Consider the following 72,089-nt stretch of genomic DNA (forward strand, 5'->3'; position numbering starts at 1 on the left):
AGTTACCATGCATAATAATAAATGAATATGCATATATTGCTATACCTTAAGATTAGAATCCTCCCCAGTGCTATTGCATATCTTTGTGTGCTCCATTTCAATCTCATCTATTTTCCCTCTCTCTCAAAAGTAACCACTAGTCCTAAGTTGTGATAATCATTCCATTGTGTGTTCTTAGAGTCTAAATCTCTGTGTGTATTAACTTCTTCATGTGTAAAGCTGAGATATTAAATTACTCATAATAAGGTTGTGACAGAGGACTGAACAATGTAATGCATGCAGTCCAAATTACATTTTAATTTCTTTGTGTTTTTAAGATTTTTGAAAAGTATTTCTATATTATTTTCCATTTTTTGAAACTTGCTTTTTTTTTACTCTGTTTTGTCTATCTACTCTTAATCTACTTTTTAAGTAGGGTTGTAGTTTATTCTTTTCTACTTATATATGCCATCAATTGTATGAATATATCACAACATATCTAGATAGATATCCACCTGTTAATAAGCATTTGAGTTATTTGGATTTTGGGCTACTTATTTATTATTTAGTCATTCAAAAATACATGTTGAACAGCTGATCATACAGAGCTCTCTTCTAGTTAAATGAGATAAAGCAATGAAAATAATTAGCTTACATCCTAATGAAGAGACTATTGTGAACAACACTGTTTATGAGTATTCTCACATATGTCCTCTGTGTGCACACACATCATTTGAAGGTTCTTTACATGGGCCACAGATCCCTAAAATTCATGGATAAAACTTCAGAGAGTGTATGGTATTATATATTTTTAAATTTACTTTGATTTCTTTTTCTACTGGATATAACTTCTATTTACAGTGCTGGTCGAATCTGTACTAATGAACAGCTTTCTTCGAAAGTCATCCTATGTTTACTCTATTGTTCATAACAATGAAAAAATTATGAGATTAGCAAAAGCAATCACTCTGTCTTAATCATTTTAAAATATTTTATGTATATAGTAAAATTCCAAGTAACTGATAAAATAAATAAAATATGTATACTTTCAAATTTACTCAATACTGAATCATAGGTTATAAGAGAGGGATGATATCTAAATAATTAACTATTTCAAGTTTCTCATTTAATAGATGTAGGAATAGATTCTCAATATATATTCAAGATAAAGATTAAGATTGGACTTTGGAATCCAGAGGTATGTGTTAGAACATTGACTTTGCCACTTACTAGATTTATTCTTGGACTGTTAATCACTATTCATATTAGTTCATCATATATAAACCTTAGCTGTTACTACATTCTTCACAAATTTTTGGTAAGGGAATAAATAAATTCATTCATGCAAAGAACTCATCACAATCCCTCAATGATATGAACATATATATATCAATACTTTAATTATTAATTACTTACACAACTACTTATTTTAAAGTGCATATAGTTATTTTGATTTACCATAGAATTATTTATAACAGAATCAAAAATAATAATTTCTGGTTAATGAGAAACATTATTTTTCTCTGTGATGGTTTCTTGTTCTATTTTATACTATTTAACCTCTTATTTTGAAACTAGAACATTTACAAGCTGTGAATAATTTGGCTTTGGCAAGCACAAAGTGGTAAAAAATAATTAAGAAAGTAAAGTTATATTTTCATAGAAAAATGTTTTAAATATCATTATTTTTAGATAAATTAAATGATTTAAAACTGAAAATGGGGAAAATCTCATATCCAGTTAAGAAAGGATAAACTTAAATTCAAGCATGAATAATTTTGATAATATTTTAACTAGCAATATCCCAAAATTACTTTTCGTTGTTTTTTCTGATAAAATGTACTACTTCATCTTTTTTCAGTGAAATTCAATAGAAGAGGGTAATGGGCGAGATACTGATGGGGTCACTGACAAGTGTCTGTAGGCAGAGATTTTATAGGTAAATTCTAGAAATATTTGATTCCATATTCATTTTAATATGTGTGAAGTTACTGAGCAAAGCTGCTACTGATAATAACTGAGTAACGAAAGCTAGGAGTCAATTTTTAGCTTATATTCCATTTTCTTTTCTTTTCCTGTGAGATCATGAACAAGTTACAGATCTTCAGCAAATCTCAAATTTCTTTGTCCAGATTTCTAATAATGTATGTCTCACAGTGCAAATGTTATGAGTAAGAGGAGAGAGTAAATTCTATAAAGCTCTTGTAGCATAGTAAACTCTAATAAATTTGCTTTTTTTTTTCATGGTAGCATCTTATATACAAATAATTATCAGTCACTTTTCTTAGTTGGTCTAGAAAATATTGAACCCCACCCTGACTTAAAAGAGTGAGCAAAGCAGAAGCAGTCATTGAGGTATCATTATGATCAGTAAGCGCCAAGACTATATACTTTTCCTTCAGCTGTTAGTTACTCTATTTCTCAAAGTCAAAATCTCAATCAACAAATGTAGCAACTTCTATGAGCAGACAGACATTGAAGGAATTAGTTGAATGTCTCACTAGTTGTCTCAAATGTTTATAAACATAGTGCCCATATCATCTATTTAAAATAATTAAATGTATTCTATGTAAAAATATTAGCTATGCTCACCATATGTTATGCCTATCTTTTTTTTTAATATCAGTTATGATAAAATTTTTAAAAAACAGCCTTGGATGAAAGGAATTTTCATCATAAGTTATCTAAAAATACTGACCTAGTTACTTGATGTGTGGTTATGGTGTAGAGGGATGTATGATATATCAGCATACATATACATATAAATATTCATATATATTTGTATCATTTTATCATTTTTAATGATAGGAAGGACATAATTAATTTTACAAATGATGATACAATAAACCTGAAGAGAAAATGGGTGGCAAACAAAATGTAAAATTTTAGGATGAATAGATGAAAACCATTCTGTCTGATTCTTAAAAAAAATTTAGGATAAAAAGAAAAGAAATAAAGTGATTACAAAAAAACTTTGCTGAGGTTTAAACTAAGATTTTAATAATGAATCCTTTTCTGCACCAAAAAAAAAAGTTCTGTCTTCATAGGTACTAGTATTTATGCCCAGAATATCGTTCTTGTGACAAAAATAGATATAAATAATTATTAAATTATGATTACTTTAATACATATTATATTATATATTATTTTAAATACCATAATATATAATTATTAAATTTTAAACAAATCAAATGATCTAAACTTATGGCCTCTGTATATAACCCCCTCCCCAAGTCTCCTAAATCAGTATAGCCTAGGAAAACACAATATCCTGTGGATTCTGTGTAATAAAGAGCAGTATTTCAACACGGAAACAAGAAGTTTCATGAAATATACAGATATAAGAATCTCTTTAAATATGAAGTTCACATTTTAAAATACTAAGAAATGCTATTTGTTTTCCTCTTATCATGTTCTTTTAAATACATTTAAATACCTTAATACAATTCATGCTGTTGATCATTGAGTTAAATGTACTTCTTAGTATTTCCTTCTGAATGCAGCAGTATATGATTAATTCTACTAAAATCATTTTTCCAATTATCTGTAGAACTATTGCATCAGCACCAAGGAGGAATGCTCAGCAAGCTGTCACTAATTTTTAAAAGATGTGTAAGTGATATTAAACTTAAATCAGTTAAATTGTGGCATAAATCTCATGTATCACTGATGTCCAATAACCAAGAGAAGGATCTTGTTTGTTGTCACAGCGCAGGGGTTGAAATTCTCTGTCTTATCTAATCTATCTGTTCAACCCTCCTTATTCAATGACAGGATTTCATGTATGTGATTTACAGGCAAGGAATTCATAACTACTGAAAATCATTTTTATATGACTATTTTCATACATAAATGAAAGTAAATACTTATCCTTGTTTTACATCTAGATATACACATAATTTGGGAAAAATGAGTTATCTACTTTCTTTCTTTCCTGGTTCAACTGAAATTTTTAAAAACAAAATACTTTGTTACTGCATGTGTGTGTGTGTTCTGTATAAAGGCAGATGCACAGAGAGAATATTGGTGCTTCCAGATAAATCTGCTTATTAGACATACTATTCAAGGCACTGGAGTGGGTGTGCCAAACATTGGACCACTACAACAGTATTTATCCTTAAAATTGGAAGGTATTTATTCTTAAAATTGTTTACAGTTACCATATCTCATTATAAATGCAAAATATTACCATACTCTTTTGCCAATTAGATTAACAGTGAAATGATTTTCTAAAGTGTACCTAAGGAAATATTTTCCAAGTCAGCAAGACCATTATGCTACGTTTTAGACATCAACTAAAGCTAGCATGCTTGCCAAAATCCTTTTAGAAATATGTTGAAATAAAAGAAATCATTTTAAGAACTTAGCACTTAAAACTTCAATAATATGTTCAAATTCTGGGAAAAAATAAATGAGTAAGGAGATTAACTGTCATAGAAGAGACTCACTTGTCAAATATTGAGTTGCCCATACCAGTAAGGGATTGGAAATTTATGGGCACAGGTCATGCATGAGAACAGGGATCACAAACATGGTCTGTGCAATGATTTGTGTGCGTTTAGACCATTTTGGTTCTCTGTGATCTCTGAGACCTGCATTTTTTTCTCATTCAAAAATATGAGAGACTCGAATGTCTTATTCTTTAACACTGTTTCATTTGTGATGCCATCAATAAACTTAGAGAAATACCAAAGATACACTGATGCTATGAAAACACTTTTGTCTTTTATTTCATTCATATTTTGTATGAAGAGGTGACTTTGGCAATAATATTTAATGGGTCAGCTTTTGCAGTTTATAGGGGCCGAGAAAAGAGATTTGCCCATAGTGTTTTAGAAATTTTTACACTGCATTTCTGTGAGTTATGTAGGCTGAAAAGAACATTAATATTAAGATCAAAGTAATTATTATTACTGTACTTCATTGGAAAGGGTCAAGGAGACAACTCATCCTAGATTTGTCTTTATATACGTCACTGGACTGCAGCCTGCTACCCCTTCCCTGAGGTGGGGGTGGTGAGAGACCAGTAAAATTGCTAAATGCTATTACAATTATTGCAGGGTATCATGAATATATTTGAACAACCTTTATTGAAAAGGCATTTCAGGCATCAAAAATGTGAGTCAAAACCATCAACATATCTTTATAAAATGTGTTCTATAAAAACAATATGTTTGATGGACCGTTTTTTGTTCAGGTTATGTGTACTAAATTGATACTTTCATATTGTGGATATTTAATAAACAAATTGAATCTATATTCATTTCTATTCACAAGAGGAAATTGTCTTATTTTCCTCGGCTCTTGTGAGAAAGCATTGTGCTCAATTTAGGGGCACCCCATTTAAAAATTGAACAATTATTCCTCACTGACCATGAGCTTCTAATGACTTCTGTTAGGTGTACAGGATATATTCTGGGTAGATTCTGAGCAGCTTTCTAGAGGATCTGAGAAAAGGGCATATTATACAATTTGCCTGAATACTAGATGCGAAAGACACTGGACATGTACCACCCAGACACAGAAAAGAAAAAGGGCCACATTTATTACAGATTAAATAAACCACAAATGAAAGTATGTACGTATGCTGGTATTTACTTTAAAATATGTACTTCTTATTTTATAAAGACGGTTTAATTCTGCTTTCCTGATACATAAGAAACAGTTTATGTAGGCAGTCTATAAAATTTATACTCTCAAAGGCTCGATACTAAGTGACATATTGTTACTGCTCAGTGATGCCTGAATGTCCCAGCTGATTGGTCTTATTAAAATGTTAAGCACTCTTGGCTTTTAAATTCACCATCATACTGTTTACTTTCAACACACCAATCAGAAGGATCTCTTTCAAATGTAAACCACGTAACACTTTTCCGCTCAAAATTCCCCAAATCTTTCCATTTCACTCAAAATAAAACAAGGTTCATTCTCTGGTCTCTGGGCCCACATCAGTTGTACCCTCTCCTCCCCACTCTGGTCTCTTCATCACCTGTCCATCCCTGTTTTACCCTTCGCTGTTCAGGGAATTCTCCTTTCCCCAAAGTGTCTGTATGTTCAGTGTGAAATTTTTCTTCCTCTTCTATCCTCATGGTACACTCATTTACCTCTAAGACTTTGCTTAATCATTTCCTTCTTAATACATCCTGCCATGACCACTATAAAAGCAAACAAACAAACAACAAAAAACTACTATTTCTGCAACCCCTTTTCCTAGCCAATTACTCCAGCTTTCTTTTGTCCTTCTCATGCTCTTTTTTTTCCCTAGTAGTTATCATCTTTTACTATTCTATATAACTTCATTAATTTTATGACTATTGCTCATTGACTGTATGGTTTTCTTCACCCCACAAACTGTAAGTCCCACAAGAATCTTTGTTTTCTTCACAGATGCAGCTCAAGAACCTACAACAGTGCCTGACATACAGTAGGCGCTCCATCAGTCCACGCATTCAGCAAATGGTACTGAGCCACAGCCAAGTGCCAGGCACTCATCTATATGTTTAAGCCACATCTGTAATCAAAACAGGACAAAACTCTCTGCTCCAATGGACCTTTTGTTCCATTCAGGGAGAGAAAACAATAAACAATATAAGCAGTAGGGTAGAGTGTGTATATGATTACTGGTTGAGAGGTAGATATGGTGACAATATGTTGACTTGATAAAGTTATTGCTTAATAAGTAAATAAGCAATAAAGAAATAATCAGATGTGATTTTTTGGTTTGAATCTTTGGGAATATGTTCACATATATAAATTTCTAAGTACGTTTAATAAAAATAAGAAATAGATACAAAATATAGAGGAGTGTGTTACAAAAAAAAAACCTCACAAAAATCCTTTCTTTCTTGGAATAGTTTTATTATAGTTTAAGTCAGATTTTGTTTTTTGACAATAGTCTGATAAAAATAAAATTTATGTTCTCTGGACACAGCTGAAATTTTAAATGAAAATTGATAATTTTAATTATTTTCATTATATAGAAAAGACTTTAAAGGAATAATTTACCACTTTTAAAGAAATAGAAAATATTGCAAAAGACATCTGTCAAATATAGGAAGGCCAAATCAATAATAAAATTGAAACACATGAAATATTTTCATCAGGAATCCGAGGTGCAGACGAGCCTAGGCAATGTAGCTCTTGAGCCTTCAAGCCTTTGAGGAAAAAAGAAGAGAAGCGGGATGGGGCTAGGACAGGTATTCAACTACCTTACTTAGCATAATTATATTAACCACAATACACATGGACTTTGCTTTAGAAATGTTACTTTTAGAGATCATGCCATCAGTACCTACCGGCATGTATACAGCAATATTTATTGCTATTTGTGGTATTTTTGATAATATCTAGAACAAATTCAATTTCTATCAGAGATGTTTTACGATATGATTGATTCATATCAATATAATATCCCAGTGATTGTTTCATCATATATAGACAAATTGGGGGAGGGAATGTACTACAGAATGCAGACTAAAGTGTAAAGTAGTATAAAGCAGAGTAAAAAACAAGAAAACAGAATACCAAGCACTGATATAGCTGTATCATAGAATCCTCTTTTGCATGAGGTGGTTTTATGCCCCTTTTATATTTTGTTTCAGCATAGTAACACGTGTGGGAGTATATACTCTCCACTTGCCATTCCTTACTTCAAAGTAACTGAATTAGAAAATGGAAGGGGAGACTACTAGCATTGTATTATATATAATATACATAACCAGAATAAAGTTACCATTCTCAAACTATCCATCTTTTTTTTTCTCTCATAAAAATAGAATTTAGAAAAGAAGTTGAGGTAGGCAAAATAATAGATCCCTAAGATGCCCACATTTTAATTTGTGGAACCTGGGAATGTTTTTCCTTACATGGCAAAAGGCACTTTGCAAGTGTGCTCAGAGTAAGGACCTTGAGATGCGGAAATTATCCTGGATTATCCAGCTGGGCCCAACCTTATCAGATGACTCCGGAAGACAAGACCTTACCTGAATAAATGCACAGAGCTATTCAACACAGCTGGTTTCGATGACGGAGGAAGGAGGCCACTAGCCAAGGAATGTGGCAGCCTATAGAACCTGGAAAAGGTAGTGAAAAGCATCTCACAGAGCCTCCAGGAAGGAATTCAGTCCTACTGACACAATTATTGTAACCCAGAGGTCAGACTTCCAACTCATAGAACTGTAAGATGATAATTGATTTGTGTTGCTTTAAACTATTAAGTTTGTGTTAATTTGTTAGAGCATCAATAGAAGTCTAATGTCTAACTTCAACAATATTTTTTCTTGTTTGTTTAATTGATTTTTGTGTAATGTGCTTATATCAAAGATGTGCAAGAATCAGATGAGGAGTTAGGTCTTATTTACAGATGACCTTCAACTGTTTATTATACCCCAACATAATTCTGTTAAAAAGTTTCATAGATTTTTCTTGCCTAACTGAAGTTAATTTTTTTCACTTGTTTATATGTTTAACTTTGAATTTGCACCCAAAGGATTAAACTAAAACATGCAGAGTGAAATAGAAAAACATATGGCATACCTGGCATCATATATGCATGACTATTTCTGGGATAAGTACAATTTTGTAAGTAGGGAAGCTTAAATTTTTAAATCATAGTCTTTTTAAAATATGCAATTTCTTAAATAATGTTTCTAAAATTAAATACAAATTTTCTGCTGTGTCATCATGATGGATGAATAAAATTTAATCTTCTCCTAAATATAAATAATTGCCTTTGAAAATATTCAGAGTTGCTCTCCCTAATGAACTACACTCAACAGCCCTAAACCTTGCTTTCTGGTTGTTAGATTCTCATTGTCCACTTTTAGCAACTCCATTTCATAAACTGACATTTTATAGGGCTGAATGGAGAAACTAAATAACCAGCAAGTGATAGCAGTGACCTTGATTCTTAAAATATGTTATATTTCAATGCCATTTGGTCTGAGGGCAAGTTCACTCCTCCTTTGTTATGAAAAGCATGCGTTTGACTTCAGATGCTGAAAAACATTTTTTTCCAGATTTGCATTAAATAATTGAGGATTCTATAAAAGGGATATGCTATGATTTATCAAAAATATACAGTAGCTATATATAAAAATGAATTAATCAGTCAATCAAAACCACTCTTTCTGACTTGAATTTCTTAAACATTACTGTGTGTATATGCATGCTTACTCATGGGGGGTGCACATATACATATGCACATGCATCTTTTTTGCCTGAGTATTTTAAGAATCATTTTGGAAAGGTGGAACTTATAAAATCACTAATAAAAACCATGACTACAAAATAAATGAAAATAACTCAATTGTACATATATTTTGACATAAATTCTGAGTGTGGTGAGAGAAATGGAAATGGTCAAACTCATAGAAGCAGTGAGTGAAATGGTGTTTGCCAAGGGTGGGGGATGGAGAAACAAGAAGGTACTAATCAAAAGGTACAAAGCTTCAGTCATGCAAGATAAATAGGTCCTTGAAATCTACAAATGTACAGCATAGTGTTTATAGTTAATAACACCACATTATGTACTTAAAAACTTGCTAAGAAATTGGATCTTATATTAAATGCCTTTCTCCCTCTCGCTCTCTTTCTCTCTCTCTCTCTCTCACACACACACACACACACACACAATAATAATAATGACAAGTAATGAGGGCAGGAGGAAACTTTTGGAGGTGATGAATATGTTTATTACATAGACTGTGATGATGGTTTTATAGAAGTATACTTTATATACAAACTCACCATGTTGTATATATTAAATAAGTAGAGCTTTTTGCAAATCAATTATACTTTTAAAAAGTGATTTAAAAAATTAACTTAAGGGTTTTTCAGAGCATTCTTTCTGAAAAATTTGAGTTATGAATAATTACTTAGAAGTAAGGAAGATAAGATAGGTTGTTCCTATTTTTTTAAATTATGGTTAAATATATATAACATAAAATTTACCATTTAAAAAACTAAATTTTTTGCATGTGGCTATCCAGTTTTCCCAGCACCATTTGTTGAACAGACTACCCCTTGTCCTTTGAATGGCCTTCACACCTTGCTGAAAATCATTTGGCCAATTGCAGTGGTTTATTTCTGGGCTCTCTGTTCTACTCTGTTGGCCTATGTGTCTGGCTTAATGCCAGTACAACACTAGATCATTATACTTTTGTATTAAATTTTGAAATTGGGAAGAATGAGACATCCAACTTTGTTCTTCTTTTTCAACATTGTTTTGGCTATTCAGCCTCCCTTAGCTTCCATGTAAATTTTAGAATGGATTTTTCTATTTCTGCAGAAAAAATGTTGTTGGGTTTGTGATAGGGATTGTATTGAATTTGTCAATCACTTTGGATAGTATTGCCATCTTACCAACATTGTCTTCCAATTCATGAATATGGATGTCTTTCCATTTACTTGCGTCTTCTTTAATTTCTTTCAGCAAAGTTTTGTTATTTTCAGTGTACAAGTCTTTTGTCTCTTTGTTTAAATTTATTCCTAAGTGTCGTATTCTTTTTTTTTCACTATTGTAGTCCTTCAATAGCTTTATTTTACTCTTAAGACAAAGATGAAAACCCTTAACACAATATCCATTTTGACACCCTCTTTTTGCCTCATAGCCACACTTGATTTCTTTTTCTCCATTGTAGCATATTCCTTCCCTCTCACAGAGTCTTTGCAGAAGTTATTCCTCAGTAAAATAACTAAATGTGTGATCTAAAATATGAGACATTGGCAAAGTGGCTAGTTGGTGACCAGAGAAGAAGTTGTAATCATAGGCTGGAAAAAACAATTACCATTTTAGAGTGACATTTAAAATATTTGGTGATACTGGAACCTGTGGTCACTTGAACAAAGGAGCTTCCGGCTCCAGAAGTAGAGGTTAAAAAACAATGATGATTCTGTTTGCTGAATGCAGTTGGATGTCTTTGTAGTAGGAAAAATATGAGCTTTGAAATAACTGACTAGTTTGTACACAGCAAAAAAGTATAGAAAATGTTCACAAATTTAAGGATGTGTAGAGTAGAAAGTGAACAAGTTACAAAGTCTTTGTGACATGCATTACAATATTAACTGCAAAACTTAGACAAATTAGGGAAGATAAATTAATGGAAATACTAATTTGTAACCAAGTAATATAGTTAATGTTTAATAAGTCACTAATATTTTATTTTTATTTTACATAAAGATTCTGAAATTTTCTGTTTGAATGGTGAAACAGAGGTTATAAAAATATTCCATTATTTGAGGAGTTTAAAATTTTAGGGATACATTTTAAATTAAAACGTTCTTTCCCATATTTTTTATAGAGGGATTCAGTAAGCAGTTAAAGCAAGTAACTAGATCAATCTGGTATTTCAGTTAACAGATTTGAAGAATTTTTCATAAAGTGTATCATTTTCTAATTGAGTTACTTTTTGAACTTTGAAGTTTTAGTTTGTTTTATTAATATTTTATTGACCTTTCCACTTACTTAAGTATTATTTTTTCTGCAATTTTATAATGTCAGATATCAGCACTATAGGTATATTATTAAATGCAAGTTTAAAGTTAAATTGACCTTTTAAATAGTAATAGAAAATCAGAAGTCTTTAAATAGATTGAAAACTGAAGTTTTGATTTTGAATTTCCATTAAACATTTAGATGAAAGTAATTTTGCTGTTGTGTGCAAGACTGTGAATAAAAGCAATAGTAAGAAGGAAAAGCAGTTAGATTATAAGATTTCAAAGGAAAATACTCTATATAATTATAAATATTTCTTAAAGTGAAATACAAAGAACAACAAAGGGCTTGAAAAGTCCTAAATATCATCAGAGTTTCCATGTTGGATTTTCATTTTTAAGAAAAGTATATATTTGTGTTCAATGCTTCTAATTAAAAACACACTGTGCTTTTACATACAGTTAGTGTAGATGAAATGTTGATTCTGTATAAACAGGGGCCTTTGAAAAATAATGTTATGGGAAGAAATCTGTTTATTGTACTACCACTCCTTTGTTTCTCTTTGCCTTCTGCAAGTTCTTGAACGACTCTCCTTGACCTTGAGAGATTTCATTCAGAAATAGATAGGGTAACATCTACCAAAAATGTATATAGAATTATTCAGTAACACATATTTGAACCAACATGGGCATTCTCAAGTGAATTGATCAATGTGTGCATTTGAGAAAAATTATTTTCCTACCTACAACTGATTTTTGTAGTTTTCTGGAATTTAGTAATCTTCCAAGAGGCCGTAAGGCCAGAAGCAGGGAATACTTCCTCCTAACGCAGACAGAAAGCCATGGCTGAGAAGAAAACGTGTCTCGTATACGATGATACACTGTGTTTGATGTTAAGAATAGAGAAGGAGTGGGCATATCTAATCTCTTTGACCAACTACTTAACATCAGAAAAACAAAAGCAAAAACAAACCTGTGATTGCTATATCCTGATACATAGACCAAAAGGTGCAGAGAATATAAATTGAGACTACATCTAACATTTTCAATTAAGTTTATGCTTCTGCACATGGATCTAAAATATAAAATAAGAGTGCCTCAGAATCATTTTCTACCATTAAGACACTTAACATGCAAATAATTTTAATAAACACATTCACTCATTCAAAAAACAGTAAAATATTATAAGTAAATATTTATAGAGGATATAATACATGTTATATAAAAATATAAGAAAAAATTATGAATCATGCCCTTAGAAATCTTATTTACAATCTAACATCTTTAAGTGGAAAATCTTCATGATCTTCAGCAATTTAAAGGATAGAAGCCCCAGCCAATCAGATTAGACTCTGGCTCAATTAGCAAAGACATTGACTGTAGTACCCAGTACAAGCCAAGTGGTAAGTACCAGTCAGATTGAAGCTCTGCACAAATGTTGAATATGCACATTTAAATAAAAAAAGACTCAAAACTTAGTACCAGATATCTGAGAAATGAACATTCTAGATAGGTTACTATATTTAGAGTCCAATCTTCAGATCTGTGGGTCCACAAATAATTTACATTTATAATTTTTGTCCAGATAAGGCTCTGACAGTAAAATCTCAAAATCAAATATATAAAAGTTTGAAATATATACAAGGATGTTGATTTAATTTTTCCAATCAGAGATATCTTTCTTGACCAGACTATTAGTATCTGTAAACCAAGACACCTCTGTCCCAGAGATACTAAGATTTCTAAAAAGATCAAAATAGTAAATAATACAAATAATTGAATGAAATGAAAGAAATCAGGGTATAGAAATAGATTGTGTTTGAGTAACATTACAAAAACTATGGAAATGAGAGTATAAGTAGCCAAAATCTAAAAAGAGTATATCTTTCTAAGAACTAAAATAAGAAAATCTGTTAAATTCAACGTGACTCAGAACTGCAACAAACAAAATCAATAATGGCAAATGCTAATGTCTGGCTTTTTTTTTTTTTCCCTGAATGCTATGTATAATACATAAACAAATAGTACTTTAGGAATATTTAAATACCAAAATGTAGTTTAGCGTTAATTTGTTGTGTCACCTTCCAGTGAAATCTTGCTGAGAATGTACTCTACTTTTTTTTTAGATACTTGGGAAGTATGTTTGCTTCTAAACATTCCTTTCTTTACAAATAACATTGCAGATATCCAATCTTAGATGTTATTTTTATTCACATTCTCTAACGGTTACTCTTTCTAAAAGTATTTTTTACTTGTGCAGTCTGGTTTATTTTACCCAGTTACGTACTAACTACATTTATAGATACATCAAGTCAGAAATGTTAACAAATTAGACAGGTTTTGGGATAAGGCTTTATTCCCTTGTGTGCCAGAAGTCACTTTCAGACGGTAATGGAAATGAAAGTGTGCACCTGCAAGCATACCGATTTCTCAGATACCTGCTGCAGAATTCTCATGTTCAGAGGCAGAAACTGAACCTTAAAACTGCCTAAGGATACAGATCCAATTTGGCATTGTCAGGATGCCAGCCCATCCATGTCCTCAGACATTAAGTTCACCTTTTATGCCCTTATTTGGTGTAAAATTATGGCTTCTATACTTGGTATTGCTCCACCAAGTGCATCATCTGAAAAGCCAACCAGGTCCTGGACTCTCTTTAAAATATACATCGCTACCTACCAGCTCTCCATGTTCTCTCCAGAGCACACGTGACCTGTGTAGACTGTTCTTACACATCCTTTGCTCAATTTGTTGAGGTTTTATTGTGTTCTTTTCCTTATTTTTCTAGCCTTTGCTGAGGTGTTTAGGCTCCCGTTTTCTTTCCTATTACAATCCCCCCCCCCTCAGTCTCCCTCTAGACCAGCCTCTCATTAGATCTTTTTCCTCTTTCTACTGTCCACATATATTTTTTTAAAGTCCATTTTCAGGAATTTTATTCCACGGGATTTATATAAATTTGAATTTGTAGGTCACTCCCAATACGAAAGTTAAAGTTCTACTGTATCTTTCTCTGAAGTCCTTTGCAAGAGAAAGCAGATTATTTCATGGTCATTTTTATATGTGATTTGAAATTTAACAGATTGAAAATTATCTTTTAATCTAATAATACACCTGATAGTCTGCTTCCATTGGCAAAACAGAGTAGTCATTGAAAGTCTTCCTCAGAAATTAATGTATTGATTTTTTTGAGTGTCTTGAAAGGTAAAAGTAGGTAGTTAGATTCTTCAGTATTTTTCCCCCAATACTGCCTCAATTTGGTATCATCACAGGTAAATGACCAAAGTATGAGTCTCAATTTAAGGGATTCCAATATCTTCACATTATTTATGAAGCTCAGTGCTTTATATGGGAAGCCCAATTAATGTTTTTGATGGTTGAATAAACAAAATTTATTTTCACTTATCCACATATTTATCCCTATAAGAATCATGTTAAAACTTGCTGTTTCTCTAGTAAATCAGGTTTTTCCTTCTCATGTGAACTTCCCTTGTGAATTGCTATTTTCCTTATCATTCTGTTAATTCACCTTTGTGTCTTGATCACTTAATTCCTGCTCTTTGATTCCTTGATCCCAAAATGATTTTCTGTTCCCTTGGTGATTTAGTTTGTGCTGTAATTGTTTCAAAAGCTCAAAAGAACTCTTCTTTTTATGGGGCTATTATTTCTCTCCTTCATTGTTGTTTGCTAGCCAGGAACTGATTGACTAGATTTTTTTTTTTTTCCCTGGGGAAGTTTGCATATTTTAACAGCAGTTGAACAGCTGTCTTAGGAAGTAATGTTTCTATATTTCACAGCTTGCAGCCACACTATTAATACCATTTTACTTCTCTAATGGAGGTAATTCTTAAACACCACAAATCCTAATTATTTGAACAGCAGTGGGCCTTAATTCATAACTGCTTCTTCTGAAAACAAAAGAACTTTAGAGCTTGGAATAGAAGGCTTGTGAGGGGCCCTCCCCTTTTATCTGATGATGAGCATCATTTCCGGAACCACTGCTCCCTCAGAGGTGATAATTACCCCTGTGAGCAGCCTGGGAGCATCCCTGCTGCTCCGTGGTGGTGCAGTCAGCAAACTCAGACTGCCCGGAGTCTCTCCCCTAACCCCCATGCACAAGTGGTCCTCGATGATCTAATCATTGCTTTCTTTGGGGAGGGGAGATTAAGAGGGTATAAATCATGCTTATCCTTTGAAACTTTCTGTTTTAAAAGGAAGTATCCCACTGGCACGTGCATTTTCATTTCTCTCCCAGCTACTGTGGTTCTGAAATGGAAGTTATCCAACTGATCTAATTAGTCAAATGGTTATACTGCCCATGAGTTCTAAAATGTCTGTAAATAGGGAAAAAATACTATTAAATGTGATGTTCACTGGTATAGACATTTTTTCTCTATACATCTCATTTCAAATAGATTAGTATTGTAGTACTTGATATATATCTCTACTTAGCACTTATTTGACTGTATCTCTGTGAGTGTATGTGTGTGTCTGGTATATTGTATCAATAAATTGTGAATATCTTAAAGGAAGAGCCATTTTATTATATATTGTAAATGGTAAACTTAATATTAAAAATTACAGAATTATCCTTAGATCCTACCCTATCAGAATGTAGGAACATACTAGACATTTATATTGAATGAATAAATGAAACATAAAAATACACAAATAGAGTATTACCAACCATGGAAATGCTAATTCTGTCTCTCTCTCTCTATCTCCCTATCTATCTCTATCTATCTATTATCTCTTCATGTTTAAATGTTATGTGTACGTATATATGTAAATGTATACCTATGTATATAATATAGAAGCATTTGCTGACATTCTAGGGATTTTGATAAATTAAAAAAGTATATATTTCTCTAATTATATATTTACTATATTTTCTGAAGTAAATTGAAAAAGATAAAGGAAAATGAGAGACATACAGTGATATTCAAATATTATATATTAGCTAAACAAATAGTGAATGAATGGGTGTTGGGTTGGAGGGTCAATATCTTAAGGGCTATCAAAGATAACAACATACAATACAGAAACTCCTGACCCCGATTCGGAAAGTGCTCTCTCTGTTTCGGAGTCTGCCACAATTAACTGTGACAATGGGAAATTCTTTCATTGTTATTTTCCCTATTTTATTGGGAAGGAAATGTTCTAAATGACTAACCATGGTCTAAGAATTCTGTAAATCCACACAATGTAAGCAGCAGAGTGAGTATTCCCAGAAGCAGTCCCAAGCTGACTGTCCTTCCTTGTTCAGTGCCCAAACTGATAAAAAGTTATATTTCTGGATCCTTGAGAAGTCCTTGCTTTCTTTGTTCTCCTAAAACCAAGTGTCACAGCTGCAACACAGCTGCTAATAATTAGCTCCTTGATTCATTACAGACATGGTTTAATAAAAGGACTTATAGATGGGGAAAAGAACGTGTTCCACAAGTAGTTAATGATTTGTTGAAGCTCACACTGTGCCCATTATAGCTAATAACTTGTCCCTTTAAGAGAAGTGCGAACACGACGCTCTAGTCAGTGATTATCTGCTAGAAAAGTACAACTGGTCTGACTTTTCAGATTCTTTGTGTAATTTACATCCTCTAATCACATTTTCATATTTATCTTCCTTGAGACCTGGCATGTGTTTGACTGCCTTTACATAATTTCTCCATCCTGTAGACCTCAAAGAACATCCAATGTAGGTTTCTGGGATATGCAAAGTCTGAAATCATTAATGCTCTGTACTAGCATGCTTTATCCACTGTTAGTGTATCTTATCACTTGACCATTTCAACATATATTCCTTAAATATGTTCTTTACAGTTTGTTTTTAGAATATACCCTCTACAATACGCTTTCTTAGAGTAATCTCTTATTATTAAGCGTGTTTCATGTAATGTTTTTGCTTTTTATATTGTATGGTGGTAATTATTCAATCAAAAATGTGACATTTCAAAATCAACAGAGTCAGTGAAGGATAAGGGTGATTATATATATGTATATACTTATATATATATATGATAAGGGCAATTACATATATATTCTAAGTCTTATAATTGAAAGATAATAATAAAAACTAAGGTAAGATTAAGTAATGGATAAATATATCTCCAGAGAGATGCTACTATTCAAATACAAGCTACATTTTGGCTCGACCAAAGTAACCTGTTTTCTGAGTTTAAACTTTCAAACTAAAAGGAATGAAATGTTTTATTTCATAATATAGACTTATTCCCTCACCACACACACACACATACACACACACACTCCAAATTTGCGATCATCCTTTCAAAATGAAAATATCTAGACCTTAGTTGGAGGACAGCTCAGGTACAATTATATCTGAAGCTTAATACTGTTTTCCTTCTGGAAAACTAAATAAAGATTCTTCATTTGGTTCAAAGTAGCTCTTGGATGGTTTAATTTCACCAAACAGGAGAGTGAGAGAGGAAAGAAATCAACTGAATTTAAATTTGCCAAATTAAGATTATTTAATATTTTTTTTCAAACAATAAACTTCTAGTCAGCTGGGAACAAGTTATCCTTTTATTCAAACAGTCTTACCTGAAACCTACATGGAATTTGTGATGCTTTACTTCCCTACCTGTTAAGAAAAAAAAAATAAGTCCTCAACTTGTAATACAATCATAAATACAGTTAGTATTCTTTTTCTCATTTAATCTGTTCCACTCTATTGGCAATGAAAATCTTATAAATGTAAAATTAAATGATTTATGTTTCAATAAAAACAGTCCAAAAATGAGATTTTGAGCCCTATTTGATGGTGCACTTTAAATAAAATATTCTAGTAAAAAATTCTAAGTATCTTTTCTTTGGATCTGACCATAATAGGAACCGATTCATGATTTAGTTAATTTGTCCAATCTCTTTTTTCTTTGTCATGTAAATATTTAAAGGTCAACTGAAGCTTAAAACATTTTAGTAGATTCTGAGTGGCTACACAGTATTCTATTTTAAATTCAAATTTAATTCAAAATTTACTGATTAAGTGATAAACACTTAGTAGCTAAATAAAAAATACATAGAGAGCATAGAAATGGTTGAAAATGTAATGCCATGGGCTTTTATGGATACAGTTTTGTAACTCTTTGGTATTAGTGGCACGATCAAAACTGGAACTACTTTAGGGAAACGCAAAATCACAAATTTACAAAAAACAAAGATAATTTCAAATCATGAGAAAGGCTGTACTTGGGGTCTCAAAAAGAACTGGAATAAGGACTTGAGTGCCACTGAGTTTTCTTTTCATTTCTCACATCAGGGATTCTCTTCACAAAGTCCTCCATCTACTTCATTGAAGTCAGGTTTTCTCAATAGGAAGAAAGTTTGGCTGCAAATAGTTCTTTATTGCTTTTGGCTCTGAAAATAACTTATTTTTAACCATTAATTTTTTAAAAATAGAAATTGTAAGGAGGACCCAGATTGTCCCCAAAGTGTACCTCTGGTCAACAATAGGGTAAGAGTAAGAAAGTAAGACTCCCTCACTTGAATTAATAGTCTGCCCATTGATGAAACATTTGTGGCTGATGGCAGTTTTCATAACGTGACCGGAACAGAGGAGCCTTCAGATTAAGTAACAGACGTATGGTAACCAGATTATTGCATTTAAGGTACTTAGGATGATTAGATATGTTTCAAAGTGCAGTGAGGTAAAAGCAAAAAATAAAGTGCATTTAGAAGCAGACAAGAGTTCAAATAGCAATTCTGTGTATAGTAGCTAGATGACTGAATGATCTTAGGCAAATCACACACCTTCTCAAACCTTTGTCTCTTTGTCTGCAAAGGGGGCAGTAATGCCATTATAAACCTATCGCTAGAAATAGTGATGGTGCATTAAAAAAAACACACCTCAATGATTCAAACCTACAAATCTTAGTTCTCAAACATAATGGGGCAACCAGGAATTGGTATGAAGTGTGCTCTGCTTAATTTAGTTACTTATAAGCTCAAACTGATAAAACTATGTCAAGTGCTTGTAAGTGTGCCAGAAGGAAATGGAGATCTGAAAAGTCTTGATCGAGTAATTAAATGATGTTTTCTGAAATTGACATCCGACATTTTTCTGCACACATCTCATTGAACAGAACGTGTCAGTTGGTTTCATTCAACTACAAGTGTGCCTGGAAGTATAAATACCACTTATTCCCAGCTTTGGGACTACTATAGGAGCAAAATAACCTCTGATCACCAAACATGTGGTTTTGCTTTCACTATGCACACAAAAGGTACTATCCCTCCCTGAGAGAGGTATCACTGAATTGCCATCTGCTCCTCACATCAAGCTTAATGTCTAAGATTTATTGTATTACTTGTTGATGGCTATGTCAGGATACTTTTTGTATTAGTACCTTTATCAAAAAGCCCTATGTATTTTTTTTTTGATCCAGGCATCTATAAACTAGAGACACATTATACAGTGTATCCAGGGAAATGGAAATTTCAGCAAACATCCTCCTTCAGAAGAAGAAATTGCGGGTTTGTGTATCAACTTTGAAATCTACCTGGACAGTTAGGGTGAGGGATCTTCACTCCATTGTTCTCTGGGCCTCTTGGTTCAGTCCTCTGGGTAATCTCTCCTCTCTGTTTTCCTACGAAGCCTCAGATAAAAGAAGCAGTGAAATCTATAGCTTTTTCAGCCTGCTTCCTGCCCTTAGAAGACTGAGGATCTTGAAAAGTCATATTTCTAGTATTGCTGGTCTATTCTGATCTTGATCAGCCACCAATATTTTCTGGTCTAAGCCACGATTTCATTGATGGTACAAATCTCTTCAAAACAGTCTTTTCATCAATTCAGTACTGTCAGCAACATGTGCCAGTAGCTTCACCCGTGTTTATTTTTGATATGTATTTCTTAAATTTGTGACAAATCTTTGCTTTTTTGACTCTGCTTACTCTCCTCTCCTAATAGCTAGTATCTTAAATATATTTGGTTTCTTTGGAAAAACGTGTTTTCACTCTACTTTTTCTGAGTCCTTATGTCCCGTAGAGAGAACTGAGTCTTTGATCTAAGACACCTAAATCGAATCAGAGCTTTTGAGAATGAATGTGACAGCTGTGTCCTGACTTGATTCTTGCTGCAAGAGTGAGTCTAATTGGCCTTTATTGCTCAAAGGTCTTCTCAGTTCGATTTTTTTTTTCCCTGACTTCATAAGAGAAGCAGTTACTTCTTCCAAATTTGCAAGAAGGACTCTGAATTTCTGGACTCTTTCACTCTGTTTTTATTGTTTCATTCCTTCCTCTTTGTTATAGGACAGTTCTTGTAGAAAGTAACTTGACCAGTGTAGCCAACCATAACTAATACAATCAGGTAACTTTTTGTTCAGCTTCTTCCCCTGGACCTATAAGCTTACTTGGTACTGGAAAGTCAGCCATTCTTAATATCCCCTCTCACTCTTTAGATCAATCACAGGCACCACGTGGTTCTACTTATCTTTCGGCTGCCGCTAGCTCATGTCTACTGCCCGCGATGGCAATGTGTGAGATTTACATGGGCAACATCTTAATGTTGTGAATGCTCATACACACACAAAATCATGTCTAATAGAGGCTATAAGTAGGCATAATAAAAATCTATGTTTCCCATAAGCTGTCCTCTCTCTTTCTTTATCTTGCCATCTTCACTAAAGAGAGGGAGAGAAGGATATACATATGCTCCTTTTTATATATGTTGAGGGCAGAGGAGAATAGTATGAAAATCTAAGAGCTGTGTTTCACACCTATTTAATATTTAATTTAAAAGCAATGAGAATTCTAATAAAGATATAATTACACAAGAGAAAATAAAGGCCACAGCTTTATTTCAAGATATGATTTAGTTCTGCCCTTCGCATAAGAACAGACTAGAGTATTTTGATAACTAAAATTTTCTTTGGCTACTGGTCCAGGAAATTTCTCTTTATAGAATTTCTTCTTTGATGAACATTTCTTCTGGCATTCAGTTCTAGTCTGAAGGTCAATTATGCCTCTTGTGTTATTCTCAGCCACATGAGCTGCTGGTGAAAATCTAATCATGTTTTATACTCTGTCAAAGCCTGTGGATATTTTAAAGTAACTGCTCAATATCACAAAAAAAAAAAAAGGGAAAGTTTGACTATCTTGAAATTTATCCAACTTCCTTCTTTTTCCCCTCTATGACAGTGCCAAATAACACACTATCATAATAGAAACATTAAACAATAATTAATACAAACTTGATACAAATTTTAATCACCCTAAATTCCATGATAGAGAGAACCATGATGTAATTTTGGGGTATCTTTCCAGCATGATCCCTATTAGTATTATTATTGCAGAAATGGGATTGAACTCTAGAATTAGTTTCTATCTTTTGATTCCATTAACAGCAAACCATAAACACAGTCCTCCATACTCATTCCCAGTTAACCTCTGATCCTCTACCTGTAGTGGCAATCTCTGTTCTGATTTCTACCACATAGAGAAATATTCTGCACCAGTAGCCAATAAAATATCTTAGCCTTCAAATATCCAGTTCATTTTTATTCTTGGGGCAAGGTAAGATTTTCATTTCCACTTGTGTAATTAAAACCTTACTAACATTTGAGTCAGGTAGTTGGTGAGCATTCTTTGGTGACAGGTACACAGGATAGTAAATGAACTGACATAAACACTTTTGTTGATATTTCTGAAATGTCTACAATGCTATATGCAACAAATATCACAATCACAAATATTAGGCCAACGAGTCACAAATAGTTTTAACCTACACTATAAACAAACTTGTTCTAAATAAAAATATGATCCATGTAGAATGTCACTGGTTATAATTATTTTATAGAATATTTAATAGTTTACAATAATTCAATTCACTAACAAAATCACACTTTCTTTCAAATTTCTATCAAATCGTGCATACTAGGATCCTATTACATACTTAACCTATCAAAAGCAGGGATTTTTATATATTTAACATGGAAGAACAGGTGATGGTTAGGACATTCTTTTGCCTAGCCATATTTATTTCACATGTAAAATTTAACTTTTCTTTACCTAGAATTGGGTGTATAAGTGCAATGAATCAGATCTCAGGGAACATGTCATTCCTCATCACAAAGAAATTTCATGATTTTAGGTCAGTAATTCCATTCCCTCTGAATATCATGCATCATATGTGTAAAGATGAGAGATGGACCACACTTTTCTAATGTCTTTCCCAACTTTACAAGCATTGTGTACATCTTTGATCTACCAATTCCTGAGCACCTTATTTTTAAAGAAATTCTTTGAGGACAAGCTACAGCTTTCAATTTATCAAAAGATTTTTACCAGGCTAGATATATGGTTAGATAGATCTTAATACATGTTTACATACCTATTTGGTGAGGACTGCTTATTGATCTAATGATCTATTCATTGGTCTAATGGTCTACTGAAATGTTAATTTGATGATGATTAATTTCTTTCCTATACTGTGAGGAAACATTTCAGTGTGATAAATCATCAGCAGATTAATCCAGGTATTATGTATAACTCATAGACATTTAGAAGGATATTAGTATAAATTAATGTCCATTTTTAGATGATAATTTAAATTCAATTAATCACATTCATGTATAACCCAGTGTCACAAATTTACTATTTTAATAATTTTTTCTATTATTTTATTTATACGAATCACTGTATCATGTTTTAGTAAATGTAGAGAATATATAAGGTAATTTTTATCTCTTCAAATAGTATTTCTTTCATAAATTGACATAAAATCAATAAACTTTATCAAAAGGCGAAGTACCATCTTATGCTTCTTGAAATGACTTTATGGTCTTGTCTCCTCTTAGCAAAGTAGCATACTGGGATATTGGGATAAGGACACTCACACCCTGTGCTTTAGGGCATATCCTATGTATTGGATCTGAGGTAAGGCATCAGGGAGATATTGACACCAAAATCAGCCCATTTAAAGGGTTTGTCTGAGTCAAAAAAATAATCCATGTAAGAGGCAGCTGAAAGCTACTGTGTAACTAATGCTTCTAAATATCAAGAACTGCAGACAATTAGAAAAAGGAGCCTAGAGAAATCCTCTGAGCCGGGAGTATGAACACTGACTTTTACGAGGCTCGTCTTGTGGCACCCCACATGTTCAAAAACAAAGAATTTAAAGGCAGGTAGCTGGGCTCTTGATTTATCAACTGATTTTTGGCATTTACTGTTAATTTTCCTCTCATGATTTAATTGTCCTCTCATCATTTAATCTATAACAAAATTGGCTAGCATCAGTTTCTCTAATTTACAGTACCTCAGCCTTTCTAGTGGTTGTACAAACACCCGATTCTGGGAACTCAATAATTTCTAGCTTAAATACATAGAATGTCTTCTTTCTGACTGGGATAAACATCGGATAGTGGATGATGGGGGCAGAACTTAGAACCCAAATCTAATCTCAATTACACCAAATAGGGCAAATCCAGGAACTAAGATGCAGCATCCTTGACTTTAAGTCCAATGATCTAGAGGGGAGGGTATAGCTGAAATGGTAGAGTATGTGCTTAGCATGGAAGAGGTCCTGTGTTCAATCCCCAGTACCTCCTCTAAAAATAAATCTAATTCCCACCACCCCACCAAAATAAAATAATTAAATAATACAACAATAAGTCCAGTGATCTTTCTACTGGACTACATTACCATATACAAAATTGACAGGCTTTTGTACACAATTTCTTATAGAGATGGTCATGTCCATGCAAAAATTTAAGGGCTTTACATCGTTAGTATTTTTGTGGGGGTGTAGTTCAAGGATTTAAAGTACGGCTGCCTAGTTCTTCAAAGTAAACATTGAGCTACTTGTCTGTCTTTCAATATAATACTGATTTTAAAAAATTACTTTAGTATATCCTCCACATTTAAGTTTTTTTTTTTCAAATGCTCACAGATGTCATTTATCACTTTTAACTGTGTTTGTCAACCAGCTTCCCTTAGGAGAGCAGCAGAACAGTTGAAAGTGAGAGATAGCAGTTTCAGGCGTGGATGCCTTTCATTAATCTGGACTGTCGCCTCCGGCCAGGGTACATATCCTCTCTGCCCTCTCTATTGCCATCAATCATTTTCTCTCTGGAAGTCTCACCTGACCCCCCCACTTCCTGCTCCTCTCTTATTATATCTTTTGTCTTCTTTTTCTCAACTTAAAGACTCCAGAGCACAGATCAGTTGAGAATGGAATAATTTTCAATGTGGCCAAAAAAAAAAAGAAAGTTTTCAGTAGATAAAAATATTGATAAATATTCAACATCCTAGGCACTTTGAGATTTTGTTCAGTCAGTAATCATACAGTTTCCACATTTGACATCAACCATATATGGACAGGGATCCAGAGCTGTTTGTGGAATACAGTGTGAACCAAGACAAAGTATATCAGGTATTTCCCAAAATGCACACTCATTCCACATGAAACATCTTTGCTAATTTGTTGATTTCTGCCATAGACTTATTAAATGCTAATAGGCAGTATATATTTATCGTAAAATTTTTAAAAAATTCAGGATGAAATGAAATGAAAACTTTGTCTCTCTCCACTTTTCTTCCTATCTGATCAGCTGTTCTCAGCAGCAATCATTCTTACTTAGTCTTTGTGTGATCTTTTAATCTGTGCATATATAATCATCTTCATGTATATTTATTTTACATAAATAGTAACATAATATATACACTGGTCTGAATTTTTTTAACCTAGGTAGTGTTTGCATTGTTTTTATGTAGTATGTTCTTTTAGGAAATCATTGTATTTTTGTTCTAGTGGGCACCTTCACAACCAGGTTTTTATACAACATTCTTAATTGTTTATTTCTTCAATGTCTACTGACTTCTTACTGAACAGAGAGGAAATTGGTTTTCACCCTTCCCTACTTTTTCTCCCCACATTTTCAATGGTTCTGTTATGTTACTACAGATCACATTTATAACTCTGTACTTCTCTTATTTAATGTATTGTCTTTAGATATTTTTGACACTGTTTCCATAAAAGAGAAAAACCATCATCACTTCCACCTTTTCCCCATCTCTTCAAATTTCTAAAGAACATATTATTTCTACACAATCGTATTTTATAACACTACATTCTTTTGCGTATTATAATGCTCACATTTGTTTTAGTTTAATCCATACAAATAAATGGATTTATTGCTCATAATAGTTCTTTTACCAAATTTCTCCCTTAATTTCTTAGTTAGCAAAAGCTCATCTGATAGTGCCTTCAAGAAAGGCTTATATATATCATATAATTTGAATAGATTTTGTATATTAAAAATGGCTTCCGTGTTCTATTAAAAATGGCTTCCATGTTCAAAACTGACTTGAGTGTCATCCTGCCTGGACATAGAATTTTGCAGACAGTCTTGATTTTCATGAAAAAGTTATGTTGTGAAGGAGATGGAGGAAGACAGACTGATTTTTTTTTTCCCTTTGAAAATGACTTGATATTTCCATCTAGATAACTGATGGGGATTCTTCCCTTGTCTTTAAGATTTATTATCTTTACGGAGATACCTATTTGACATATATTTTATCATTTTGTGTCAACTTTTCATGGAACATTGTGTGCTCTTTAAATCTGTAGATTCAAGTTTCTCTTACTCCTGTCAATTCTTAAATTTTCTCTTCCTCTTTTCCCTATTCTTTTATATTCTCTTCTCCAAGGAAATTAGTTATATATATTTTTGCTTCTCCTTTGTGTTTCTTTCATAGATATTATTTTTCTTGAGTACTTATTTTCCAGTAAACTTTATGTTTGGTATAATTTTAAGTTTCTAGAAATGTTGCATGGCCACCAGTATGGACAGAGGTAGTTTCAATCCCATTTCAAATATGTGCACTAGATACCCCCCACCCCCTTAAAAATGGTGCAGTCACTGAAAGAAGGTAGAAAAGAGACAGAACCAGAAAAAAAGACAGGGACCATTCCGGCAGAAATATGAATTGTACATATATAACAGCCTGTTTTAGACAGGGTTTGGAAAAAGAGAGTATAAAGAGTTTACCCTTTTATCTTGATGAACTAGGGGTGAGTGAAATTGTGCACAGTAGTTTTAAGGATTCCTTTTATTTGTCTTAGCTGAAACTGACATAAGTATAATGTTGCCAGTGTCTGCTCAGTCTGCTGCCTTGTGCCACTGTCCAACAAACAACACTTTGCTCTTTTGAGGATTTCCTAGTCAAAGACACTCCTTTGTAGGAAATTATGAAATAAGCAGTGAAATGAATCTATTAGTGCAAATTTAGGAGGTAAATGAATTTCCTCCAAGACCAACAGGACAAGAGTAAGCAAAGAAATTACAGAAATATCAACAGCATGTTACAGGCTGATAATGGCCCTCAAATATATCACACCTCAATCTCTGGAACATGTAAATGTTACCTTATTTGGAAAAAGGATCTTTGTCAATGTGATTAATTTCAGGATCTTAAAATGGAGAGATTATCCTGGATTATTTGGATAGGCTCTAAATGCCATCACATGAATCCTTACAAGTCAGAGGCAGAGGGAAATTTGACACATAAACACCTTCCCCTCCCCCCCACATAACCACAAACACACACGTGCACATGCCCTGACACACAAACACAAAACTAAAGGTAATGTGAAGACAGAGGCAGAGATTAGATTGATGTGGCCAAAACCAAGAAACGCCATTAGTTATCAGAGGCTGAAAGAAATAAGGAATAAACTTTCCCTGGAGCCCCCAAACATAATGGGCCTTGTGAACATCTTGATTTTGGCCAGTGATACAGATTGGAATTCTGGCCTGCAGAACTATAAAAGAATAAATTTATGTTGTTTTAAGTCACTAATTTTATGTTAATTTGTTACAGCAGTCACAAGAAAGTAATACAAAGTACTTGCTTATTAAAAATCTTGGCAGTTTTCATGCATATGCTAGAAATTGAAAGGTTCAGGTAAAATGCAAGTTTCTTTCTTCTGTCTAAAGTGATTAACAAATGTATTATGTATTTTTGGAATCACTGGAGATGCATAAATTCTCCACTCATTTTAATGATATACAAGCTCCCTGCATGCAATCTTACCTGGATATATATGTATGTATATGTGTGTATTACATATGTATAATTTTTATGTAAAATTTGTGTTCCTATGGACAAATAAATTGATGTTTTCATTAAGATGGTTCTTGTTGGCAGGGAAGCAATGTGGTCTGTGTTGAAAGCCACCCACTTGTTGTGTGAATTTAGAAAATTGCCCTTTCTGAGGAGTCTGTCTCTGCAGGAGCAATGTAAGGACAGCACCATTCAACTCATGTGTTATTGTCGGGGTTTACCAGATAGAAGAATTAAAATGCATAGCACAGTATGGCATGCTGTTTGAAACATAAGAAACATAGTAGGTACTCAGTAAGTACTATGGAGTTATATTTCCTTTTCCCACAAACAAACTTAATGTATTCCTAAGAGAATTACTCTGGCAACAGACCAGAAATGTGAAGATTGCTGTTTTGAAAAGTAAGATTGCTTCAGTATCCATTTTCCTTATAAATGGTTAGGTTTGGATATTTTGGAGGTTGAATCTAATTTATCATTACTGTGAAGATGTCATGTAATACTGCATAGAAAACTGCCTTTTGTGAGTGCAAGGATGTTATAGTTTCCAATAAAATTACAAAATATTTACTGCATCCAGACCGGAGACTATGTCTGGCAGGTAAATAAAGACCTGTTCTTACGGCCTTAAATCACTGTCATCTCTACACAGGCATGTTATTCATTTCCAGACTAAAAGGCCCAGTACCTCCTAGTTCTACTGAATGCGAATTTTCTTCTTACTGAATTTTGCAATCTGAAGCAAATAACAGTAGCTGAAAAGGAACAGTCATGGAATTATTAAAACTCAAGTAAAATTCATTTTAATAATGTATTTAAAAATCTCTGAAGTCTAAGTATTAATCAAATTTCTAAAATTCAATTAATCATACCACAAATGTTTTTAAAGCAATCTTTCCCTAGGGGTTGAAATCAAATTAATCATAGAAGTTTGCTGACAAATGTTTGTTAAATGCCTAACGTAAAGACATGATGAGGATTCTGTTTTCTGTTCTAAATGATGTGATTGCCAATTTTAAAGCTGTAAAAATAAATAGTGCTTCTAGTGAGCTCAGCTCTGAATCTGTATTTTGTATCCAACTCCTGATCTAAGGTCCTGGCTTTTTGTTTCTGAAGAACAATCATGAACTAACTGTATTAGTCATTAAAAATGAGAACTCTGCTTGTATATGGCATGTAGACCATGTCAAAGTAAAACCCAATGACCATGGTTTAGAACAAAAATCTGATAGCCATTTCATAAATACAATCACATAATTCTGCTCCCAGACTTACAGGTGCACCATAATCAATGTCATCTTTTCATAGTTCCCATAATTCTGTCACTACATACTAGGATACCCCAAATAGATGAAATGCTTAAATGCAAAAATAGTTGAGGAAAGCTGGACTGAATTCCTTTACACTTTGGAATGGGAAGGACCATTCTAACTATAACTCAACATTCAGAAGTTATAAATCAGAAGATTTATCAGAAGGTAAGTCAGGAAATTGACACAATTGCCTACATTAGGAAACAGATTTTAAAAAACCTATTTGAACAGCAGTGGCAATATGTTTTGCTCCTACTCAATTACTCCTCATTACTACTTATTTTATTAACACAAAAGAAAAAATAGAAATCATAGCACTTTAAGATCTCTAAATTCTAACTTGGTCACCTCTCAGCACATTCTGACTGGACTTTAGCTCCTGTCAAGCATTTGTAATCATTATTCCCCTGACAATAGCTCGGCTATCATCCTGGTGTGTGTGGGTGTGTGTTTCTGTTTTTACTTCAACCTATTTTTTAATATAACTTTATTTTGTGAACCTGATTGGACAAGATATTTATCCAACCCCAAGTTCACTCTTCTATATGCTCCTTTGTGATCCTGGACCTGAGAGTTTACATTCTGAATTTCCTGAAGTATCTGGCCAGATAGTTTTCTCTCACTTTGTATCAAAGGGAGGCACTTGTGGAAGATTACAAAGAGGGAGGATGGAAGAAAGGATTCTTTTCAGATGTCCAGAGTCTGCCTACAGTCATCTAGCAGTAAAAGTCAGTTATGATCCAGTCTCTATGTCTTCCATCTCTCCTGGCACCAGATGAGTGATATCAGCACAGGCTGCATTGTAACAGCCTCTTCCCTTCACACACACACAAGAGGTTCAAGCACTTACTCTGAATCAGGAGCTTCAAGGAACCCTTCTCCTGTGTTCAGAGATTGAACGACAACCTTTAGACACTCCTCCACCCCAAGATCCTAGTTTTTGTGACAACATCTCTTTATTTAGATTTCCCAAGCCCAACAAGTGGTACCTCTCCAAGAGACATGTGAGCAGTTTCCTGTATTTAATTGTCTCTGATGCAATACCAACTATAATTTGTTTTCTTGTAATGGCTTATAGATGCTTTAAGTGGCGCCAAGAGTGGTCACATGAATCGTATCCTTAAATATAGAATCCTGGAATTAGTTTTGATGATGAAAAGTTATTGGAAACTGACAATCAGTTACATGTAGTGGCATCAAAATTACTTAAATTACCATTTGTCATTCCAAAAACTGTTTATTTTAGGCCAGGATTCAGGATATCAAGTGACTATATTTGTTGACCATTATCATATTAATGTTGATACTAAGAACTAAGGGTGGGAGACTGGCTTCTGATTATCCTAACAGCTTACAGAAAGAAAATGACAAGCTCAGGGCTATAAACTCTTTGACCAATCACAGTCAGACAAGCAAAGAATCGTGGTCCTAAAATAATCACGTATTTTATAATGACTAGACAGATAGCAATGAAAATCTTACCCTAAATTTAATTATGCTGAATACAAATCAGTCATGTGAATTGAATTTCCACTTTCCTTATCATTTATGTGTAAATAAGGGAGTAGAATGAGGAGTGGGAGTCTCATAATGAAATATGGAAATTTGTGTGTACTTGATAGAAGTTGAAATATTTGGCTATTCAACTCTCTTTGAAATTTCCTCAGTGAAAATAACACCTTCACCCAAGGGTGAGGAGATGAACTTTTCTTTGCTTGATAACTTTACTCAATTAAGTTGTCTTCCAAGGAATGCTGTTTCTCCTCAAGATCTAACCCCATTAAGTCTTATGGCTCAAGACTTAATTACAATCATATTTCAGCACACTTCAGAGAGACAAGTGCAAAATCAGACCCAGGATAGTAGTTTTTACTTGGAAATATTGGTAAGATTTGCTGATTTATAAAAGCATGCAACCTGTAAAACATATTTGGAAATAGATCCAAGTAAGTTAAATCTAGGAAGTCAAATATATCAATAAACTGAGATAATATGTGGATATGGAGACATGTTTTAACTGAATGTGTCAGCTCAGGCAGCTGCGAGTGGCTCTAATATTTATTTGGTTAGTTGACTGAAACTTAGCCTTGACAATGTCAAATATTCAATGAGGTTAAGATGTGTTGCAGGCTGGGTTTTCTGGAAACAGAAGCTGAGATGGAGTTTGGGATGCAATATATTTTGTAAGGATCAATTCCTGTGAAAAGAAGAAGGAGGAAATGGATTGCACAGACGGAAGAGCTAAAATACAACATTGTCCTGCCACATCCTCAGTCAAGTCACTGGTGGGGATCTTGGAAGGATTCAGTTCTGAGTTTTCCTGTGTTGGACCAAAATAGTTGGAGCTCTATAAACCCTCCTTACTTTGGTGCAGAATATGGGTTGTCTCAGGAAGGATGTGACCTTGGGTGGAGCTGCTCTCTGCAGCCAAAGTAGACTCTGGAGGAGCTGACAATGGGAAGCTGTCTACTGACCTCTTTTTAAATGGACAGCAATTCCTTCTTTAAAGGTGAATCTGCATGGCAGAGAAGGAGACTCAGGTTGTCATGAACTTGTCTACCACAAGATGTTAGAATGTCCCTAGCTTGATCTACAGGAAAACAGTCTCAATGTCTTAGGAATGTAGGAAGGGTGAAATGATCCTTTATGTATGATATGAACACCATCTCATGTTTCCTGAGAGCCTCAAGAACTCTGGTCCTACCAACTCTTTAAACTGTGGTACCTTTAGAGATTCTCTATAGTAGTCTATTCAGAAAGTGTTTCCTTTTGTCATTATCATTTTTTAAAGACTGCCAAGTTGAGCCAAAGCAACCTTCCATATTGTCTTCCTGAATATAACTGGAAGTACTCATCTTTGCCTAAACACAACAGCCTTTTATACTACCTTGCTTTTGTTTATGATGTTGTTATGGCATTCCCTCCCTCTTGTTTGGAAAAATAAATTCATACTCACTCTTTAAGTTGTGCTTCAAATATTATCTTTCTTTAAAATTTCTTGCACTCCTGCACACAGAATATGTTGGTACATCTCATCACTTATAAATACATTATATGACTGCATTTTGTTTATACATTGATCTTCTGCCACATGAATTTAATATCCTTGAGCACCTGGGCTGAATCTTAATCATCTTTTTAAATCTAGTTCTTGCATTACACTATATCCCTTCATTAAGATTTGCTGGTAAAAACATATCTTTTATGGCAAATGGTGAAGTAATGGTGCAATTAACTTAGATTAAGAAGCCGTACAGATGGGAAGTCTTGTGAAGAACATGGGAAAATGAAATATGCTGAATTTTTAACAGTTTCAGTTTTGAAGTATCAGAGAGAGCCTAACATAGAGAGATATAAATATGTGTTCATGAGATAATGAAAGAAGGAATAAATGAATGAATGATTGTGAAATACTTAAATCGAAATTTTCATTAGCCAATCAAAGCTAGAGATTTATAAAGAAATGGCTTGGCAAGGTAAACACATTTGTGTATGTATGTTGCTGCCTTATCTTTGCACTGGAGATAATGGGTTACTACAGCTTTTCTAAGAGTTTCAGAAGCACCCCATGGGCAAAGAATCTTATAATTATTTTTTAGACAGGATTGGTAAGGTATAATTTATATTCAATGAACTACACATATACAACACATATTAGAAGTGTATCATTTGACATATGCATACATAATTGCAATAATCACTATAATCAATAGAGAATATATCCTTCACTTCCAGACGTTTCCTCACATCTCTGATAATCTTTCCTTCATCCTTTGCCCTACCCCATATCCCCAACAAACCACTGATTTATTTTCTGTTGCTATATATTAGTATTTATTTTCTTGACATTTATATAAAATTAATTAATATAGTATGTACTTTTTTATTGGTCTGGCTTATTTCACATGGAATAATTCTTTTGAGATTCATCCATCTGACTGCATGTATCAATGATCCATTCCACTTATTGATTAATACTATTACATTTTATAGCTATATCCCAATTGCTTATCCATTGATACACACTTGGTTGTCATTTGGATAACTATAATTTTGATATCCATTGGATAGCCAATAGATAAATTGGTTATAAGTTGTTTTGACATGCACGTTTGGCCTGTTTCCAATTTTTGGCTATTACCAATAAAGCTGCAATGAACCTTTGTAAGTCTTTAAATGGACATACATTTCCTTTTTCTTTTTGGCAAAAACCTAGGAGTGGAGTGGTTAGGTCATATGATAGGTCTGTGTTTAGTTTTTTAAAAAACTGATCAATATTTCCTAAGAAGTCATACCATTTTACATTCATACTAGCAATTTTTCAGTCCCAGGGTGTAATTTTTTAAAAATTCTTAGAATCACCACATGAAGAAAGAGCCACCTAGGTATTGCTTATCCAATATTATAGTTGTTTTTTTTTTTTTTTCTCTCACACCATCTTTTTCACATTCCTATCCAAAGACATCCATGCTTTACTTCCCTTTAAACTCTTGAGCATCTTATAATCCCTGGTTCACTTTTCTTAGCATTTTCATCTTTCTGTTTAGGAGATATTTATCCTGTCTTCTAAGCTAGCATCTAGAGTGGTTCTTTTTAAATCTTCTCCCTTTCTGAGGCATAGAAAGTGGCGTGTGTGAGCTTCACAGAGAGGTGACAATTAATTTTGTCAGTCAGTCAGAAAATATCTTTGGAACAGAATCTTCAATTTCCAAACATTTTATTAATTAATGGAATTTTTCTCTTTTTGTGACCCCTTAGAGTAGCTACCTTCACTCTATTCAGGCTTCTTATGCAACTTTCTTTATATGATCTCATAATTTTTCTCCATTACTTAGACCTACAAAATGTCCTTGGTGACAATCACAATAATCACTAATACATTTTAATTAGCAATGACTGATGATAGCTACCAGCTGAGAAGTAGCCAGAAATTTTTAGAATTTCACTTATTTCATTCCCCCTAATTCTTTTTGCCAAAATCCTGAATAGTTTTACCCTTCTTGCCAATAATCAACATTACCATGAACAGTCATTTTTTTCACTCATGAGAAAACATTCCACCGTCCCATTCCCTCTCCCTAGTAAACTAGCTGTGATTTGTATCCTCTTTAACTCCTTGCGTGGACAGTCCACTTTTCCATAATAGCACCTCTCATATTATTGGACTTACATCTTTATAAGTTTGTTTCCCATTGTTACGGTGAGCTCCAAACTGGCAGATCGTCTGGTAGGCTTTTTGTGATTTTCATACTAGATTTTCAGTTCACATATAATTTTTTCAGGTGTCAGATGTATGATTTCCACTTTCCTAATTTCAAAACTTGTAAGACCAATACATTGAATAGGCAATATTTAAAAATTTATAGATTGATGGATCAATAAGGAGATTTTTCAGAACCATTAAGCAATATCTTCATTGATTCTGAACCAACATGCACTTGTGCTGAAATGACTTCTTTAGGTGATTTCTTATGGAGAAACTGAACATGACAATTTTTTCTCTTTTCATTAATGAAAAATGCTGTGATCTCCAGTAGTTTATGACCTTATGACACACACACTGTTGTGTTATCATTTGTATATTTCATGTCTATGTTCAACCTTGGGGACAAATAATATGCTCAAAAATTAGTACTATATTTCACTTTATAATTATTGAAACATTTCAAATGCCTTATCCTGTTTGATCCACACCCGCCTTGTAGGGCAGATAAGGTAGGTTAGAAGAGCTACCTATAGCTATAATCATGCAAGCTATGATTTATTCAAAAGTTGCCATAGAAAGACACATATCCATTAATCATGAAAATCAGCAGAGAGGCTAAGTAAGGACATGTCTGTGAACAGTAAAAATACTAAATAATGGCATGGCACTTAGGTTCTTTAGCTGCCTTCCTATTTGTGAAAGCCAGAGCCATCTCAGCTACACAGATTTGATCTTCTAAGTATTCAGAGTAGGCATTATACCAGAGTATTCAGAAGTGAAGAAATGGATTTAAATGGAAGTACCGATTCTGTTCTTAGTTATGGAATATCTCCCTTAAAAAGAGGCAGTACATTGTCAGGGAACATTGGAAAGTTTTCTTCCCTGATATACCTTCCTCCTCCTACAGCACACCCGTGATAGATGTGTTTGCTCTAAAAGTTCCTCTTTTCTGTTGCTTTTCCCTAGAGACTTAATTCTTCTTGTGGTCTTCTGCTTGGGGTGACTTAATCTGATAAAGGAAGTCCACTTAGGTAACTGACCTTAGGGAAAATAAACAGAGTGGAATGGGGTTTATGATGAGTTTAATGAGTGCCCCAGGTCCAAGGAAAGAGACAGAGCTACCCGGAGGTGAGAGCACAAGAAGTCACATGACTTACTTTGTTAAGAGACTGACAAAAGACTAACCCTAATCTATCCAGCTCTGTATGTGCCCAGCTCTGCAACCCCAGGCTGACCTAGGCCCTAAACTGAGGCTAATCCTAAGGACTCCAACTACTGGACCCCTTACCTTTTGACCTCTGGTCAGGTTCAATCATTGAGAGACAAGTGTAGGAGATTCAAGGGCAGAAGAAAATTTCCCCTGATCCTTCCTTCTTCCCTTCTGTGACTATAAAATATAGTGTCCTTCCAGAAATACAGTTTGCACCAAGAAGACCCTTTTTAATGACTCCAGATCTCACTGGGCCCTACTAACATCATCTCTTCTCTTTGCATCATCAGTCTGGGGGTGGCAATTGTTCTACTGTCCTAGAGTACCCCAACAACCCTCACCGGTTTCCTTAATCCTGTTAACACATCAGTAAAGAATCACATGGTTAAAATCTTGGTCCCTCCATTTTACTATAGTACCTGTTCCATTATTTGTTGTCAAGTTAATTTCTGCTAAATGTCTTTTCTCAGGCTGCGGGGTAGTATATGTAGAGTTGATGGAGCATACAGATCTGCGTAAGAAGAATGTAAAGCAATTATCTCAAGTCTCCTATTTTCTAGAAAGTTGTGGACCACAGCTTTCCTTAAGCTTTCCTTACTCACTATTCCTTCAACCATCTCCACCTTTTCTCTTTCTCAATTTCATTTTCTCTTCCTCTAATATTTTATCTTTATTATTATTTTTCATAGATTGTTTATTTGTTATAACTTCTTTACCATCATCTCCACTGACTGTCTGATGAATAGACTTTCTGTTTAAGGACAGCCTGATGTGGTGGAAGACACACCTTCAAAAGTTGACTTGCTGTTTATTGGCTTTGTGACCTCAATAAATTGATTAATTTTGTGAAGCTCTTCTCTTTCCCCTATCACAGCAGTACTAAAAACAATACTGCTTCCTCTGAGGACCAAGTGAGATAATGTACGTTAAAGTGCTTTGAAATTACAAGGCAATATCTGAACATAATGTATTATTATTTTATTTGATCATTTGGGGTTCTAAAATGAACCAACTTTATCATCGCTTGTGATATATTACACTTACTATTGGAAAATGGTGCTTGGAAAGTTGTAATAACATTTCATGCACAATCATTTGAAATTTAAATAGAGAAACATTTTCCACTAGAAAGAAGGAAGGAAGAAGTTGCTGAAACTATGAACAATCCCTTACATACTTCAGTCCCATCAAGATATGATGAATGGAAAATAATTTTAATAGAATAAAATAAAATCTAATGTGACTAGTCACACCTAACCTCATCTCCACCTAAATTACATTAATTTCATGTTTAGTCAGCTTCTGATTGATGTCTGTATATTTTTATAACTTTCTTGCTTTAATATTTTGGCCAATCAGTAATAGGAGCAGACTAGTTTTCAGCCACTTTTATAAAGAGAAAAAAATTGCCAAGATTTTCTAGTTTTAATTGTAATGTTTTGCTAAGAAATTATAGTTTTAACTTTAATAAAATATGTACTTTACCCTGATCTCTTTAGAAAAGGTCAATTTAATCCACAATACATTTTTTAGCTTCAATTTCAGTATGTGGATTTTTAAGACTATAAGAAAAAGATACAGTCATTGCTTTTTGCTGAATGCGCAAGTCTACCATGTGAAAATCTATTTGCTTATATGTCTTTGAATAAAATATGACAAGGATTCTCTCTACATGTCATGCCAGACCTACACAAAACACCATTGCTGGAAAGAAATGTTCTCTGAACTTTCATTCAGTATATTTCTATTGATAATCAAATTGCACATCAAAGTGACATTGTAATTCCCATTTACTTAGCCATCTTTATTTTAAACAAGAAATGGTTCTGTCCTCTTTTGTTTCTAAGGAGATCGTAAGTAATTTCCTTCATCATATCTCAGCCACTCTATTTTCCTGTTTCAACATTTAGTGATACATAATCAAGTTGAAAATAGCTCTCTTGCACTGCCTTTAACAAAGAAGAAAGGTAACCTTCAATAAGTATCCATTAAAACTCTCTAGCTCGGTGTGACACAAAAAGATCAATTTGAAAGTTGTCTTATTTAAATGGGAACATCGATTTCAAAATTCCACTAACGTCTTCTGTTACTATGAATAGTATGACCACAGTTGGTTTAAAAACAACAACAATAACAACGTAGTCTCTAGATAGTTGAAAACATTGAGCCACATTTCAGGCAGGAATTGGCAAATCATAAGGATGCCACTTCACTGTACGTTTAGTAGTATCTTTTTCACGTCAACAGCATAGTTTTTGGCCTCATAACAGAGCAAGTATTCCACTTAGTATTCTTCATCTGAAAGAAATAATGATAATTAACTGTATCCACTGAGGTAACTGCTAATGATCTGTGCCAAGACCGGGCTGCTGATGTGGAAGTACGTGGGACAAAAGACATATTCCTAAAACCCAGTTGTGAACCTTTTTTCTTCCTTTAAAAAGTGTTGATAAAACCTACAGTATAATAGGAATTACTAATTACTTGATGGAGAATTGTATCTCAGTGAAGATTCACTGCCTAAGAAATAGCATTTTTTCCTTAAAATTTTAACTCTATTTTTCTATTTCTGACAACTGCCCAGTTATCTCTGATTTTTTGATCTGCTATAATGTAGCTAGAAGAGTACAAAAATATATAATTATAATAGCATAACTTTATTGTTCTAAATTTACTTAAACTACCAGTTTGAACAGTGTTACTGAGATATTACAGGTTATTTTCACTTTGTTGTTAATTAATTAAAAAATAAAAGTCAAGGGACATTTGAATCTTCCATGAGAAGAACTTGAATAATGCTGCTATCATTGATAAAAAAATAGTAATTCTTAAAACAAACAAAACCAAACAAAAAAACCCACTAAAAATGGAACCTCCAGTCATCCAGAAATGTTCCTATCCTTTTACAGTCATCAAAAAACTTATAAACAATTCTTTTTTAAAATAAACTTTATTTTTAGAGCCATTTTAGATTCATGGCAATATTGACCAGAAGGCACAGACATTGTCCATATACTTCTTACCACCACACGTGAATAGTCTTCCTCCCTCACCAACATCCTCCACCAGAGTGGTACATTTGCTATAATTCATGAACCTACATCAACACATAATTGTTACCCAAAGTCCATAGTAGGGCTCATTTTTGGTGTTGCATATTCTGTGGGTTTGGATTTACAATCACAGATATCCGTCATTATAGCATCATACAGAGTATTTTCACTGCCCTAAAATTCCTCTGTGCTCTGCCTGTTCATCTTTCTCTCCCCACTAACCCACAGCAACCACTGATCTTTTTACTGTCTCCATAGTTTTGCCTTTTTCATTTAGACAGAATTATATACCACGAAGACTTTTCAAATTGGTTTCTTTCACTTAGTAATATGCATTTATGTTTCCGCCATGTCTTTTCATGGCTTAATAGCTCCTTTCTTTTCAGCACTGAATAGTATTTCATTCTCTGTACCACACTTTCTTTGTCCGTTTACCTACTGAAGGTAATCTTGGTTGCTTCCATGTTTTGGCAATTATGAATAAAGCTGCTATTAACATCTTTGTGCAGGTTTTGCGTGGACATAACATTTCAATGTCTTTAAGTAAATACCAATGAGTGCAATTGCTGGATTGTATGGTAAGTGTATGTTTAGTTTTGTAAAATACTGCCGAACGGTTTTCCAAAGTGGCTGTACCATTTCGCATTCTCATCAGTGATGAATGAGAATTCTTGTTGCTCCACATCCTCAGCAGCATTTGATGTTGTCAGTGTTCTGGATTTTGGCCATTCTAATAGGTGTGTAGTGATATCTCATTTTCATTTGCATTTTCTGATGATGTATAATGCGGAGTATCTTTTAATATTCATATTCACCATCTACGTATTTTCATCAGTGAGTCGTCTGTAGAAGTCTTTGGCTCATTTTTTGATTGAGCTATATGTTTTCTTATTGTTTAGTTTTATGAGTTTTTGTATATTTGGGGTAACAGTCCTTTATCAGATATGTCTTTTGCAATTATCTCCTCCCTGTCTTTATTCTCTTTCCCAGAGCAGAAGTTTTTAATTTTAAGCAACTCCAGCTTATCAATTTTTTTCTTTCATGAATTGTGTCTTTGGTGTATCTAAAAAGTCATCTCCAAATCCAAAATCATCTAAATTTTCTCCTATGTTACTATCTAGGAGTTTTATAGTTTTGCATTCTACATTTAGATCTGTGTTTTGTTTTGAGTTAATTTTTGTGAAGGATGTGAGATCTTGTATAGATTTTATGTTTTGCATGTGAATGTACACATGTTCCAGTACCATTGGTTGGAAAGATTATCTTTGGTGCATTGTATTGTCTTTGCTTCCTTGCCAAATATCAGTTGACTATATTTATGGAGATCTATTTATGCTTTCCTCTTTTGTCCCATTGATCTATTTGCCTATTCTTTTCCCAATACCACACTGGCTTATTACTGTAGCTTTATAATAAGTATTGAAGTTGGGTAGTGTCAGTCCTCCAACTTTGCTCTTGTCCTTCAATATTATGTTGCTATTTTGGGTCTTTTTTCCATGTAAATTGTGGAATAAATTTGTCAACATCCATTAAATAATTTGCTATGGTTTTGATTCAGTTTCACCAAGCATGTAGATTAAGCTAGGGAGAGCTGACATTTTGACAATATTGAATCTGCCTATCCATAAACATGAACTATATTTTCATTCATTCAGAACTTTTTTGATTTATTTCATCAGAGTTTTATAGTTTTTCTCATATAGATCTTGTATATATTTTGTTAGATTTAACCTGAACATTTCATTTTTTTGTTGCTAAGGTAAAGTATATTGTGTTTTTAATTTCAAATTCTACTTGTTCATTGCTGGTGTATTGGAAAACAATTGACTTTTGTATATTAACAGTATATCCTCCAACCTTTCTATAATGGCTTATGAGTTCCAAGGCTTTCTTTTTGTTGAATCTTTTCATATTTTCTGCATGGACAGTCATGTCATTTGCAAACAAAGACAATTTTATTTCTTTCTTCCCAGTCCATATACCTTTTATTTACTTGTCCTGTTTAACTGCATTAATATTGACTTCTGGTGCAATACTGAAAAGCAGTGATGAGAGAGGACATCTTTACCTTATTCCTGATTTTGATGAGAAAGCTTTGAGTTTCTCACAGTTAAGTGTAGTTTGCCCTTGAACAACATGGATTTGTGTAGGTCCACCGGTGTATAGATTTTTTTCAATAAATATGTACTACAATACTGCATGATCCACAATTGTTTGGATCCGTGGATGTGGAACTATGGATATGGAGGGCCAAATGTAAAGTTATAGACAGATTTTTCAACTGCAAGGGAAGTTGGCGCCTCTATCCCCTGAGTTGTTCAAGGGTACACTGTTAGCTGAGGCCTTTTTTAGATATTCTTTATCAAGTTGAAGAAGGCCTCCTTTATTCTTGGTTTACTGAGAGTTTTTGTCATGAACGAGTGTTGGAGTTTTCAAATTTTTTTCCTGCATCTATTAATAAGATAGCATGATTTTTCTTCTTTAGCTTTTTGATATGGTAGATTACATTAATTGAATTTTGAATGTTGAACCAGTATTGCAATTGAGATAACTATGCCTGGCCATGACATATAATTTGTTTTATATATGTTACATGCTATTGACCACACACCAAGCTCAAAAACAGCAGGGTTCTGATATGTCCCTTTTCTGTCCCTCAATAAATACATATCCTCTCTCTGCAACAAAACTAGGGATAACAAAAAATATATATAATCTAAATGTAATTAAATATTTTTAATAATTATATTAATATTTAATGTAATTAAGTAAACTTGTTAATAGAAATATAATTATGAATATATATTATTATATATAGTTTACAGATATAATTTCATATATGTATAAATATATACATATATGAAGATAGCCATGTGCTTTGTACTTTGGTTATTGTGATAATCATACAAATAATAATAATTATAACTAAAGCTTATCAAATCATGTTGGTCTGGATTGTTTTGAGAACATAATATAGAGGAATTAGTTTAATATCAACAGGAAAGCAGAGTTAGACATACTCATCTATATAATTACAAAATACATATAATATAAAGTTATAATATAAAATATATACATAATAAATAAGACATATAGTTATTATTTTCATATTACCCATGAGGAAACTGAGGCACATAGAGGATCTATTTCTTGTCCAAGGTGAATCAGTTGGTAAGTGATAGGGCTGGGAACTGAATTTTACAAACTTGACCTCAGAGTTGATGCTTTTACATACTGTACTGCACTGCCTCTCTGAAAACATCATGTTAAAATTTACAAAGCAAAGATTGAATTCTTCAAATCTAAAGCCATAAAGGAACTGTAAACATTTCCATATATAAGATAAATTCCTTAGTTTGTGTGTTTCTAGATGGAATATTTAAGACCACTGAACTTTCCCTATATGAAGAAAAGATATTTATCCTACTGTAATATGGATGTATTTCTCTGTAAAAAGTGTTACTGCTTTTAAAATAACAGATGGAAAGAAAAAAAATACAGAAGAACTTAGGCATTGAAAGACATTTTAATAAAATGTATGGTCTGTATAGAGCAGATTGCATATAGAGTTATGTTTATGAAGAACATCATCTTAGGTTCAATAAATCTACAAGGAAATGTGGTAGTTGCTGTTTCTTTTAAATTCAGAGCAGCCCCTAAGTTATGTGGGTGCCCTGAAGAAAAATAGAATTAATTATATTACATAATTAGCCTGCTCTGTTTTCCTGAAGCAGCTAAGAAAAACTCCTTTAGCCTGTATGTAAATGCAATCAGATCTTTAGAAAAGGCCAGAACTGCAGGCCCTTTATATTTCCTTTTTGGTGGGAGGCATCATATTTGAGTGGGAATAACCACAAGAACAGGATTTTGGAGACATGGATTCTCGTGTTTATCATGTTGCCGACAACTAATTTCAGTAAATTTTTTGGACCCCAGTTTCTTCATCTGGGTAACAAAAGCAATGAACAATTTCACCTCCATGCCCTCTTCCAATTTAAATATTCCAAAATCAACTGTTTGCAATAAATGTTTGCAATAATGGAGAGGACATAAAAGAACATAATTTTCAAAGTTTATACAAATCCTGGCTATATACAGTTGTGCATGGATGACATTTTATCCCCTCAGTTTCTCACAGCTTGTCAACATAGGAAGACCTAGAGATACTACTAATGCTAATGAAGTGTTAAGAAGCTTATTCGTATTGCTTTGTTTTATGTCTGTTATAGCAGATTTTAAGAAAAAGGGGTGATACTTAAAAACATATTGTTACATTAAATAGAAATGACAGGTAACTTTATAAAATGCCAATTGGAGTTAATTAGTTTATTGATTTATCTAAAACATATTGTTTACATAAAAGTGTTTAGTATCCTGTCAGTGCGTATAAATCTTTGCTCTAGTTCACAATTTTATTTTAATTTTAACATTTGGATAAAATGTGAACTTGTTTGCAGATGCCTGGGGACTTACTGAATCAAAGACAAAAATTCTCCAGATTACAGTAAATGAAACTATGTTCTAAATTTTATATAGTCATACTTTCTATGTATCCATAGCCAAGAACATCTCTTCTAAACATGCTTTAAGTTTTGATTTCTATTTCACAATTGGAAAAACTGAGATATAAAATAATTTAAACAATGTAATCAAACAGTTTTATAAATCTTAGCCATAGCATATGCTTTTAGTCTCTGTGAATAGAATTCCCTGGAATTGTACAGTGCCCAAACTATGCAATCCTACCCAGTATCACTGAACATAGAAGAGGTCTACAAATAAAGATATTCTTTGAAAATAAATGATAAGTGTACTAACTCTATTTTCTAGACATGTTGGCTGATGGGCAGTCTAAAATTTGAATCCTTAAAGGAAAAGTAAGATTTGTGGGAAAATAATTACTGAGACTCCTTCTCAACCACCACAACAACAAAAATAGATTAGTGAGTAGGGACAAAGGATTAATAAGATTAATCCATTTGGGGGTTACCACTTTAAATCTATCACGTTAAAAACACGAGTTTAAAAAGATACGTGCACCCTGATGCTTACTGTAGCATTCTTTACAATTGCCAAGATGTGGAAGAAACCTAAGTGACTATCAATAGATGAATGGATAAAGAAGATATAGTGTATATATACAATAGAACATTACTAAGCCATAAAAATGCTGCCATTTGTGACAACCTGGATGGATCTAGAGGGTATTATGCTAAATGAAATAAGTCAGAGAAAGACAAATATTGTATGATCTCACTTATATGTGGAATCTAAAAAACAAACAAAACAAAACAAAAAAAAAAACAGACTCATAAATACAAAGAACAACTGTGTCGTTGTCAGAGGGTCTAGGGGTGGGAAGATGGACAAAATAGGTGAAGGGGTTTAAGAAGTACAAACCTTCAGTCATAAAATAAATAAGCCATGGGATTATTATACAGCATAAGGAATGTGCTCAATAATATTATAATAATGTATGGAGACAGATGATTACCAGATTTATTGTGATAATCATTTCATAATATATGCAAATGTAGTACACCTGCAGCTAACATAATATTGAATGATAACTGTATTTATGAAAACAGTTTTGGGACTTACATATTTCCATTATAAAAATGAAGTGAAACATAGCAGTTAAGCATCTTGGCCAAGGTACAGCCAATGAAGTAGCAATGATTGTGTTGAAGTGGAGGAGCTGGGATTCAAGTCTTTTCTTCTAATTTCAAGCTCCAGTAATTTCACCCTTCTGTGCCTCCTGTAGTGACTTAGAGAGTTTACTAATTTGATTATAAATATTATTATTTTATGACTACTCATTTGATACATATTATCTTTGAATACAGATTTTTTAAATTGACCAATAGTTAATTCAGTGTTATCTACTAAATTCCAAATGTCTTAATAAAGATTAAAACATTTTTCTCAAACAATTTTCTATAGAAAATGGCAAGAACTTTTTTTTTTGTAGATTTGGGAACAGAACATGTGGAACAGAAACAAGATTAGTTTTCCTAGAGTAGACAGAGCTTAAAAAATAAATTATTTTTAATTCAATAGCAAAAAAAAAATCAGTAGTTTTTATTTTATTTTGAGAAATAAGGATTTTTAATTAAAAAAACATAAATACAAAATATAAACAATATGCCTTATTTCAAAAACAGTATAGGAAAGTCAAATTGGACACTGACACATGGATAAAGACTATTTTGAGAATCACTTAAAGGAGACTATTTTAAAAAAATAAAACTTGTACTGCATCAGAAAATGATTCTTTGTATAATAGCAAAAACGGTAGAGAAAAAAGATAGAATCTTGACTAAAATCTGATGGAAAAATTTATGTTTCTTTTGAGTTCTCTAAAGGTCTTTGGAAGGATTTATTGATCTGCACTCATAGTAGAATAAGAAAAAAGTTTTATAATACTATGCGATGATACCCTGATCCCTTGGCTCATATGTTATAGAAAGTACTGGCCAATAAAACTGTCTACAATGATAAGGATGTCCTACTTATGCTTTGTCCAATACAGTAACCACTAATCACTTGTGCTATTGAGCATTGAAATTGGGCTAGTATTACTAAGGAAATAATATTTAATATTATCTATCTTATTAATTGGAAGTTAAACTTAAGGAGCCTTGCGTGACTAGTAGCTGCCATATTGACAGTGCAGTTTAGAAATAAGCAATCACTGCATATTTTATCCTAAACACCAGCACGCACAGCAATGGCAAAGAATGCTGGCTGTTCCACTGAGAACACTAAGGCAAGCATGTTTAGTCAAGTGCTGCTGTCAAGGGGTAAAAAATGTCCGGCTAGACTCTTAAGTTGAGTGAGGGCTGGTGTAATGGCTCTTTCTTAGCAACGTTTGTGCAGTTGCTTACGTAGTGCCTAATACAGGGCTGAAACAGAAAACTATTTCTGAATGAAGAATCAGAGAAAAAATACTAATTAAATAAGTGACAACAGAATTTATCTTAAGTGAGAAAAGTGTCTTTGTTTGGCAACACAAGAAAAAAAAATCACTGTAATATGTATTTTTTCCTATGGAAAGAAAATCTTATCCAAGTCAAAATAATATAAAACAGCAAAAGAAAACATGAATATAAAATGGGAAAAACTGAATGAAAATAATAATGATGCATATGGTTTTAAGGAGGAATAGGGGTTACCCAAATAGGAAGTTGCTAGTGAGAAATTCCCAGAAGAGGAGAGTCAGCCAAAGGTCAAAGGATGCTGGAGTTAATAAGGAAAAGTTACGGTTAATGTGAATATATATGACACATTTTATCCTGAAATTCACCAGAATGGGTCCAAATATTGAATGCATGTGAGTCATTTGCCTATATTGTTTTTATGTTTGGTCTGTTACTTTTTACTACATTCTTCAAAGATGGTATTTTCCTACACATGCATGTACATACAGACCTTACCTATAACAGCAGAGAGAGATTTAGATAAAGAGGGAGAGAGGGAGAGAAATAAATATATAGTTATGTATGTAAACATATTTCATATTTATATATGAAAAGCACATAAATGATAAACAGAAATTTTATGATAGACTAGAACACTATACACTTCAGCACCAAGCCTGACTACTGGGGGAGTAATTTTTTTTCCCCTGAAATGTCTAATGTCTTTCATTAATTTTGGTCTAATTTCCACTGTACTGACATTCACAGTTGGTAGTTCGGGGTTGTTGCTCCTTTCTAGTTTCATGATAGAATATATAGATACATATATAAAATATATTTTCTCATATATTCTATCTGCCTTCTAGTTTCATGAAGAATAGATGTACATACATATGTAAATATATCATTATATATTCTGTAATATATAGTGCATAATTTCTATCATGAATAGAATGAAACCTGAAGACAGAAACTACTGACCATGAATACCAGTACAGTAGAATTTTGTACTGGAATTAACCAAAATTGACTAAATTAAGGCAGTACGTTGTACATTTTAGGGAAAAGTTAAAATTCACTTTCTCAGATATTTGGCTCAGTGCTGATTCATCACCTGAAACTAAATGAGAGAGACCTTCCTGAAGATTACCTTTCTGTTTTACTCCCATGATGCATTTATGTCCCACAGACCATCTTTGAAAGTAAACAGGGACCTACTTTACCCCATAATTAAAACAATGCCCATTTACTTTCACATGAAGAACAGGAAGATAAAGAAAAAACTAATCTATTTAAAATCTGTTGCCAAAAAATTGGTGCATTTTATAATTCCAAACATGGACTATGGAGATTAAAATCAACACTTTTATTTAGGTCCACAGAGATGTTAGCCATCATGTAATTGCCCTTTTCAGAACATGGAAAATGCTAGAATAAGATTCTATCTGACACAAATGAAAATTCATTGCATTGCACTTTACTATCTAGTATGTATTCATGAGTTTATTATCTTCAGGGTAAATTTTATACCCATGTAATGTTCCCAGCAATACTTCCTGCATTAATTTGGAAATAAAAAGTAGGTGTATCTGAGGGTATGCATAATCTCCTTGTTAAACACAAATTTTGTAGAATTTAATAAAAACTATTTATTCTATTCAGGACAAAAGTGGGTCATTAGAAATTGCCAGTTATTTTGTATATGCCTGATGTATTTTATTCATTTAAAAATTCACCTCTTTCAGATATAAACACGCACTTTCTTTACCACTCATCAACAGATTAGAAAAGCATGAATTATGAGACATATAACTTCACTTTTTTTGTTTCTCATGCAAAAGACATTTGGAATCCTTCTTCTTTGTTGACCTTGTTCTAGCTCTGTGTCGTGGCATTTGTGATGTACATTTCTCTAACCTTATTACTCACTTTTTCTCAACCTAATCTTGTTAGAATCACTTAGCTGTCTCCAGCAGAGCTTACCTCTTCAGTCTCCTTCCACAATTTTTAACCTCTGCCTGGAATGTTCATTCTACCCTGGTCTAACCAACTTAGACACATCCTGCTGTGTGAAGTTTCTCTAATATTGACCCACCACCAGCTTTGCTGACTTCTTTTTTCTAACACAGTGCTGTATACACATATATACGTTTATCTCTTTAAGTATCTGTAGGATCCTTAAGGGCCTATGGTATCTACAGCTTGCTATAAAGATTTGCACACAATATAAATCTGATAAATATGATGAAAGAATGAAGAATATGGGTATTTTTCTATCATAAAACTGGTTGTAAGATTCTTCTAAATGCTGCTAAACGAGTATCGATCCCTACCTAATCCCAGAAATGAGTTTAAAAAACTCATCACCTCCTGTGTATTCGGAAAAAAGCTTCTTGATCCTGTGGGATGGGATGACTCTTAAGAGAGAGAAATAAACCACAGCATCATAGAATCCATACAGCAGGCAGATGAATAGTCATGGTACACAATGAAAGACTTAAATATGCATCCAGCATCTAAGCTGACTTGCCTGAACTTACAACCTGCATTTACATGGACAGCCTTATAGTTACTCTGTGTCACAGCAGATGGCTTGGTTTTTACATATGCAGAATTATATCTAACCCACTCATAAAACCTTTTAAACATTAAACAATAGTAGCAAGATGAATGTGGAAAAACATTAAAAACAAAAGGAAATGGTAAGTTGTTTCTAAACATTCTGCAATCAGATCAGAACAATTATAAGTTTGTGATTTCTACTCTCGACAGGCATTCTAAATTTGTCCTTGCTGAGACAAGATACCAATTATTAATATTTTAATTTTTTTAATTCTCTCCAACACAGGAGGAATTTTAGAATATTCAGTATCTTTTCTTTAAAGTAGGTGAAAATTTTAAATCACTATCTTCCACATTCTCCTACACAGTCACACAATGGGAATCACTTGGCCTTCCTCTGTCCTACACTTAACTTTACAGTGAATAGAAAATATAAAAATCTTCCACTAGTCTTAAAGCATCTGTTCTTTTGTGAGTTTTTACTACCTTCCAAATAAGTCAGCATTTTAGAAAATGCCATTCCTGATCATAACTTTGTTCTCTCTTGATGGGAGAAGACTGGATCCAAAGAGAAAATGAACCACAGAGTTGTTTTTGTGATGTATGAGAGCTACAAAAAGTGACTCCACACAACTGAAACAAAGGTTAATTTTAATTTTTTAAAGAAAAAATCTACAATAATATTGTAGATAAAAAGAGATCAGAACTCAGGCATCTTTAAGGGAGAAAATATTTATACAACTTTTACGGAGGACAATTTGGATAAAGGGTTGTTGTTTTGCATAATCGCAAATCTGAAAATTTATCTTGTAATATTATATCCTCAGAATATAATAAAAGATGTGTAAAATATTTTGTTGCCAGAATGTTCAGACTGTGTTATTTTATTATGGCAAATATTTAGAACCACCAAGATAAATACAAATAGGTAACTGGTTAAATGAGTAACACATGCTTGAAATGCCGTGAAGGTGTGTTGGTTATTAAGAGTGCATGTTCTGGAGTCACACTATGTGAGTGGAATCCTAATTTTGGTACTTTCTAAATAGGAGACTTCCAATTAGTTATACATTCTCTCCATGTCTCACTTCCTCCAAATGAGAAGTAGCAGTATTTACCTCTATAGTTAGTTATTAGCACTAAATAGGTTAACATGTTAACTTAGGAATAATGCCTAACATGTAATAAGTACTGCATTACTGTTAACTTTGGTTATGTAGCCAAATACATTAATTTTGTAGAAAACATAATCACATGGAAAGATTTTCTGAAAAAGGTGGAATACATATGATTTGGTCTTATCTAAACCAGACAATCGCCTTTATAGATCTAGCTCCTTTCATCTCAAAAACAAAAGTATAACTGATGAATAAATATTACATGAAAATAAATACTCAACATATTACTTTTAATAATATGTGATTTATAAATGGAGACAATAGATGAATATCTATCTCCAGATTCATACATGTATTTATAAAAGCATTAGCCAAGCACAATATCCTTTGGCTGGTCTTTAATATTTTCTGCAGAATTCCCAACTGACTGATTTCTTCTAGAGTGAAGCTGCTTCCCAAAAATGATGCTTTTTTCCCTACAAATTTCCTAAAATTTCTAAATATAGACGTTCTCTTCTGAATCATGTTTTAGCTTTCTCCTCTGAATTGTTTTATAAGTTGCCAGTAGAATAGTTCTCCTAAAACACAAATATGACCAATGTGATTTTTTTTAACACATTTTGCTTTTTATTTTCTCTCTCTTTTTTTTTTTTTAAATGGGGGTGAGATAATTGGGTTTATTTATGTTTGAAAGAAGTACTGGGGATTGAACCCAGAACCTCATGCATGTTAAGCATGTGCTCTACTGCTTGAGCTATACCCTCCCACACAATGTGACTTTTAAACTGTCTACATCCAGCACATATCTTGGGTACTTCCTATTCCCTTTCTGTGGTTTATTCCTCACCCGGCTCCTGCCGCCCGACACTACTCTTCAACTAAAATAGAATATATCTTACTTGCTAATTATGTATTGATTCATTCCCCCAAATAAAAGTTAGGATCCAATGAAGCAGGGATTTTGTTTGCTTATTTTCATTTGTTTGCAAAATTCCTTTCATTCGCTACCTGTTTCCATTGTCTTATACAGTAACTGCAATGTAGGAAGTGGCACAAGTTGAATGAAAAAAGGATCTTAGCAGGCAAGTTAGCTTAATGTTTATAAACATGTTACCTAGAATCACAGTGTTTATGTTTGTCTCTCTTTCTCTCAGTATCCTCTGTCACCTGTAGAACTCTGGCCATTTTAGTCCCTTTTCCTGTGCCTTATTTTTCTTTATTATAAAATGCCACGGATAATGGATGTGAGAAAATTACTGAAATAACATGTAAGTAACCTAAAACTTAAACTTAACTTTTTTGACTGTTGATATGTTTTGGATCACCTTTGATCAGTGAATTTAACACCTCTTTATTCTACACATTTTCCTTCTTTCAGGAGGACTAAAGGGAAACATCCCATATATAAGAAGTCTTTTTCCTACCTTTTAAAATTAAAGATGCTAATTTCTCATGATAGAATATTGGTTGTTATGGTGACAGGAGGAAAGAGAGAATTAGGTGGATTTTGGAGAAGATAGGATCGAGATAGTTAAGGTTAAATTGAAACAATTTTAGTGATAGTTTCATGCTTTAGATTGACCTTGACTGGAGTTTAATTTGCTACTAGTTTGGCACCAGTAAACACATAATCATTAAAATCTCTTAATATTTTTGAGCTGGACTTGTTTTTCTCTTCTGTCCTTTTTCTGAGATTGTAAGTGGCCACAGAAATGGAGAAGAGTCCTGGTTCTGATATTTGTTTGAAGAGACCAATAAGATTGTATTGAAATACAATATATACAACTGAGACTGATGTCATCCAGAGCTTGTTTTTTTTTTTTTTTTTTTTTTTAATGGTCTTTGTCATTGATGGATGGGACCCTGTGAGACAATTATTAGATTATTACCCTACATGGGCTTGTGCAGACCCAGACTTAAGAAATTCATGACCTGTTTAAAAAAGTACTCAGAGCCACCTAGAAACTGTTGAGGTCATCATAAGAGAATTCAGGCTGTCTGCTGAATTAAGTCTTGATAGTTTGCAATGTGTGAATCTCCATGAATAGAAAAGGGACAGAAGAGAGCAATTACAGGGTGGCTGAGAGAATGTTACTTAAATAAAACCTCATCATTGGAATTAAATACCAGATGGAAATGTAGGAATGTGAGGATAATTATGTTTTTTGAATTTATTTTAAATAAACAAAAGGTCTTGTGCCCAAGAGAAGACAAAGGGACCCATGAGCAACTGTGGAATAAATACTAGGGCTTAAGGTCAGACATGGTTGCTTTTTTCTTTGTGTTTGAATTTTATCTTGAATTTTTTCAGGGAACAATTTTCTTCTTTGCATTGGAGACTATTCTGAAAATGTTATAGGCTGACAGATATAGAAAATCTGTATCTAAAAGTTTTTATATTTACAAAGATTTATGTTGAAGTGGTTGCCATTTTCATAATTAGGAACATTAGGTTAGAAATTTACCATCTTAAGATCTCTCCTACCCAAATGTGCTAAAGAAATAATCAACTTGGGAAAATATAAAGCTTCCCCAAAGTAGATATGTTGCTTTGTTTAAAAATGTTTTAAATCAACCAAAAGAGTGAAAAGAATAAAGTATGATTCCACTTTATCAGAGAACTAGGGGTTTTAATATATGAAGTTGGGATTACAATTTAGGCTGTCTTCATATAATTGAACTTGAATATGCTCTTCACTTTTGTATTTTCTGATTTGATAACCATGTTATGAATGACTTTTTTTTGTAAGTGAATTAAGGCAACTTGAAGGCAGTAATTATAATACTAAAATGTTGGCCAAGTTTGTTTTTTTCATGATAGTATGCAATTAACAAATAATATAAAATTGGAATGATATTTAAATTGTGTTTTACTTACACAGGTATAGATATTGGAAATAAAATTGCAAAGGCATGTATAACTTAGCTCTGGGGCATATTTTCAGGTTTCCTTGAGTGTGACATAATTTGATTACGGTGGTCCTAAACAAAGTTGTGATGGACACAAGGGCAGATCCTTATAAACTTTCTAACTTAAAGCATCTGCATGGAATTTTATTTACTTTAAGTGTTTGGCATGTTTTCTTTGATGATAACAAATAATTTGTCTATGTTCTCCAACATTTTATTGTTGTATCTCACCTTTTTATATTTATCTTTTAACTAGAAAATTGAAAACATAAAGGAATAACCATGCTATATGCCTTATTGGCTTAAAGACTTTGGGTTTATAACACATATTTGAGTACCCACAGCCTGATTAGAGCACCATTGTCAGGGGGTTTGATCTAAGCCACTTGATTATCTCAGGACATTGTGGATGCTGTGAATCATCTGTGGCTTTCATTTTCTCTATCTTATTGTTTATACCTAATTTCCCTCAAGTGCAAGAAGTTTTATTTTGAGTTTTTTTATTCTTCATATAGACCTATAATTTCATAACTATTAGAGTTCTGTGCTTCCAGAGAGACAGTTATTAGGAGAATTAAACAAAGTGTAAGTTTTTGCCCAGAACAAGGAAAACATAGACAGAAAACTCATGGACATACATTACAGCAATATATTTTTTGAACCAGCTCCTGAAGTATTGGAATTAAAAGCAAAAATAAACAAATGGGATCTAATTAAACTTAAAAGCTTTTGCACAGCTAAGGATACCATCAACAAAACGAAAAGACAACTTACAGAATGGGAGAAAATATTTGCAAATGATGTGACTGACAAGGGACTAATTTCCAAAATACACAAACAGCTTATACCCCTTAATATCAAAGAAACAAGCAGCCCAATCCAAAAATGGGCAGAAGACCTAAAGAATCAATTCTCCAGTGAAGACATACAGATGGCCAATAGGCACATGAAAAAATACTCAGCATCACTAATTGTCAGAGAAATGCAGATCAAAACTACAATGAGAGATCATTTCACACCAGCCAGAATGGCCATCATTGAAAAGTTACAAATGATAGATGCCGGAGAGGGTGTGGAGAAAAGGGAACCCTCCTACAGTGTTGGTGGGAGTGTAGATTGGTGCAGCCACTATGGAGGACAGAATGGAGGTTCCTTAAAAAACTGAAAATAGACTTACCACATGATCCAGCAATCCCACTCCTGGGCATATATCCAGAGAAAAATAAAATTCAAAAAGATACATGCACCCCAATGTTCATAGCAGCACTATTTATGATAGCCAAGACAGCAAAACACCCCAAATGTCCATCAACAGATACTGGATAAAGAAGATGTGGTACATATATACAATGGAACAGTACTCAGCCATAAAAAAGAATAAAATAATGCCATTTGCAGCAATATGGATGGACCTGAAGACTGTCATTCAAAGTGAAGCTGGAAAGAGAAAGAAAAATGCCATATGACATCATTTATATGAAGAATCTAAAAAGTAATAATAATAATAGTAGGAACACAAATGAATTAGTTATTATTTTGATTTCTTGAATATGTCTAAGCACATTTGACTGTCCTTTATGATGGGATTACTGCATTCTGTTGATTCTTATTTAGTAGTTGGCTTTATTCCTTTGATAACTATGTAAGTTTAAAAAGCTAAAGATCTAATCTATTCTTTGAAACAATAATTAGTACATATATGAAAACTAAAAAAATGTGCAGTATACTGTATATATGTATTTACATGCAATATAATGTGTATGTAAAGTCGAACTATAATAATTCTACATAATAAAACTGGAGGAAAAAAAAAGATTTTGTCCAGAACATTCTGGTACTATTAGGTGTTACTGGTGGCAGGGAGAAGGGGAAAGAATGCAGGTGACTTTAAATAGGAAATAGTGGAGGACAAACACTAGCTCCCAAATCCTAAATTATTACTGTAGATTTTATAACCTGGATTCTTTATTCAGAACTCCTAAGTGTGAATATTAGAGAAAGTCAAAACAATAGATGTCAGTTATACATTGCCTAATTAAATACAATAGGATGTGATATGCATTAATAGATCTAACATACAATGCATTCCATTTTGACAGTTAAATAGTATCTAAACCTTAAAGTAATGTTACTATGGATAAAAAATTTAAGAAATATATTTTAATGGAAATTTTTTTGGAAAAATAAGAAGATATTTGGATTATACCAAATATAATTATACCAAGTATAAACTACCAAGTAGTTCCAAGATGAATTAGAATTCTAAAATTAATTTTCTTTAATATCTAAAATGTTCCAGATATTAATTTAAAATGTTATATTACCACAGTTTCTTTGACATTAATTTTAGCCTTTATTTTTTTGCTAAGTTGTGAGAACTGGAGGATAAATATATATAGCATTCATAAATTGATGATCTCTTTTTCAATGACTTACTAAAACAGCAATCATAAACATATTAAGTAAAATGCAATTCTTAATATATTTTGATAGTCTTAGAATTCAAGTAGAAAACTGAGTTTAAGAAGAATGCTCATCTCTCTGGTCATTACTATAAAAATTAACATTATAGCAGTTGTTTTTCTGGGGATTATTTAAAAAAGATGATGGCTATGAAACACATGCAGTATATGGTGAATTATGAAAGCAATTATCTGGATGCTTAAGAAGAATATTCTAAAGCACAGAGATGAGCTGCTACATGAGGAAAACAGATGATTTTTGGATTAATCATTTAACATCTTCAGTTCTCCACTTGAAAAAACTGAATCTGTACAACAAATTACTAAATTAAACCAAATGAACAAATGCTCACTATTCTATTGTTCCATAAATAGTGATATGCTTAAGTATTCAATGTGTCCTTTGACTAGGTTATTAATGATTTGTATAAATATATATTTTACAGAGATGTTCATGCATGAAGCACTTAAAACATACTTAGAGTACACATATAACTAAACTACTTACTTTAGAAAGAATTTCAATTTTTCATAATTATCAGAATAAAATGTAACAATGAACTTTCTACATTGAAGTATTCAAAGGAGTAATTTCTGACACTGCTTAACAGACCCAATCGATGGTAGCTATAGGTAAAATCCACCCACCACCAAAAAAAGAGGAAAATATTAAATCTAAAGGAAAAAAAAAGTAACTTATATATTCTTGTGAGGTCCTCCTATGTTCTTTTGGCAAATATTTAAGGAAAGTGCAAATTACTTATACTTTTCTGTGAAGATCTACAGAAGTTAATAATGTATATTTTTTCATTTGTTTCTGTCTTTAAACATCTGCTGAAGACATTGAACAGAACAAATGGGAGGTAACAGATAATTTCCTAAGTAGTCATAGATTAGTGAAAGATGACCTTAACCATTCTGGGCAGACAGCTATGAAAAATCCATGGCCTTCTGCTCATTTCCCTACCCTTTAATCATACATGAGTCTTTCAAAAAAAATGGGCTTGATTAAATCAACCTCCTTGACTCTTATATACGTTAGTGAGTTAAACCCCTTTTCTTTTGTTTTTTCCACTAAAGTATCAACTACAGTTTATTAAATTTTAAGTTTGTAACTAAATTTTATTATGAGATTTTATTAATCTGCAATCTAATTACATTTTCTTCCTAACCAAACTGAAACTGTACACATAGTAAGAGTGTGAGCCTTTCCAATTGCTGGATCTGTTATTTTCTCCCTTGATTCTGTCACATCCTCTTTATATACAAAACCTATTAAATTGATTATTTTTCTGTGTAATAAAAAGTGTGTTCTATTGTTCATGTTTTCATAAGTTAAATCTTAGTATATATTATTTTGCTAAACAGTAACTAAATACATGAAGCTTAGGAATAAATTATATACACATACGTATATGTATGTATATACATAGGTATGTATGTTTTCCCACCATATTTCAATAGTACTTGAATTAAATGCAAATTCCTTGATACAATTACACATACTTTTGAAAATACGCTCTATAATATGAGCTTTTTGTACGTGCAAAGCATTAGTTTCTTCTCTTAGTGTGGACCCTAAATTATAAAGACATGGGTCAGCTCAGATTAGAAAACTCTACTGGATCACCTTCAAACTCTCCCCAACTTTTAAATAGTACTAATCTGTTCCAGCCTCTCCTCTTTACCCCTACGTATGTAAAATTACATGAACACTAAATTTTGATAAGCTTGTTAAACTACAATGCGTTAACATTTTTCACATATGTAAATATGGATGCTCTCTTAGGATAGTATTTTCATTGAATACATTAATTCTAGTTTGTGAGCACATGTGATAAAATACATCCAAATCTATGACATTCACAAACTCTCAAGTTTAAAAATCATTGTCAGAATATTCAGTGCATTCACACTGACTTTAAATCTTAGACTCCATTACTTTTGTACATCAAAACACATAAAAAGAAACACAGGACCTTGAAATAATTCTAATAAATCATCTTGTAACTAAGCGTTCCAACATGCCCAACTGTTCTGTGACACTAAATTAACATGTGCAAAGTTGTGGATCGTCTAAGCCTGAATTTTGGCATTATTTCATTGATAAATGATTACATAATAAAACATTGATGTCTCTAACCATAAGCGAATTGTCAGTGTGTTTTGCACATTGTCACTGCCTGCCACAGTTTCTTGTGTTGAAAGAGTTTCAAGGAATTAAAATGTGTTACTGTTGTTCAGGTCATACCAGCTTCTGAAGAGATGAAAGAAAACTACTGCTATGATACCAAAAAAAAAAAAAAAAACCCAAAAAAAAAAAACACTTAGTGCTTATTTGTTTTTGTTTCAAGTCCGAAGTTTCATTTTGTAATCATAAACTGTTAGGCTAAACCAAAGCCTAACATATGCAGATAGCACTATTTTTCCAAAGAGAGATGATATACAAATAAAATAAGAACACTTTGAAACATTCTCATAAGAGATATTGGAGAACATATGCTGTGTGTTTGTGAGTCAGTGGTTTTAATAATCCTCTAGTGCTTTTAGCCAATCCTGGATCATCTTAGATGTATTATTCATAGAAACATATTTACAAAATTGTGTTCGTATTTTATTTAAACAAGAAAGAATGTGGCCTGTGTAATTCAGTTGGGGCACATTTATTATTTCTCTCATCATCTAGGATTTGAAAATTCTCTTTATTAATCTTTCTCATTCTTCTGAGAAAAGCCAAAAGATGGTGATCTCAGAGATCATGTGCTACTAGTCCTATGTTTATAGAAGAAGTTAATCAGTGGTTTGTGAGAAGTCCTAAAGGTTCATGGATGAACAAAGTGATGTTTTACTATAAGCTTTCTCTTAAACATCTGAGAAAAATAAGGCCACAAGATAATTTTCTTCTTTGAAACTTAAACTTGAATTATTTACTGAAAAAAGTTAGAAGTGGCATATCATTACATATTTAACATTATCTTTTTCAAAGCCTTTCTGTCCCCTAAAGATAAGCATAGATCATTGGTTGATATTATTTTCTCAAAGAATGCACTTTTACAAGGTACTGTAAACATCATTTTTACATTGCTGTTGGTGGCTGTGTTGATATGAGCAATAGAGACAAATGATAATAGCTATTAACTACCTGCTACGTACTGTGAACAGTATACTTACTCCTCACCCAGCTGTCTAAGATGGGCCTTTCTTATTTCTTATAGATGATGACAATGAGCTGGAAAGAGTTTACTTGCCTTTTCCAAGATCATGAAATTAATATGTAAGCTTCATGTCTTTCTGTCTTAAAAGTCTATGTTCTTTCCAGCAATATGCCTATGAATGTTGAGTATTTGTTTGTGAAAGGAGTCAAGGTGTCTCTTTAAGACCTTGGTCTTGGCCAGTGGGTTTCTCATGAGATAGTAAGAATACTGGACAACGTACTGGAATGTGTATCAGCATTATGACCTTGGTAAATTTTTAATTTTATAGATATCTCCAAAATAAAAATAAATGAAAAATGATTAATAATTGTAAAGAATCTTTTCCTCCCACTTCTAAATATTTTTATTTGCTATATACAAATATATTTTTTAAAATATTTCAGCAGTTATCATGAACGATAGCTCCATGAGTAGACATTCATATTGTCCCATGTCACCTTGATCTCATTTTGCTGTGGCCCCTGATATTCTGTTCAACATGAATAGCTAAAAAGTTGATTTTATTAGCAAGAATGTTTTTGACAACATTTGTGGAATTAATAATGTACACTATTTTAAAATGTATCACTTTTACTTTTGATATGTATGTATTACATTTGGTATTTTATAATATGCATAGATACAAATATAATGGAAGTTTGTTTGAGGAGGCTAAGATAAGTCAATGGTGTATGATATTCCTATTCAGACACGTTGATTCAGTGGCAACATCAAAAACATGCTTACTTACCACAGCGGGGAAATAGTTTCACCATTTTGCTTCGTTCCTTACCAAGATAATAATCAAAGTGTAGAGAGGATATTTGCATATGAAGTCAGTGATATAAAATTAAGAAGCAATGCTTGATAATTATGAAAGGAGAGGTCTAGATAGGTTGTAAGAATTCAGAAGAGGAGTGATCAGTGAGGAATGATGTGCTCATAAAAGATATTGTTCAAAAAGTAAATTATGAGTGGTCAAACAGAGCCTTCGGACTTCAGTGCTGGTCTGACACATGAGAAGGTAGAGGTTTGTCCACATAAAGGTGAGCTGTTTGTTTCTTTTTTCTAATCAGAATAGAAAAGAACACCTTCACTAAATCAATGACTGCATACCACATGCCAGAGGCCTTATTAGTTTATTCCAGCACCCATACCATGTCCAATGCAGTAAATGCGACCATGAGTATTACTTTGTTGAGTTTGTGATGGTCTTTAGTCATGACCCAGGATCCACCCTGTTTCTGCAGGGTCCATTTTGGTGAATAATTGAACTGGATAAATTAGGGGTAGATACAGCTGCACATTTTAGGTATTTAATGGTTCCCAAATCTCTTCCAGTCTCATTCTCTCCACAAACAAAACAGAAACAGAGTCATAGATACATTGGACAAACAGGTGGTTGTCAGAGGGGAGGAGGACGGAGGATTGAATGAAATAAGTAAGAGAAATTACAATGTACAAATTTCCAGGTACAAAATAAATGTCACAAGTATGAAATACACAGCATGGTGAATACAGTCAATGATAGTATAATGTCTTTGTATGGTGACAGCAGTAACTAGACTAACACAGCATTGTGGTCAATTACAAACAAACTCATAAAAAAATAGATCATATTTGTTGTTCCCTGGGGTGGGGGTGTGAGGAGAGGGAGCTTTAAATGAAAGTGGTCAAAAGGTACAAACTCCCAGTTATGAGATAAATGAGCAGTGGGGATATAATGTACAACATGATCAGTATAATTATCACTGCTGTATGTTATATATGAAAGTGGTTAAGAGAGCAAATCCTCAGAGGTCTCATCACAAGGAAATTTTTTTTCTTTTATTTTGTATCTGTATGAGATGATAGATGTTCACTAAACTTATGGTAATCATTTCTTGATGTATGTGAGTCAAATCATCATGCTGTACACCTTAAACTGATAGAGTGCTGTATGTCAATTGCATCTCAATAAAGATGGAAAAAATCCATCAATGTTTAAAAATAATTCAAGCATTTATTAATTCAAATAGTTCAGAGGTCAGGAATCTGAGAGGTTTAAGCTAGGTAGTTTTGGCTTGGAGTCTCTCAGAAGGTTGCAGTCAAGATGTCAGCCAGAGATAAAGTCATCTGAAAGCCTGAATGAGACTGGAGGATCCAGCCCCGTGGCAACTCACTTGCACATCTGCCACAGTTAGTTCTGGTTGTGATCTAGCCACATGGGACCCTCCATAGGTTGCTTGAGAGTCCTCATGACATGGTAGCTGGCTTTCACCAAAGTAATGATCCAAGAGAAGATGCCGCAGAATATTTTTTAGGACTTAGCCATGGAAATCATATGCCATCTCTTCCGCCGTATTCTATTGGTCTCATAGACCAACTCTGATTCAGCGGGGGATGGGACCACTCAAAGGCTTACATACCAAGAGGAGGAAATCACTGGGGGCCAACTTGGAGGCTGGCAACTACAGTCTGCTTTCTGAGTCCCAGCATTAAAATCTCTTCCACATAAAAATAAACTCCCCTTCAAGTATCTCAAGTTTGATCCATTATGGTATCAGTTCAAAGTCTAGAATTGCCATCGAAATTGAGACCAGGTGTGGATAAATTTCCTCCAGTGTAGTTCTTCAAATACAGCTCCTCAAATACAGTTCCTCTCAATCTAAAGGCTGAATTACCCCATAATGTTTGATCATGCATTTGAGCAGAGATATATCTTTTCTACAAATATTAGCCAACATTTCCTATAATTGAAGCAGACAGGATTTTTTCAGGCATTAACTCACTGTTTTATGTTTGTTGGACACTCACAAAAAATGTTTACAAGTAAAATTCTTTAAATTGCAAACTAGGTTTAAGAGAATACTCAAGTGAAACAATAGAGTACTTCAAATATTTAGTATGAATGAGAATTTCCTAAGGGTCATAATAATAGTACAAATAATTCAATTAGATATCTTGGCAAGAAGTGGAGGAAAGAACACAGCAACAAATAGGTGGCAAAATTTGTGACCTTCCAACTCTGAGATCCTATATTTTTATAAATATATAATACCAAAGATAATATCTGAGGACCACACTCAACAAAATGGCCCAAATTAATAGACTCCTGGGAACTTACAAACTGTATGTTTTCATAATAATGGGAAATAATGAAAAAAACAGGTTAAATATAATCCACAGTATCCCATACATGTTTTAAAATATATTCAGATTACCAAAAATATCCCAAATGGTTAGTGCAAAAGCATCCTCATTAGACATTTATAAACCTACAAAATAATCATTTTTGTCTAAAATTTTGGTCACAAAGTTTCATATTTTTCTCCCTTACTCTCTTTTACTTTCCATTTTCTTTTTTCTTTCTTCTCTCTCTCTCTCTCACAGACTGTTTTTTCTTCAATTTTTTTCTTCCTATCCATTCAGTGATTTATTATATACAATTAAAGATTGTGCTTATTAAGCAGGATAATTTGATACATTTCTCCATGCAGCCACTTAGAGACAAGTTGGGTAATGTAACTTGTAATACTTTTAAATTTCATTCTTCTTCCTTGTAAAAAGGAGAAATTTAAAGAACCTTACTCATTTATCTACTAGAAAATATGTAAAGTAATTTATATGAAACGCTTGCACTTCATCAGATACATGAGATTTTTAAATTACTACTACTTTCTACTTTATATTAAATATCATTCTTCCTGCAACTTGTATCCCTCCACAAATCCTTGCACAGAAAGAATGGTTTATTTAGTAAGAAAATATACTCTTAATAAGCTCTAGTTAAATCACCTCCAGTGTAGACCCTCTTGAGGGATTTTGTACTATGCAACAGAAGTTTAAGACGTTCGTTTTTCTCCTTTGTATCTGTGAACATCTGGTATTAGCATAAGGATATAGTATGGCAGAAAAAAAGGAATATATGTGCAAATATTATTCTAATACTCTTTTGACACTAGTGATTAAACTATCTACACAGTAAACTTTTGGCTTTTTTTCAAAAGATTAAGAATTTTCAAATAATAATAATTTCAAAGAATAAGAATAAACCAAATACTTCTTTTTCCAATGTCTTCCGGATAATTTCTCTAAGTACTATTTATATTCAAAATATGCCATACAAATTCCAACACCTGGAAAAAGAGCTCTTTTGCATGTACTCTTTGGAAATTTTGCTTTGTGGTGGATAGTCATGTAATCTTAAACACTAACACAAAAATCACAGTTCAAATTGAGAAAACTCTGAAACAACAGTTTTGTTCAAAATAAATATTAAGTACTTTAAATATTAGGTTAAATATTTCAAATACATGATGTCAGGTAGACAATATTCAGCATAAATGCAAGTATTCATCGTAAATATTATACGGCCAAAAGCCATTTCACAGTGAAATGGCACTTCTTAACCTGATCAAAAAAATAATCATCCACTGGAGTTTAATTTAAGCTTTATTAAAGTAATTTATGACTGCCTTTCTCCATAAATTACTCAAATAGAAATATACATCTATAATAAAAAAAAAGGATTTGTTCATTGAAATAATTTTAAACAGCATGTAATTGCGAGAGCAACAAAATTGGTAAATAACAATTGTAGACAAGCTAGACAGTTGAAAATGCAATAACTCAGCAGCTTTTGGTAGAATACCTACTGACCCCAATATCTCATGATTCAAATGCTAGTTGAAATGAGAAAACAATATAATATTAGCAAGAGGAGTTATAATGTGTCTGTATTGAAATAGTTATAACCAAGTTATTAAGGAAGCATCATTTGTTCGGCATTTCTCATGGCTGTCCAGGTGGGCCTGGTCCAGCATACTAACTTTTACCTTTTGCCTCATTACTTTCTGTATAGATAGATAAATCCCTGCATCGATCTCCGTGCCATGCTGTATGGATCAGCTTTAAACAAGCATTCCAGAATAATAATTGTCTGTTCTGAGGCATCCTGTGATAGCTGATCAATAAGAAGATGTTCATTTGGAAAGTGTCACAGGTTTTCCCAGAAGCAGGTGCTAAGACGGGCATGTGTGTGCAGTTTTATTAGTGAGTGCTCTTGTATCAGTGTTTGGTTGGTGGAGGAATAGAAGAAACAAAATTGAGCAGAAGGAGACATTGGACAGCAATGCCATTAAAACAAGACCTCTGCCAACCTGTGAGAACCTCTAAAGCTAAGTGTGCCCTTCTGAGCTGCCCCAATTTTCAGGAAGAAGACTTAAGCCTTTATATTTTTGTGTTGTTCAGTTACTGAACATGAGCTCACTGGGGAAGGAGGCATGAACAAAGAGGTGACTCTCTTCAGCAAAAAACAATTTTTAGGAGCATTGAGCTTGTAAACAATAACCTTCTGAGCAGGCAAGTAACAAATAGGTCAGTCCCATATGGGAGGAAGGTGTGTATCTTGAACAGCAAAGCAGAACACGAGGGTCCTCTCCTAATGCTGCTTAGACTCACCTTCTTAGTTTGAGTCCTGGAAACAGCTACTTCCATATGATGGGCCTCTTTTCCTGGGGAAAAAAAAAAAAAAAGTTGAACAAAGATTAGTGGAACAAAGTACAGCACCATTTCCTGCAGCTGGTCTAAAGACAGTGTATCATCTCCTTCTCCACCTCATTAAATCCTCCTTACCCTTAGCTATCAGCACTTCTGTGATCAAGATGGCTCACCTCGGTGGGTGATCGAGACTCATGCCCTGATTGAGTGGTGGGGGCTGAACAGGCAAATTCAAGTGCAGAATAAATGGTGATTGCAATGAAAATAAATTGCTGTCCTATTCCAATATGGAAATGTTCCAATTTAATCAGTTGATTACTAAGGATTGGTTGATACCCTTGAAGAAAAATGCTACACTAGTCATTTAATGTTCATTTTTTGTTCTAGAAGATTGGTCATTCAAAGGTTTCAGCAGTTTGACCAGACTGGGTGAGTGGAAGCACATGTATAGCCTTCATTTCTGTCCCTTTGTCTACTCCGTTTGTGAACCCATTGTGCCTGTCCTGGGATGTCAATGACAGAGACTGACTGACTGGCTGAGTCATTCTATTTGGTAATTTAGTATTGAGCTAAAGATTGATGAGCTTTGGTAGGCATTAAAAATACAATAAAACAATCTTCATTCTATGTGACCACTACTGGTCCATCCTTCTATCCTTCCACAAGCTGATCTACCATATCTTCTACCTCCCAATCTTTTTTTTTTTTCTTTCTGGTCTCTGGCCAACAGGCCAAGCATTTGCAACTGTCTGTGAGTCGGCATGAATTCCAAACTTGGGGTACTTCATCTTTCACAGAGAGCAGATGTCAGATGTACTACCCAGATACCTTGTCTTTAAAGGATTTCCCCTCATCACTGTCTTTCAGTCCTGTCCCTAAGTGAGTGGAGCTGTAGTGTAGTATAGCCAACCATCCACTTTTCAGCTGAGATAACCCACCCATGAACAAAGTCAGCTTTTTTTTTTCTCTTTTGTCAAAAAGTCAGAGTCCTCAATGGGACTATAGGTGTGTGGTGAGGAAGAGGCAGTGTGTGATCTTTGTGAGCGACTTGACCTCCTGAAGTATGTCTGTGCCCTCTAATGTTGCTTGTGTTTGAACCTGAATGAAATAGGCTGAATGGACCACTGTAGGCCAGACCTTACAGTGAGAACCGTGCTCACTGAATTGTAAAACCTAAATACAATAGGAGTAATTGCAGCCCAGGGTGGGAGGGACCAAGGGGCTACACTCACATTATGGAAAAATGGAGTCTTAGAGAGTTGAGAAAGTTGACCAAGATCACATAGCTGGTTACCAGTAATGAGCCTGCGTGGCCCTGAAGCTGGCATTCTCCCATGAAAATATGTGTTGAGTGAATAAATGTTGCTGTTTGTTTTCTTTGAAATCTCTTGGAAACCCTTAGCCAGAAATTCCCAGTTCAGGTTTTTGAGAGGAAAAAGCAAACGAATAGTGTATGGAATGTGTCTTACCTCTGTCATAAGCTAACTGAATACAAGTTAAATATATATTTTTGTGTTTACAATAGGGAGCCATTCTGACCATATTCTCAGCAAATGTAGTGCATCACTTATACTGCCTGGTCCTCACTCATGTGTTGCCTTTAATTGTTCTCTATGTGTTTCATTTGTATGGAATTTATGTCCCTGGCTCAGTATGTAGCAACATGAGCACAAAAGTCTTCTCCATCTTTACTAGAAACCACAGTGCAAACAGTAACAGGAAAGACAGTCATTGGAATAAGGGATTCATTGTTAAATGGATGCACGATTATATTCCACATGCCACACTTAACTGAAAAGCAACCTTGAAATTCAGCAATATCTCACTCAGGAAAGCAGAAACTCTAAAAAAAAATAATGTAAATGCAGTAGTTTATGCCTTTTTGCTCTTATGACAGACTAGCCTGACTTAAGCAGTCTTGATTTACTAAAATCTCTTGAGGTTCAAGTCACTAGAAAAGTAGTTTCAGTCTCCACTGCTATATTTCAGTAAAGGCTAACACTTTGCCTCAGTATATGAGCAAATTGGATCTTCACAAGAGATGCTAACAGAATGATAAATGGTACTATCTTTGAATTTAGGGCTTTGGGTGGAATGCTACACAACATGTTTCCTCATAGAAATTATAAAACCACATGGATGAAAAGCCTGCTTTAATACCAACAGAGATAAAGAAGAGGAAGAAACAAACACTTTTGAGAAGTTTCATTTTGCCCTTTCTGCAAATAATTTTTATTGTAAATCATAGACTCCGTGTTATCATGTAAGTAATTCATTTTCTTTTAAAATATTTTCATGAACTTCCACTTCCAGCTATGATGAATCATCACATAGCAGAGCAATATTCCTGCTGAAAACAGCTAGAAAACAGAAACAAACAAAATGTAAAACAAGGCTATCTTCTCTTTAATGGCATGAGAAAGATAGTAAGGCATGGGACTATGGGACTTAGGGTATAAAATCATAGACAAAAAAACACTCATAAGGAAGATATTAACATGGACATGTTGGGCAAAAATTATCTCTAAGACGCGGATAATCTTAACAGATCCTTCCATGGTACTAGAAGACAAAAGCTGAAATTTAAGATGACCTAGGACTTGAGAAGTCAGGATACCAGAGAGAAGCAAAGTATATAGAAATGAAGCCAACAATCTGAGCTGACTTTCTTTCAAAGACTTCACCCATCCCTAAGCTGCCCTGGTCTCAAGTGATCAGAATCTTCTAAAGGCTCATCACAGGGGGAAGATTAAGCACAGGAGTTGAAGGTCTACCGTAACGAAGGAGTCTGCTAAACGCTCCAAGCTTACCACTGGGACTCCTGAAAACTGGCACCATCTATGTGGCCATTTACTGGTCGATGTAAGGATTAGTTAAAGGTTAATTGTGCCTTGTATTTTGAGTTTAGATAATGAGTTTTGATAAAGTTATAGTGTACTGTTATTCCCCTTCAGCTACACCCATCTGGCTGTTTTTCTCCCCTAAATGAGTTCTTTGTTACCCTTATGGGTAACATTTTTGAAATTGCTGGAATATCACTGTGCCAGCTATCACTTCTATAAGTAAACCTGGAAACATCTCTCCTTTACCAGTTGGCACAACTGAATTTGTCAGTGGACAGCACTAGAAAGATAATGCAGGACAAAGGAACTTGTCTTCCTGGTTCCCGTAAGCTTTTCTTTCTTGCTTTTGTGGTGCACAACTGCCAGACTATGGCTGGACACCTACCGGTTCTCATCCTTCAGTGAATTTTAATAGCATTCCTATAGACAGCTTTCCTGTGAGTTTCAGCCTTATGCTAGTGGGCAGCTTTCCAGTAGATCTTGCTGGCACATGAGTGAGAGGTTTCTCAGTGAGGCTCCTCAGCACCCCAGAGAGCTCTTCATTAAGACTTACAGTAAGTGTCCCATTGGGAAGTTTCTCACTTTTCAATCCTGGATTGTGGCTCCTCAGCAAACTTCTCCATCAAACAGTGGACTATGGACACACCCTTTCCAATGAAGTCTCCGTCTCTGATTTGGGGTGGGGGCAAACCTCTCCCAAGTTTGTTTTTGTTGCTGTTGTTGTTGTTTTGAGGTATTCTGCCTCAGTCTTGGTGTCTGATATCTGCTATAATTATTTTTTTCTTTTAGCATGCTCTTTAACCCTTTTAAATTAATAGTTATTAGCTAATAGTTATTTTTTGTTAAAATCTTTGTGCTCAAATTACTTACATGATTTCTATCCTTTGATAGAACCTTGACTAATATATTTACCATGTATTTTCTATCTTTCTTTCTGTCTGTCTGTCTGTCTGTCTGTCTGTCTGTCTGTCTATCTACTTTATCCACATACTGGTCCCATGGAATACTCCACTCATCTCAATAGTCCTGCTAAGACACAGACACATAAAATGATGCATACTCAGTTGTAGCAAAAAATGTAATTATTGATAAGAAAAGCACCAAGAAAAAAATCAGCCTAGGGTCTCTGAATTTCTTCTTAGTCAGAAATGCTACAACACAGTCATCCTAATAATAGGACTTTTCTGTTCAGTGAAAATGACGTTTGATTTGTTGCAAGTTATGTTTTTGTCTTTAAAATATTCTGATAAACAATTTTTAAGTAAAGATTTGCCAAAGCATTACTGAAGAGAAAGAAAGAGGCTGGAGGAATAACTCTCCCAGACTTCAGACAATACTATAGAGCTACAGTCATCAAGGTATTGGTACCAAAACAGACATATAGACCAATGGAACAGAATAGAGAGCCCAGAAATGAACCCACAAACTTTTGGTCAACTCATCTTTGACAAAGGAGGCAAGAATATACATTGGAATAAAGACAGTCTCTTCAGCAAATGGTGTTGGGAAAACTGGACAGCAGCATGTAAAACAATGAAGCTAGAACACTCCCTTACACCATATACAAAAATCAACTCAAAATGGATTAAAGACTTAAACATAAGACAAGATACAATAAACCTCCTAGAGGAAAACATAGGCAAAACATTATCTGACATACATTTAAAAAATTTTCTCCTAGAAGAAATAAAAGCAAGAATAAACAAATGGGACCTAATGAAACTTACAAGCTTCTGCACAGCAAAGGAAACCAGAAATAAAACAAGAAGAAAACCTACGGAATGGGAGAAAATTTTTGCAAGTGAAACCGACAAAGGCTTGATCTCCAGAATATATAAGCAGCTCATACGACTCAATAAGAAAAAAATAAACAACCCAATCCAAAAATGGGCTGAAGACCTAAACAAGCAATTCTCCAAGGAAGACATACACATGATCAAAAAGCACATGAAAAAATGCTCAATATCACTAATTATCAGAGAAATGCAAATCAAAACTACAATGAGGTATCACCTCACACCAGTCAGAATGGCCGTCATTCAAAAATCCACAAATGACAAACGCTGGAGAGGCTGTGGAGAAAGGGGAACCCTCCTACACTGCTGGTGGGAATGCAGTTTGGTGCAGCCACTATGGAAAACAGTATGGAGATTCCTCAAAAGACTAGGAATAGACTTACCATATGACCCAGGAATCCCACTCCTGGGCTTGTATCCAGAAGGAAATCTACTTCAGGATGACACCTGCACCCCAATGTTCATAGCAGCACTATTTACAATAGCCAAGACATGGAAACAGCCTAAATGTCCATCAACAGGTGACTGGATAAAGAAGAGGTGGTATATTTATACAATGGAATACTACTCAGCCATAAAAACCGACAACATAATGCCATTTGCAGCAACATGGATGCTCCTGGAGAATGTCATCCTAAGTGAAGTAAGCCAGAAAGAGAAAGAAAAATACCATATGAGATTGCTCATATGTGGAATCTAAAAAACAAAAACAAAAACAAAGAAACAAACAAAAACAAAGCATAAATAAAGGACAGAAATAGACTCACAGACAGAGAATACAGACTTGTGGTTACCAGGGGGGTGGAGGGTGGGAAGGGATAGACTGGGATTTCAAAATTGTAGAATAGACTACACTGTATAGCACAGGGAAATATACACAAAATGTTATGATAACTCACAGAGAAAAAAATGTGACAATGAGTGTGTATATGTCCATGAATAACTGAAAAATTGTGCTGAACACTGGAATTTGACACAACATTGTGAAATGATTATAAATCAATAAAAAATGTTAAAAAAAATAAAGTTATATACAGCCAAAAAAAAAAATTTTTTAAGTAAAGATGATTGACAGGTTGATGGAAATTGCACATTGAATAATAAAAGATTTCTAATAATTTTGTAGATGATAGAAAAGTTCACTCAATCATAGTAAAGTGTTAGAATGTTTCCTAAAGGAGTTTATGCAATTATGTTCTGAGTTTTTTTCTCATTTTTATTACAGGAAAATTTGGTAGTGCTGTACAACATGATTTTAATATCAATATTTCATTTAAGTTTTGAGGAGCTGGGTAAAAAAAAAGTAAGGGAAAGATCACCTTCATCTATTCCTTGGTCTCCAAATTCATGTCTATAATTGATTTTTTTATTCAAAGTGTCCAAAGAAAATTATTGCATATTTTCCCCTAAATTAAGACTAAATTTTTCCTACCTTGATTACCAATGAGGGTAAAATAACTTTTTTTTTTTTTTTTTTTTTTTTTGGTGACAAGAGGCATTTAAGCAATAGTGATGCTATGAATATTATCAAATATTACCATTCACACTTGTGAATAGGACTTAAGCAATAAAATCCAGGGACCAGTATTAGTATGAATTATTCTTAAGCACAGCCACTTCTGTGCAACTGAAGCTACAGAGAACTACAAACAAACTTAATATATTACTGTGATGGTAAAATATTGAATAACATTTTATAATACAAATTTTGTACTAAGACCTCAGCTGATTAAGCATTACTGAACGGTATGGTCAGAGATGATTCAGGGAGGGTGTGCAGAATTTGGTCACATTTCTTCTTGAACTTTTAAAAAGAATTAAGTGATTTCCAAGATCATTCGGAAAACACATTTATTCTTACCATACTACTTCAAACCTATCTTAACTTTACGGGGAATATCCAGTTGTGACTTAGGAAGCACCGGACAACTGGAAAAGAGCATCACCCTCTTTGTAGTAGAACCTGGTTGCTTGTCTTGCTCCGATTAACTTTCACAGGGACTATTTCCTGGAAAATGGTAATAATGATAAATTAACAATGCTGCTTTAACTCTTCTATATCTTCCTGGATTATAACACATTTCTAATTACTGAGAGGTAAAAATAACGCTTCACTTCCCCACTTATAACCAGTAAACTGAGACTTAGGGAAAATAAGTCCTTTGCCAGCAGTCATAACATCGGTATGTGGAGGGGCTTAGACTCAAACCAAGGACTTCAGATATTGGCAAAATTAATGGCTTTCAGATCAGGTGTTGCAACATGCCAAACACAGACGTAATTTAAAACAATTATAACGTTAATGACAATAATATTGATCATGACTTAACTATGTGATAAGGAATGTAACAAGAAGTTTATGCATGGCATAATTTAATCCCCACAAATAAACTATGTGATGAGTATTTTAATATTATATAGAGAGGTATAGGCATATTGACATTGGTTATCCATTTGTGTCTATATATTTCCATCTGTAAGTACATTTGTATCTTTATCTCTATCTCTATATCTACATCTAGAATCTGTCAAAGCTTGGGGACTTGCCCCAAGTCAAATACCCAATAAACAGCAGAATAATTTGATATGGTCAATCAGCAATATATCATGGACTATCCCTGTGACAAACCTTCCCTTTTAAATATGTTGAATAATGTGGACTACCAGCTCCTACGGCTGCTCTTTGATATACATACCTTTTCAAAAGGGAACTGAGATTTTTTCCATAGGAGGCTACAGCAGATCAGGATAAGACAGTAATTTTCTTTTCTTGATAAATACATTTTCATTTATACTTTTATTGAAGAAATATTTGTTTAGCAAATATTTGTTAAACACTCCATATAGGGAAGTGGTGAATTTCACCTATTTGGGGGATCTTTTTTTTAAATGTCTTTTCGTAAAATGTTACTGCTGGCTTGATTATATCTTGCACATTTTTTCTGATGTTTATTCTAAGATATTCTATGCTTTATTATTATAGTAGAAATTATGACTAAAATTAACTGTTCATTACTCTTTCTAAATTTGAAAAGAACTAATTTTTATTACATTTTCTTTTTGTGTGTGTGTAGGGAAATGATCCCATGCTTTATGGGATTTAAGAAAAGATTGGAACTTGTGTTCATTTTGCCTATCACCAAAGGAGGAAAAATTAGCAAAGCTTAACACCTTGTTATAAATTACATACTGGAAAGTCTAGTAAGAAAAATAATGCTTATAAAATATTAAAGTCACATACTAGTAATTTCTATGTAACTTCTAAGAATTACAAATAAAGAATGTGCAATTACAAACAATAGAAATGTTGTCTCTCACCGGCCTGAATTAGCCCACAAATTATATTCAAGTAAAAGTGGCTCTCTCTTTTATCCAACTTAGACATATTTACAACCTTATCATGACCTATCAGTCGTGTTAAGTGCGTTGACCTAGATGTGAAGGAGTTACAGCTTAGCCTTAAAGGTTTATAACTGTTTGGACAGCCTGATAACTAAAAATAGAAATTTTGAGGCAGTGTGCTAGATACTATTATAGAGATATAATACTTAATCAATCATTCTTTTAAAACAAATAAGCATCTAATGAAAGTAATATGAGTGCCGTCTGTCATTGATTTTTTAGATAAAAAAGAAATAAGATACATCCATGTGTATGTTTTAGTGAAATTATTTTAAAACTCATTCCCTGGGTTTACTTTCCTCCAGAGCTGATAAACGTTATTTGTAATAGAGCTTTTAAGGAGTCATGCTTTCCTCCTGAAGACCTTAGTCAATAACACAATTCTGCTTTAACAGAGCACTTAAAAATTGACATCATTTGTTTTACTCATTGTTGAACTATTTCTTCTACAAAAATTCCTGTTTTTTTTTAATCAAATACATTCTATATCTCCAAGGTAATTCTTTTCCCAGATACTCAGTATCTAGGAGAGTATATTATTTTTTCTCTATTACATTTATAGTATTAAGTCCAATGGAAGCAATGTAACTGGATGTAGAAGACGTGGAGTCCAGAAGTGGCATTTCCCAGTCTGTGTGGTTCCTTCAGCAGCCATAGGTTCAAATTTCCCCAGGTTCAATTTGCCACTCTACCACTCCCTAGCTTTATGTCGGTGGACATTTATTCAGTTAATTTCTCCATGCCTATATAACTTGAAGGGCTGTTAGGACTTGTGAGGATTAAATAGGATAAAATATGTGAAGAAGTGAGCACATGCCCAACACATGGCATAAACTCAGAATGTAATTTTTATTATAATGAAGAAATTTTGTACATATCATTTACTTCCTTTATATCTAACAGTATTTAGAATTATTACAAGAAGGAGTGTGTACTAGGAATTCCCTACTTTTGGAGAGTATTTGAAAAGCTGCCTTTTTAAAAAATGGAGGTCAAAGTTGAAACCTATAAAAATCCCTCAGTAAGTTTTCATAACCTCCTAATATCACAATCATTTTAAGGAGTAGAGGATGTAGCTCAGTGGTAGAGTGCATGCTTAGCATGCATGAGGTCCTGGGTTCAATCCCCAG

This window comes from Camelus bactrianus, chromosome 2, assembly GCF_048773025.1.
Source record: "Camelus bactrianus isolate YW-2024 breed Bactrian camel chromosome 2, ASM4877302v1, whole genome shotgun sequence".
NCBI classification, from domain to species: Eukaryota; Metazoa; Chordata; class Mammalia; order Artiodactyla; family Camelidae; genus Camelus; species Camelus bactrianus.